Source organism: Lepeophtheirus salmonis, chromosome 3 (assembly GCF_016086655.4).
Source record: "Lepeophtheirus salmonis chromosome 3, UVic_Lsal_1.4, whole genome shotgun sequence".
Taxonomy (NCBI): Eukaryota; Metazoa; Arthropoda; class Copepoda; order Siphonostomatoida; family Caligidae; genus Lepeophtheirus; species Lepeophtheirus salmonis.
This window is the reverse complement of record NC_052133.2, coordinates 24,074,898-24,146,986: the sequence shown is the minus strand read 5'-3', so window position 1 is coordinate 24,146,986 and position 72,089 is coordinate 24,074,898. Positions and strand designations below refer to the sequence as shown.

The following is a 72,089-nucleotide window of genomic DNA, read 5'->3' as shown; positions in this document are numbered from 1 at the left end:
GTTCTAAGTCAGTCTATAATTAATCTTTTAAGACCAGAGCAAAAAAGTTCAAACGAGTTTTAACACCATTATGCAGGTTATTCTGTACACCAAAAATACTTTCTATGATGGTATCATCCATTGTATTTATTTTCAAGGGTGAATTAATTCATTCCCGAGTATTTATATATCTTTATAATTTGACGAATAATAATCATAAATGATAAGTAGAACAAAGAGAGATAGATACATAATTATAAACTAAACGACATGGTCTAATTTCCATGTAAATGTATGTATAGCTTGAAAAATATACTTTTTTTATGAATGCAGACAACAGCGAAATTGTACATTTCTTTACATACATATACATTTATATTAAGTATTTACTATGTCTTGCATGATGATGAATGCATTGAAGAGCAACAACAATCAGTGATGCACCAATGTTGTTTTTCAATCCACTTTCCAAAAAGTAACTGTGCATCTATATTTTTCTCGCCTGAATAAAAGTTCGAAGTGTTACCTTATCATTTAATATATATTTTTTCTATCTTCTAAATGTACGTATGTATATAATGAACGATTCCTTCTTTAAACTCAAAGAATGATATTTTCTTATTTGATATTAACTATAATTATATACAAACATATGTATGTATATAAATATGTCCTTGGTTGCCCTTGACATTCTTTCTTTCTTTCAAGTGTGAAACGTTTATCTTTTGTGACAAAGCCCTTGAGGGAAACAACGTTTCCTCATACTAACTAATAACATATCCTCCAATTGTCCTCCTCTTTTTGGAGTGACAAAACGGGGATGTCTTATTCATCCCCTTGAACTTATCTTCAATCATTTTCAAGATAATATGGAAATACTATTTAAAAATATTGGTTGCAGTGGGTTTTTCGTCTTTAAGTTAGAAATTGATTACAAATACATACGTTGTGTACAAGGGATATTAAATTATCCACGCAAAAAGAGAAAAAATGGAATAACGTAAACTTTCACATTTTGTCGAACGATAATTGAATATCACTGGCCCTTTCCATTTACAACTTGTTTAAGAAAACTAAAAAGTTGCAATAAAAAATGAGAGGAATCATTTTAAACGCATAATACTTGGAATAAGGATAATGGAAGTATTGAAATTTCAGCACGGCGTTATCCCGCTAACACAAATATAGCCTCTGCATTTTATATGTCATTTGATACATCATGAATATTTCACAATTTATATTTTTTGACAAATAAACGAAGTCATAAGTTATATTCAAAGAAGGGATCTGTGTAAAATAAAAAAATAACCGATTAGTAAAGGAAAAAGGCTGGAAAGTTTCCAACCTAATTTTTCTGAGTTTGTATTGTTATTTTTCAATATAGTCTCCTTCTAACTCTACGTACTTCTCCCAGGGATGCTCCCATCTCTGTAACTCGTACAAATAGAATTCGGGGTTTTTAAAGCAAAATAATTGTTCACGGGACACTTTTTGTTTCTGGGTCAATTACTCCGAGTTGGATTGACATAAACGCCTCAAACAACTGTAACAAAACAAATGTGCATCCAAAATGACGGAAACTTTAGTGAGTAAACATCAACAGATACTATATAAATGTGACTAACTTTTATTTAAGAGTCCTACCATCTTCACATTGAGGTCGGTAACTTTTCAGACCACCCTCATATACAAGGTTCGGAAGCAAAACGGGGAATGTTAATAAATTCTAATTATGTAAGCAAAACAGAGGTTTTTTGTTTTTTTCCGGCATAATCTGAATCTACTGTCCTTTCTAGATAAGTAAACAAATATAAACATTTCACAAGTCTTTCATCATGAGTGAGCAAGAAGCAAAAAGGCAGAGGATCTCAAAACTTCTGGATACCAAAATTGAGTTGGCAGAGATTATAGACATTATGAAGACCAGGAGCCTCATTTTCAAGGTGGCCAAGTTGAAAAAGGATGGAAAATACCTCTAAAGAAAAGAAGGAAGTGGAGGATACAACTTCAAAAGGGATTCTGAGTTTCTAGGGACCTGAAGGAGAAGATCAAGGAGGACCCCACAAAATCCATGAATCGCCTCTTTTACGAGTTTGACGTGGACGAGGGGACAATCAGGAAGGATGTGAAAGAGGACTTAGGATTGTCCTCTTACACAAGGAAATACCACCACCTGTTGACTGACACTCTGAAGGAAAGGAGACTGCAGAGGTGCAAGAAAGTTTGTGCTTAAATCAAGGTAAATGGATTCACAGTAAAAAATTTATCTGACGAGAATATTTTCACTGTGGAACAGGTCTACAACCATCGGAACGCTCGTTGGCTTGGAGGATCCCCAGAGGAGGTCAAGGGAGTGTTCCATACAAAACATCTCAAAGTTTTTTTTAAAAAATTTAAAATTATTTTTCAAAAAATATAATTATTGACATTTTTCCAAAATTAGTCATTCAGAAATTTGCACAGCTCCATTGATATTTAAATAGACAACAGATAAAATTTCTTGTCATTCTCATTCAGTGGTGTCAGAACCAAATGTGCTTTTTCCCTTTACGTTCGCGAAAAAATTATCGTAATCGTCATATAAATATAATTTGCTTTTATCCGTTCAAATTTAAACTCTTCCAAAAAATTTAAATCTTAAATTAAACAAAAAAAATTTGTGTCTCATTTGAAAAAAAAGTTAATGGCCTTTTATTAAAAAAATATCATTATTTTAACCAAATCCCACCCAAAAAAAAAAAAAAATAGATCATTCAGACGCACATGACGACGTCACCATTATATAATTTGACACACCACTTGCAAATACATTACACCGACGCTGATTTCAACACATAAACAAAATTTCAACATTTAGTACACGATTGACCGAAATATATATTTAAGTTGATTGAATAGAGTAAGTAGAGATTCTTCTTAAGTCGAACTATAGGAAAAAGAAGAAAAATTAAAAAGTTTACCAGCCATGCATGCCCACTACCAGTTTCAAAGTTTTGAAAACAATATAATTATTCACATTATAATTAATTATTGTCTATTTTGATTCTCCAGAGAGCTATGTTTTTATTCCATAATCTATATTTATAAAGAAAAGTTTGTATAAAGAAGACTCATTTTATCAACGAGCGTGTGTATCCATAGCTCAGTGGGTCATATTAAAAAAGAAGAGAGAAGAAAAGAGGGAGAAAATATTAAAAAAATAACAAATGTGATTTTAGACAAGCTTTATCAACAAGCTAGTGTAACTAAAGCTTAGCATGTCATATTAAAAGGGAAAAGAAAATAGGTGTAAATATATTTTATCGTAAATTCTAAAAGATATTTAACGGCCGTGTTGGGTTTTTATTGTTGGCAAACCTAAAGAATTGTTTTTATTTTATTTTTCGTAGCTTTAGATGGTATCTCCTCAAGAATGAAAGAATAATTGTAAGTGTTAAGTAATTACTTGTAAGTATGCTTAAGAAAAACAGAAGAGTAACACTGAGGATTGATTGGTTGAGGTATTATCTTCTACATTAAGAAAAAAAAGTTAGTCTGTTCGTCGACACCTACTAACTTTGGGCAGTGCTGGGTACTAACGCCAGTATAATTTTAAATTATACTAAAAATAGATCACTTGGGTATGACCCTTGAATTATTGTTAACCCATAGTTTAGAATCTATTTTCTAAAGAACAAAACATGCTTTGATATGCTTGGATTTTGAAAATTTTTACTATATTTGCAATGCATGTTATCATTCAACCCTTAATTAAAAAAGAAAATAAAAATTAATGACAAATCATCAACAATTAAGTATTCACAATTTTAACAAAAGAGATTAGGTTTAATCTTAATTAATTATAAATAATTTATAAAGGATCAAAAAAATAATACTCATGGAGATTTAAATGTTTGTAGGTGGCTTATATTTATGAACTAATAATAACAGAATCGCTCATTTTTGTTCAAAATTGTTTTTGTGCTGATACACTACAGTTTATACATAGAAATGATGACGTTAGAACTGATGGTTATTTCCTCTATCTCCTGTCTTATGCATGTCAAATACTTTTCTGACAGCCATTTTACTTTTTGATGGAATAGGAAATGAAGAAATGTAATCTCATCAAAATAAGTAAATAGGCAAATATTTAAACCGGAGGAGGGAAAATTACAACCCGGGGGTATCATGTCGCCGAAAAAAATATATTTTGTGGTCAGCCAAAAAACAAATTATGAAGCATTAGAAATGTTGTTGAGGTTGAGTTTCTACGGTTTAATAGTTTTCTAAATAAATTAATAAAACAGGTAGCAATACCCATTTGTCGTATCTTCCCCAAAAATAAAAAATATCAAAAAATCCTATATACAGTTGTTGTTAGTCCATACTCACAAATTATCATCAAATTATTATTCATTTGATAGTAACACGTCATTAACTTTATTGTATAACGTCACCTTTCTGTCAAAAGGGAGCTCAAAAAAATGTATAAAATCAGTTGGTAGTTAAATCTTTACCTCAATAACTGTTGAAAACTGTTCTGCTAATTAAAATTGAACCAATCAAATGTTCAGAATACTTATTAAGGGAAATAGAAGAAGATAATTGATAGCTTAAAATCTAATAGAGAGTAAATTTTGGTGTTAGTGAGATAACACCGTGGTAATTAGTTGTTCACAACTAAAAAAACTTTTGATTCGAGTACAACCAATCAATGTTCAGAAAACTAATCAAGGTTAAGAAAAATACTAAATAGACAGCTCACAAAAACAACTACGGAGTTGATGATTTGAAGATACCATTTTGAAAAAATGTATTTTTTTTTTTGTACAAATATTAAATTTTGGTCTTTTTTTTCATATTAAAATTTCTTAATATAAAAAATTGGCTTTTTTTGAATACGCTTGTTAAAAATAACAGTTTCCTTAATGTAGCCCTTTTAATGGGAGAGTGGCATGACAATATTTATTGAATATTGTTGTTTTTTTTGCCAAAAAATTTCGGTTATTCGTCGCTAGAAGACTGATTTTAAATGGTATATTAAGAAAAAAAAAGTAGATACATATTTATTGTTATAAAATAAGTTTCTATTCTTGATTTTCTAAAGAATTTTTAATTTTTATTTTATTTTCCGTCTTATAAAATATTTTTGGTAGTGGATCACTCCCCTACGAGTCTATATTTTGTTGTTTCACGGAAAAGTTTACCCACCTTTGGTTTTTACTATCCTTACCTTGCTTTCATTTTGTTTTACTATCACTAAGGATGTAATGTTTGTAATGAAAGAAACTAAGTTTTGAGATTAGAAAAGGAAAAACGGTTTTTGTGTGTACTCTTTTTTTTTTAATTATTCAATAAGTCGTTATCATTTAAACTTCTCCCTCTGAAGTAAGTACTCTCAGCTATCTTTGTTGTAGTTTAAAAAGCAAAAAATGTAATCGAATAAATTTATATGAATTTAAATATAATTTTAATACTATTTGCTATTTGTAATGTAGAAGGTCTCCTCTTTATAGGAGTAATTCATTTACTTGGAAATTGTTATTGAGCGGGATCCCGAAAAATATTTCTTAAATTCCGAATCCTCGAAGTTAATAACAAATAGTGTCAAATTTAAGTAGTTCTGTTTATTCTTTAACAAGAAATAATATACAATACCGATATATTATTCTCAATTCTCATTTTCTTCATTTGATCAATATCACTATTAATGATTAGTGGGTTGGGTTTTTTAGAGACCGAGGGTCCCATTTTTGGAATTCTTAAGCCAAATTCGACTTGTATAATATAGTTGTATTACTCTAAAAAAAAAGAAACTTGACGTTATATTAAAATATATGTAACTATTGTTTATATAATTACTTCCGCTAACGAGGTTAAACTGAGGTAATTTTTTACCTTTCTTTGTTTGTCTGTTAGTCAGCCTGATTACAGGTTAAATTAAACATCGATTTTGGTCAAACTTGGTACGAAGATTATATATGGTCACAGTAAAAGGCCATTAAATTTTGAGAGGTAAAGGTAATATAAAACGTAGAAAATATATAATCGACGATAACTTTGGTATAAAATTGAGATACATAACTCTATTTGACTTTGACTTTAAGCGAAGATTTTCTGCTCTACCAAGTGTCCATTCTAGTTTAATATGTATTCAACGTTTAATTTAACAAATTAAAGGCTTATAAGATAAAATAATCAAAAATTGGATTGTCCGTACACGTAAAACCCCGATAAATTCTGGAGGATAAATGCTGTAATGTACCTTGTATACCAATCTCTAAAATCAAACCTAAATTTGTATTATTGTTGTTTTATTTATTTAAGCACTTTGGGTTAAAAGGTTTCTATTCCCTCAAATGCCACAAATATTTTATTGTTAAATTTTTTTCGATACGTTCCGTTAAACTTCCGGTTCTATGTAGGTATGTTGTATATATGTGGAGGCACATACAACGTACTTACTTCAATCAGCCATTTATATACATATGTTCCAAAAAAAGACACTTGATAGGATCTTAAAAGAGCTTAAATATTGTATTAATCTTTGTGTTATTAGGGGCGTGTACAACGACCCCATTTGAAAAGGAAGGAAATTGTTGTTATTTTTGTTCTCAAGTTGGAATCGATCACAATTAGATCGTTTAAGTAAAGGAGTCCTTAGTTATGGAATCCATCATCTGTTTCAATATTCAATCTTATCAACGATTAACATCAGTTATTTGTCAATAAGTATGTCAACATATAATAAAGGAGATTCTATTGTGTTTATTTCATTCGTCAAATTTTGTAACAACACAATCACTGCCTTTTTTTTTTGCAGAAAATTGTAGGTGGGCGTGGAATATAACCCTTATTTTGCGTTATAAATTAATGTAATGATTTTGTTGAAGTATACATCATGTAACATAATACATATTATAATGAAAAATAACAAGGCTCATTTAACAATATAAAAAAAAATGCCATTTCACTATCATTATTTAATTTAATTTCTTTCTTAATTTGTACATATGTACATTTGTACATACTTGGAACAACAATGTAAAAACAATGTAAAAAGTACCCACATATTTGTTGTAAAAACTGTAAGTAATATCTCAGCGATGTGTAAAATTAGGATCTACATTTATTGACATTTACCAATTTTTACTGCAATAATTGTCAAATATTAGGGGTGTCCGCAAGATAATATATATAAAAATATATTTTTTTTACTATTTTTTTTTTTTTTGGACTTTTTTTTTTTAATTTCAAAATTAAATTTTTTGAAAAAAATTTTCAAACATTAATTTTTTTGGAAAAGAATGTAAAAAATCTATGGCTATTGAGAAAAAATAATTTTTTTTGTGCATAAAATCTCAAATATTACATTTTTTGAAAAAAATTTACAGCTATTTATAGAAAATTAAATTTATGGAAAAAAATTTCAAATATTTTTTTTTTTTTTTTTTAAATTTTAAAATCCAATGGTATTTACAAAAAATTAAATTGAAAATAATTTTAGTAAGAAGTAAAAATTATTTACTTTGGGTATGGGTTAAAGTCCCTAAGGCCCACTCCTTGCGGACGCCCCTGAATATCCCTCACTATTGAAGGGTAGTTTAAAGTATTTCCCTTTTGTATGAGTAGTGATTGTTATGTACAAGTAATGACTGATCCAACAAAGAAGTTCTGAGTTGTTGTTGTTTTGATGTCCTCATCTGTCTCGAAAATTTGGCAAGAAATGCTTAGGATATTGTCACGCATAACTATAAATGTTTGATTTCCGTGGTCTCACTCATCCCCAAGTGCACCGAAATCTATTCAAACGTGGGTTTTCATAACTTAATATATTTATGCCATCATAATCAAGCAACTTTTCATTGTTATTATCTTTGAAACATCGATTACAATGCCCCCCTGCCATACATCTATTACGGGGCCTTAGCAAATCCATCATCAATACTCAAGGGCATTAATCAGTAACATTATTTTTCTATTCTTTACTTCTGATAGTTTTTATAGTTATGACTATAAAGCTAGAAATTAATCGTAGGTTTGAAAATACTCAATTCTACCCAAGTCCAAAGTCTAGCGACTTGAGTTTACTCTGTTCGATAGAAAAATAATATAAAGTCTTCCCTAATTTGTACTCTTCCGTTCGTATCCATTAATCATTCTAAAGAGTCCTTCTAAGTGATCATTAAAATACTCATAATTGATCAGTATCCAACAGGAAACCAAATTGGAGGAATTTTTTCTCCAGTTGATGCCAAAACCACCAACATAATCACTGAGGCCGGTTGTTTGGTATTTGTGACGGGTCCCGGTGCTGTTGTTATCAGCCTTATCAAAGAATACCACCCGATCATTTTGCTTGTTGTAGTTCTAAGTGACCTTCCTCCAGCCTTTTGAATGGCCTTATCCACAATAGACCGATGCACCTTCTTCTTCTTGGCTTATACTGACTTCTTCACCTTTGGGTAAACCTTAAAGGTCTCCGTGATGTCTTCACGCTTCACTTTGGCAGGTATTCTACTCTTGGGTGTGTCCTTAAGATTGTCCCCATCAGCCAAACAATTTCTCACCCAACAGACTGTGGCCTTGCTGATGTTTATGTGGAGGGCCTCTACAATAGCTTACATTATCCTCCAAATTTGAATAATATAAGGAGGGAGGTTCCGAATAATTTTTTTTTTTTTTTTTTTGACTCTGCTAATAATATGATCGAATGACCTTTCAAAAAAATACATTCTTTTCTTATTATTTTTTTTTCTTACAGAGCGAAAAATTCCTTCATTTGGGGGTTGGGGGGATGCCCTATAAATCCTAGATAAAGCCTCAATATGTTAATGAAATATTCGACCCTAAATGGAGTACCAAAATAATTTGGAAATTTCTCGTTTTTTTAATCTTGTTTAAAATTACTTTTGTGTTGACAATGAGGCTGCGGAGTAGGTACGTATAATGTTACCGACTCCGACTCTAACTCTGACTTAAACACACAATGTTACAATAATATATTTTATAGCTTATATAATTACTTCAAGTCTTCATATTCATAATTTATAGCTACAGGTAGTGTTTACTTCTATGGAGTCAATAATTGTGCAAGGTATAAATAAAATATTTGGAATATAAAATATTTAACATGATGAACAACAAATGAAACGGATCAAAATTTATATGACTTAAATCTATTATTACTAGTTCTTTCATAAGTTTCTACGTATTATTTATGCACTTGTAACCGAGGTGCATAACTATACACAGAACCTCTCACTGTGACGTTCCACTTTTACATTGATGACATTATTCACTATTTACAAGAATAAGTAATGAAGTAGCATGGTTAGTAGCTATTCTGTACAAAGGATAATAGAGTAGATTTTCGAGATATTTGGGAATTGTGATTGTATAGACTAGAGGGCGCGCATTGTATACGTTTGCAATTTGTTAAGTATACTTACAAATAAGTATCAACTTTCAAGTATAATAAATTAATAGTACTTAATAAATAATAATATCTATGATTTATAACCATTTAGAAAAAAAACTTTGCAAACACTCAATGTAAGTCTTAGATTATAATAACTTCAACTCCACCAAAAAAACCTTTGAGTCCAACTCCACGACTCTGTTTCGACTCTGCAACCCCTGGGTGGGGGATTGCCTCCTCCTCTGCCTTTTGTACCTATGAACACACCACATATATAGCATAATCATGATAGCTTATAAAATTTCTCTTCCCACAGTCCTTTATCAAAAGAAGGCCCTTAGAAGTGCCATTATTCAAACGGCAAATGATGTTTCTTCATTTCTCACATAAAAGTAATACTTATATTTTTATCTCGTTTCTTCTCAGTAACATGTAGTAGTAACATTTGTATGTGAAAACAAGCTGGCTCTTAATGGTTTTACAATGTGTGGTGTATTTTGTGTGTTAGAGTAATTATAAATAACACTACTTAAATTATATATATATTTATTTTTCAGATGTAGGAACAATAACAACAACATATGTGCCATTACTTAAATATGTATCCAAGAGGGTACCTGAGATGACTCTGAGGTTATGTGTAATATACATCACTTAATCATTGGTTGTTTGGCAATTCTTTACGTAAAAGGAATGATTTTTGCCTCATTAAGATGAATGCTTTTAACATTTATTTTATTATTTTTGGGGTTTGGTTTTCTTCCAAAACAGGAAAAGAAAAACCTCACCATACATATGTACATATTTTCTTTCCTTCAAAACCGTTATTTAATTTACAATTTTCCCACACATTGAAATGATTTACTATGTCATTTAGATCATTCAAAAAGAATTGCGAATTAATACCTACAATACTTAACATGGCATGATATGTAATGTTCCATCGAAGCAATATATTGCGAAATTACTCTAACCGTTATCTACAATTTTTATTACTTTTTATTTATTTTAAAATTGCTTGTACATGTATCTACAATGTATGTACATGATAAACATCTAATTACTTAGTTGGTTCGAAATATTTTTTTCTTTTTCCTTTGGTGTTGCTAATTATTCATTATATAATTAATTACATTAATTACGTTCCACTTTGCTGTCTTTCATTTTTGGTCAACATAAAATACTTAATACGGTATTAAGATCCATTCATAATACTCAATACTACTATGAAACTACATGAAAGAAATTTTATAATGGGATATTTTGAATCACTAAATCAGTAACACTTGGGATATCTAATCAAAAAATTATGAAGTGGATGATTAGTTTGTGGTCGATACCAATAATTAATCAATTCGAAAAAAAACAACTAACAATTAGTGAGTTTTCCTCTTCAAATTAATCATTTATCCCTATATACCAGTGGCAATGGAAATAAAGGGGTTTCTTTCACCTTTCCAGACTAAGTTTTACATATATAATTGTAAGGTGGTGAGACTATGACGTCATCTTTATATAATTTGTACTACCATCTCATTTTCAAACACAATCCTCCGCCGCTGCAGTATGGAGTCACATTTACGACAATTATTATGTATGATTAAGACATAGATAATCCTTGAGAAGGTTTTTATCCACTTGGGTTAACCTCAGCTGTTGTTGAGGGACTTATGTTATATCTATATATACATATTTTTGTCTATATTATTTTTTTTTCTTTCTTAAATTCCAAAAAATATATATCATGATATGATAACCTAATAAAGGCCAGAGGATATATAAATATATTAATAAGAGACAAAATACATTTTTTCAATTTTAGTCTTAAATATTTTGAGAAGAGACTAAATTTGAACGAATAACCAACAATTTTTCGAAAATTATGACATTTTAAATTTTTTGGTGAAAATAAATTATATTTATTTGGATAACTATAAAAAAACTCACAAAAGTGAAGGGGCCAATGGCCTCTGGGCCCCTATAGTTTCGGCGCTACTGTCAATAAAATCAAAATTATATTTTCGTTGCGTAGCATAAGGCTTATACAAGAAAATCATGGATGTATCAATAAATATTTTAAATGTATTCAATCAATCAAATACAATAATGTCAAACTAATATCAGTAAAAATATGGCTTTTTGAAACAAAGGAAAAAAACAACAAAAAAAAAAAAACAACACGTAAAATATAAGACTATTTAAGAAAACTATGAGATTTATAAGGTATTTCAAATTCACCATAAAAGTAAGTGCAATGTTGGATCCTTTTGAATTTAAATAATTTTAAGTAAATTGGGTGTAAATTTAATAGTCAATATATAACCTGATCGTAGTGTTTTATGCGATAAATCTTATGCCTAAGGCATGAAAAGTTAAACTATCATTTTAAAAGCTTGATTACTTTGTTTTTGGTCTTATAAATTATAGAAACACTGGTTCAAAAATATTTAAATTTGTCTTAAGATTATTTGGAACTTTAAATTATAGCCATATCTTTAGATTTTGAATTTTTTTTTTTTTTTGAAATTTTGTAAAATCTATACATGATTTGATTAATTATATACTTAAAATAATATTTTACATTTTTGGAAGGTGTGTTTTGGTTCTTTTGTACAGTCGAAAGGCCTTCTTTAAGAGACATTATTTTACTTTAATATTTAGGAAAATTTTATAAAATTTCATTTGGTACCACTTCCAATGTAATAGTACTAGCCTCTGGGCATCTTCAATAAAAACAAAGAAATAATATCTCAAATTTAGCAGCACTTGAAAAAAACCTTAGCAATATAGATAAATAGCTCTTGCTGCAGGTATATCCAAAAAAGTCATATTTGAAGAGGTCTAAGGTACCTAGATACATAAATAGATGTGCCTCATCGTAATTTATAAAATTTTGATTATATATAGATATTAAAATATATTTAATAATCAACAATTGATGCCCATTAAAATTTATTTTATCTGTGTTATGAAATATCATTTTCTTGTATATTTTTTAGCCCGTTTTTATGTTGACACGTCACACATGTCGTTGATGATTTGGGAATTTTATGCAAGTTGCAATTTGAGCCTACCTCCTTATGTCTTATTTATTAATGACATAGGAATGAAACGACATGGCTCAATGGACCTATTTTTAGATGGAATTTGTTATTTTTGATATATTTTATTCATACAATTATTTAACCTCTCACAAATTACGTCCATCATGCATCATTTCTTTTTTATCTATGTAGTAACATTATTTATTATAGGTAATATTTAGTAGTATATCCTTGACTTTCCTATAATTAAAGTTATTGAATACAAAATAAAAATGGTATATTCTACATCACAAGTAACAAACTGCTGCATATGGTCCTTGGATACTTTAGTTCAACAAATTTGCAGTTTCAAATATGTCGACAAGATAAACAAGTTTTAAAAAAAATCATTATTTTCCATTAAATTAAATGCAACAGGAATGTTTCAATATTAAAAGAACTAAAGTCATTCATTTCATAGTTCAGTTCAGACACTGGTTTAATAACAATCTTCCGGGAGAATGAGCGTACATTAGCATAATTCCAAATTTATTTATGATTAAATCCAAAATCCTTGCATAGTAGTTTAAAAAACTTGGAGTTGAGGGCAATTCCTTTGATACCTGCGATAATACATTGGATAGCTCGTCAGGCAACACATTGCAAGCTACAGTAACCATAGAATATATTCTCATGGGGAGCAACTTTCAGGACACTGGGGTTGACCGATTCTGACACCGATTCCTTATTAATATTATATATAAAGGAATTATAGGAACAAACAAAAAATGATTTACTTTTTTAATATTTTTTTTAATTAGTTAGGGGTTGACAAGAAAATACATAAGTATCATAACTATTATTATAATTAGTTGTAAATAATTAGAAATTAAAATTATTTTATACAATGGTTCATCTCCGTGCTCAGGAGTCAATTAATTCCTGGTTAGTTCGTTTTATATATTGTCCGTACTAATGCATAGACTTTCATTTTCAATGGATGAACCTGAATTCTGTTCTGCAGGTTATTATCATTGCACTTATTATATGTTAAAATAAAAATTAAAGAAAAAATAATTTTATCTCCGGTCCTTATACGTAGGAATCCTAAACCTGGGTTAGTCTAGACTATGATCCTCACTTCCTTTTATTGGTTGACCATTTGAAATAATAGTATTAGATTTTTTTGCTCATAATAAAATATAGAATAAGTAAGCACAGGTGTCGGTGGAGTCGACATTATTAAGCCTATTTTGATAATCGATTCCAATACTTCAAAACAAGGCCGATTTTTGCTGATTCTAATACTAAATCCAATTCACCCTTAGTATTTACCAGTAATTTTTCCTTAATATAGCCCTTTCCAACATATCGCACAAATAAAAGTAACTTAGCATAGTTTGTTACATCAGTCGTCTCATTTAATTGAATAATAAAACTCAATTTTAGAATTTTTAAGTTAGCTAATACATTGATGTAGGATATCCTTAGATATATTAATAATATACCCTTGCACAGTATTGTTTGATGAAGATGTTCATTCAATTTCTTTGAGGCTTCGTCCCCAATAACCTATCGTACCATTTCTTATGCTGCTGGAAGGATCATATTTTTACCTATAGTTAGAGGTTTATTTCCTTCAAGCAATCCTGAGTGTAACTTCAAAAGATTACTATTCCATAAATATGTTGGAAAATACTACCACTCGGATTCAATCTTTGTTTCTTAAGTGTTTCTTTCTTTTCCTTTAAAGAAATCAATATATTTGTTTTTAAAATACTCATAATTATTTTCCAAGTGTCTGTTGAGGAAATTTGGTTTCATTGAATTCGAGAAGATTCAAAAATGTTTCTCAAGATGGATGTAAATCAAAACATCAAATAAAAGTCTTTATATTTTCATTTTTTAGTGTTTGTACATTTTTTTTCCATGAATGCTTATCTCCTTGGCAATCAAAATCGTCTTTACATAACAGTCGGACTAGACGATTTCTACTATTTTATCCACATTTTTGATAATTGTCCTTCCAAAGTGTGTGCATCTATAGCATCAAATTACCGGAACAGAATCGACGAAACCAAAATTGATCATAATTGGCTGAGTGTTACAGTATCAGAACCATAAACATTATTCACATTTTCAGTTACCTGGCTTGCGTTTTTACCTTTATCAAAGAAAAACTGTAAAATATGGCGTATTTTTTTTTTTTGTGTCCATATTTGATGTACGCTCTAACAATACTGAGTTAAACAAACACAAAACTATACAACAGTTTTTTTATTACGAAATGTTAGATGTTTCTTTGGAAAGATAAAGATTAAAACTTATTTTTGTTTTCTTTTACTGAAATCTTAAATGTACCATCTGAAATAGGCAAATGAACTTCCAGGCTTACATGTACTCAGGCTGGGAAACTATGGTTTAAATCCTCGTGAGTGTAAATCAAAAACAAAAGTATATGTTCTTGACAGAGATCACTTTAAAAACCATAGTACTCCTTGTTCGCTAATACGTTTGAATTTTCTCAATAGGAATAATTATTAATAAGAGTATTGATATATTGTTGATCCCAAACATATACTTTTTTAACCCTTGTGTGGGTTTTACTTTTCATACACACCCATTGCCTTAAGTTTGAGTATGTCTGGAAGTCTTTTAATGGCATTTTAGCCCCAAAAATGGCCCTACTACATGACGGGCCCCAAAAACTAGGACTTACCTAACCACAAGATTGACACCTGTAAATATCAAAAACCAAATTTATACTTGAAGGTAAGTCTTATCAATTGGTGCCGAATTCTCGTTCTATCTTCTAAAACATTCTAAATTAGTCATTTTCAATATGATTCGTTCAGCAATTGGAGTAATGAAAATGCATAATGTTGAAAATATGTCATTTGAATAGGATATGGCAAATATTGTGGTCACATGAGTCATTGGTATGATTTTATTAATATAATCTACCCTTGTTTCTATTTTGCCAGTCGGAGCCATTCATTCTTCCCATTTTTTGACAAGAAAATATCACATTCAGGAAAAAAAAGTATTCATCGACATCATCTTCTTTTGACATATCCTCTTCAAACTACAGATCTTTCAATTCTTCCTCATCAAAGATCTTTTGACAGGAAACTTTAGAGCTAATTTTTTTGGACGAACTAACTATAACTTTGAACTTTCTATTGAGGAAAAGTCAAGAAATTTCAAGTATGAAAAATGTCAGTAAGAAGTATTTTTTCTAGGTTAAAGTTGAAAGTCGGATCATTTTGACCCATAAAACGAAACAAGGGTTAAATGTATCGACAATTTTCACATATACGGTTGACAATCAGAAAAAAAAAATGATGACTACTACTATGATATTGATATATATAGGTTTAAAAAATTGGTATGGAGTAATTACTAGTGCATGAATGACGAAGAGTAACACTGAGGATTGTTTGTTGTGTTATATATGTAAGTCCTTGTGGAACTGGAGGGGGGAGATTTGTGCTTGTAGCTAATCTAATTAAACACCATGACAGCTAAGCTGTCCCCCCCAAAAAAAAAAAACATTATTTAAATTGTCAGGAATACTACGTTTATTTCCTCCTTCTTTTTTTTTAGCATAGCGGCATTTCATATTAATTGAAGTTATGGATATTGATATTTAATCTTTTCCCCTCTTTTCAAATAGGTTTAAAAACTTACAAATCACTAAAATCAATCTTGGTCTAGAGTTGGAAATGTTTTTAAGAAAATTGAGATTTATATATATATATATATAGCTGGAAACTATAGGGAAAAAACACAAGTTTTCCAACATACTTTTAATGAGATAAATTCAAAACAACTGATTTAAACATATTCATGATTTATGCCGGTTATCTTTAAAGTATTATTATTATTAGAGTTATAACTTAATTCCCCTCATCCATTTGTTTTATTTTTATATAATTTTTTGGTGCAAGAGCTTACGAATGGGTTCTTCTCCTAAAACGTATAAGGACTGACACGCTCTTCAATCTCAATTGTAGTGATGATAAATATTTTACTATCCAGTCTACTTTTCATTCACAAAATGATTGTTGTTAGAAAATATATTGCTTCAACATTCACAGAAACTAGAACTTTTTATGAGCGTCAGAGGCCATCAGAAATCTTGTTATAGACGGATGTATGTAATGGAGCAATATCGTCCCAAATTTTGTTCCTATGATGAACCAAAAACAAGGAATCTTATTAGAACAAAGCTTTCTTTTTTAGGTTCAAGAGATATTTAAAGATGAAAAGTATACATATATTTTGTCACCATTGCATACATCAAGATTATATTAAAATAATTTGAAAGTTTTTTTTTTTTTTTTATAAACAGGATAGTTCGTTATTACCTTATATAAATTCGCTGTATTTATCATTACGGCAAATTAAAAAAAAATATATCCCGTTGTATGAATCATCTAAATATCAACTCATTGAAAGCTGCACTCGTCAATACATTTCAATTATTCAATTGATATTGTTCATGCCTCTATAAAATATATTTCAAGGATTCTAAGATTCTAAAAGGATGACTGTTACCAAGCACTGCCAAATTAAGTAAATTTCTTCGCGATTATCTGTAATACTTTAGAGATGAGCTATAACTTCGTATATACTTATGTTGTAGACACGCCAAATCATTGTTCCTGAATGTTGGTTGGGCGAACTCAAATTCGCTCTTATTAAGCAGTGAACAATTGTCAATAGTTTTTTGAATAATTATTCATAGTTGGGAAGAATTGGATAAGTACGAACTGATTTTGGTTTTTTTTTTTTAAAGAAAAGGTTGCATGAAACAATAAAGGTAATGACGTGATGTACGTCAATTTGTCATAAAACTAGAACGCCCCCCTTCCACTTAAGAAGCGGTTTTATTTACGGTTTAAACTCATTTTCAAATTGGCAGTAAGGCTAACTCTTTGTTTACCTAGTCTAATTAATTTATATTTATATATTACTAGTACCATCAGCTGGAAAAATTTGGAACTTATACATAAATCTCTACTATTTCACAATGCATAAAGAAAGTATTGAAGTGAGACATCAGCGATTATGAACGGAAATACAGGTTTAAATATATATTCCAATATAACATAGGTAATATGTAAATTAATCTCGATAATCGAAATGGATATGTATTTGAACTTCAGTAAATACCTACTAGAAAAAAAAGTAACATTGATCTTACATAGCAATTGTATAAGTTAATACGCTTTCAACTTAATTATTTACCTTATTATAAGTATAGAATAGAATACAATACAATAGAAACTTTTTTTCCAAATATGTTTAAAGCAATGTAATGAAAATCAATCTAACTCATAAATATTTGTAAAAGTTAAAATCAAATGTATACATATATGTTGTGTACAAGTTGTGATGTCTGTAAAAGTTGCAAGTTGTATAAGCAAATTGTACCACTAACAATTTATTTGGCTTACAAGTCATTATTTAACTACATTATGAGTATTTTTTCCGAAAAATCCAAAAACTAAACATTTATACTTTCACTACATTTTGATCTATTCAAATTGCATGGTTATTATGTATTCATGAGTAATATAGCTGTGGACATTTGAACTTTAAAATGTGACATACAATACTTAGATTTTAGTAATTACCAAAAATTACACTATTAAGTTATTGATCCCCAATGGGATATTCAATAATTGCATGATCCCCATCCCAAGTTCTGTAAATCCTTTGTTAAAAATTATTTGTCTTATTTTTTGGTTCCAACTTGTACAATATGACATACAAGTTTCAATTTGTACACAACATATATATATGACTCGTCAACACTAAAGTAAACTGTTATCATTTTTCCCCTTAAAAAAAGTCTGGATTACACTTATATTCCTAAGCGAATTATTATCCTTCATTTTTACCAACAAATTATTCGGATTGATTCATTAAATATAGCAAAGAAATTTAATCATCGTTCAAGAATTGACCATAACGGGCCCAAATACAATCTAATAAATTAAATAAAGATTCTAAACAATATTTAACATTCATGGATACATTAATTTATCCCGGAAATTTAAATACAAAACACATAGATTACCGAAAATAAGTCCATGAAATTTTGAAGTATACATAAATACGGGCCAAGATAGAAAAAGGGCTATTGCCTCCCTACTGTATCAAAATTTACAATTATCATACAGAATAAACAAAATGTGTATTTTCTTAAGTACAGTTATTGTCCCTTCCACTTTCAAAAATGGCGCACGGAGCCTGATACAACAATACATATTATGTACCATTTTTTTAACTTTTTTTTAAAGATAATTTTATTTTCGCACACCATACATGCTCATTATATTTAAGCAATTAATAAAGTTATGAGTAAAAAGCAACATTAGACATTTTTTTTTTTATGATTTTAATTTGCGTTTATTTTTTATGAAAGAAGGTTGCGTGATTAAAATAGTTTGTCTTCAGAGCTATGCGTTTTAGTATCATATGCAGACTGTACACCTTTATCCTTGATAAGAAATATTGTGTTTTTATTTCAACAATGATGAAGGCAAAAGATAAACTTTTGTTATTGATGAATAGTTAGTATAGAATTTGTTAGCTAAACATTTTTTAATAGCATGTTTTTCCTGTATCAAATCAAACAAATCCATTGCTTTATTGTTATATAAATTTCTTCAATAATAAAAAAAAATCAATTACATGACCGTTTTTGCTTTTTTCTTCTTCCTTACTTCATTCTCTATAAGTAAGATACACCATTGTTGTTCGAAACAAATACAATGTTATTATTATTAATAATAATAAGAATCTATTGATATTATAATATAATATGATATGAACTTGGCTAGGTTCTAAGTGAAAAACGTTTTTCTGTATTTTTTCTATTCCTTCATTTTTAAAAGTTATATATTTTTTCTTATTACGTGTATATGTATGTACCTATACTGAGATGCCAAGAAAAAAAAAGTGAATGAAAAGAAATTAATTTAATATTTCTTTCCTTTATTTATAAATATATTATTATTATGTATGTACCTACAGATGGATACATGACTTGATGCATAGAACTCTGAAGTAAATTAGATATTCAACTTCGTGATTGAAAAGTATAACCATACATTACTTATATGTATGTATGTATAGAGGATACACCAATGTCTATTCAATTCAGTATTAGTGTTGGGTTGCACTCTGAACGCGACTAGGATTTTTTTTTTTTTTTTTTTTATGGGAAGGGAATTATTTTTCCAATATTTTGATTGACATCTCAGTTTTTTCTGTCACTTATATTATTATTTTTTTGTCAAAAAAATATTTTGCCCTTTTTATTATAAAATCTGTAGTAATAAATGAAAAAAACAGGTTCTCATTATTGTTTCATTCTTGGGGAGAGAACATTAGTGTACGACATACTTATAAGGTAAACTATAAAGTGTAACCACGAATTTGTTTACTCATGGACGACAAAGAGTAACACTGAGGAGTTATATGTTTAAGTAGTCTGTTGTCGGTCCTTATTCAGGACTGCCGCCGCGGCAGTTCAGTTGAGCATATCAGTCCTGAAACTTATAAAGTTCCACCCTTGATAGCGTCACTCCACTTTATTCCATCTTTTCAATCAGTTGTAGTACTAACACCCAACTGACCGACGGTCTCAACAACCGGTCCTAAGAATGGACTGGACCGAATAAGTAAAGACTGACACAACACTAAGAGTAAGTTGGACTTGGAATATAATGTGGGTTCTGTGTAATTCCTTCTTCTCACAATTGCTTGCAGCTAATTAATGAAACTTCATGACAACTAAGTTGTTCTCCTCCAAAACATTATTCTTCAAATCATCAGGGTGATCACGTGTTTTTTTGTTGTTATTTTTTTAACATACAGGTGGCTAGTACTATTTTCAACTATGGTCAGCAATATAGGGGTCATTTTTTCATAAAAATGCCTGCCCACTTTTCTTACTTAGAGAGGAGAGGGTTAATTATTTTTCAAAATTTTCAGACTAACATCCAACGATTTCTGACTTTAATGTTGAATTACTTTTTTTTATTAAAATGCAGGTTATTTCTTCTTCTTTTTTTTTTCAAAAAAAAATTTTAGGCTTTTTTGACAAAATTTGTAGTAAAATTTACTGTTTACCCTGGCCGAGCCGAATCAAATTGATAAATTAGCGAAGGAAAAAAATGAAATATCTCACTTCCCATATGTCATTTCCGTATTTTTATTTTATTGATTATAGTCTTTTTCCTCAAAGATTAGAAAAGTCTTATTACAAGTTGTGATGGATTAGAGAATAACTTTGAGACAAGTCAACTAAACTAAAAATATTTGATGAGATTTAGTGATAAAAAACAAATCGACTCATTATATGAGTCGAACCGAATCGATAATTGATTGAGTCGACACAACAATAAACTATATATTCAATCTCTCCCTTCAGTTACTACACCTACGTCTATGTACATCCTCTTCTATACATAACAGCTTACATAGGTATATAATAATACTCAGATTATGAAATGGCTTTTTTCCTACAAAAGCCCTTAGGGTGTCAAGGTTGGTGATTATCCATATATATATATATCTTATTGTTTCTTGAATAGTTAATATATCGATATTTGATGAATAATTATGTGGATAGGATTCGATCGTTTTTTCTATATTCACATGGCTTTATTTCATAAGCCTCTACTATGTATGTATCATTTTTTCTTCTCATAGAGTGATTTCTAAAGGATTGCACAAGGTTTTTTTCAAAGGCAAATCAATAAACTCAAGTTGAGCGGTCCAATTACATATAAATGTATTGTATATACTATTATATGTATTCGGCTAGTTACGAGCATAATTATATAAACATTTACGCATAAATAAATTTTGCTCTAAAAACAATGTTTGTATTCCTATTACGATCTACATAAGTTTAAATTGTAGAACTTTTAATAATGGGAGACAAATTTATTTGAAAATTGGCCGGATTTTTTTTAGACAGATAGTTTTCTTACCTTAGGATTTTTAATGTATATTACTAGAGAAGTGTTGCAAAATTAGTGTAATTAAAAGCAATCTGACTAATTGACTTTATTTTTCAATCAATTATCCTTTTTCAAACTTAAAATCTTACTTGCATTTATACATTACCTATAAAAAATAGTATTCTAAATGTAATTTAAAAGTGTTTTTTTTCCATTTTTTTTTTCTTCTTCTATTAGAGATAATTGCGTAACGGAAATAGTTTTAATTAAAGGCTATAGTATATTTAGCATGTGACTGAAAAACTATCTGCAAATGATCTATCTAATATTTAAAAATGCAGTGATATGAATGTGGACAAAAATATCAAAACGTAGAAATTTGCGAATTGGGATTAGCATATTTTTTAAGATGTCCTAGATGAAAAAAAGGTTTGTTCTTGTACTTTCCAATATAATGCCTTTATTAGTGACTAGTGTTAGTACCCGGCATTGAATGGAGTTTATAGGATCAACAAACAGACAAAATTTGCAATAATAATATAGATTTGATAACTCATCAACCCTCAGTATTACTCTCTGCCTTTCCATGAGTACACTCACAAGTAACTAGTTGATACTTAGAAGTTCTTCCCCCCTCTAGAATGAAAATAGCTGATAAAACTTTTTTTTTATCCAATTTCATGAACAAGGGAATATTTAAGTGTCTAAAGCACTCAGTTTGCCTACACAAGCTCGTTGCTAAACTTTATCTAAAGTAAAATAAATTATTCTAAATAAATACATCTTTTTTTAAAATAAAGAACCGTAGTTAAAATACGTTTTGATCCGACATATAAATAAACAAACAGACGGAAAAACCTTGCTTCATTAATAATAACAAGAAAATTTATAAAATACATACAAAATGTTGTTATAATTTATGTGGATATGAATATTACTAAAATGCAAATAATCTGCAGATACCAATGTGTAAATTCAATGTACCACTACTAGGTACTAGGGCTTATGTACAAAGATCTTGAAATCCCGTTTTTCCGGAAAATTTTGAGATATGACACTCTCGAAAAATTCCTGGAAGATATTGCAAAAAAATAATTTCCTTTGTGCAATTCATTCAATGAAAATTTGAATAAATATTGCGGATTAACTTGAGATAAAATTTTAAACTGTTTCTGGTACGATGTTTACAGAAAAAAAGGATAACCAACAAAAAAATATTAATACACCGTCAATTGATTATTTAATTTTAACTTTGCCTTCCAAGGGAGAAAGAATGAATTACTTTAAATCTTTCACGAATGTTATTACAAACAAATTATTTTATTATATTTTGTTCTGAATTTGTATAAGATGCTCTGAACTGTTGTGGTAATCAAATAAATTTCATTTTGATTTGGGAAATATCAAAATTTATAAAAACTTTAGTATTTATAATATTTTAAAACTCAAATATAAAACACACCTTAAGTGACTCCAGATATTTGCTGTATGCTCATCTTCAAATTAAAAATGCCTAACCGTTTCCCTTGATGCCTTAGAAAAGAAGCAGACTCGTTCCTTATACTACCCAGAGGCAAGATGTTGCTTACTATTTTATATTTTATCCAAAATTGTGAATTAAGGAGAAGAGGGTTCTACAGGGTTTTAACTTTTTTTTTTTTTAAACGAACCATTTAACCCAAGCCCAGTATTGTCTTGTTCCTATCTCAACTAGTAAATGACTAAGATTGTTATTATTAACCATGCTCAAACAAAGTATAAAACAGTCCCTGGGTCTTGTTTTTCTTTTTTATAACCTTTGTTTTCTATTTTTTTTCTTTCCAAATTTCATTTTGAGAAAAAATAATCTCCTTGATGAAGATTTTGCCTGAAAATATACATTTATTTTAGTTGATGTGTCTGATAGATATCCCAAACTTTTTTTTTCCCAATGGATTTCTGGTATTTCATTATTTCTAACATTGTAAATACTCGTACTCCATAATTTGAAAAAAGTAATTTAATGTTCATTCTTATTATAAGAATAATTATATATATCAATATTTACTAATACATATAACTTGTAATTGAAAAAATAGTATTTCTTATTCTTTTAAGTAAAACTTTGTTAGAGTAAAATACATAATAGATAAGGAAGAAATTTCAAACTGTAAGATAACTAAGTGTTTAATCATAGGAGGGTGTTCTGAAAAGTTTAACAAAGATAAAATACATTTTTTCTGATTTTTATTTTCAACATAGTATCGTCTAACTCTCCAGACTACAACAGTGCGTTCAAAATACCAAAAACTTTCGGAAGTAATCGTCAACACATGCTAGATAAATGTGACTAGCTTTTATTTATGAGTGCTGCCATGTTAACGTTGAGGTCGGAAACTTTTCAGACCACCCACGTATTACAAGAATAATATTATCAATGTGTACACTAAGAAATATTTTTTATAAAAAGTTTTATTCATCTTTACTCCAAAATTGGTAATAATAATTGAACCCGAACCTTAATATTTAATTCAATTTGACTTGGATAGAAAATTTGACAAAAATATATAATACTTAATTATTCCGTACCTTACATTGAATACCTATTAATTATATGTATTTAATTAAAATTTAGGAGTATATTTACAAAACTGGCAAGAAAATATTTCACTAATGATAAAATTACCTTATAAGTTATTTTTTTATGTAGTATGACGCTATTAAATATAACCTTATATCCCATCACAAAATTGATGTAACACCTTGTTGCATAAGTTTGATAACTTTAACCGTTTTGTTTGATGTATGTTTCCCCGCAAAAAAAGTCGTCTCATCAAACTCAAGATTATTTTTTCTATATTTGAAAAAAAATGTGTGCATAATTCAATGTGTGTTAAAGAAGCGTGTGAAAGGTTGGATCTGTTTCACTTGCTAGCCTATTTTGTGAGACTTGAGAACTCTGAAATGGGGAAGGACAATTTTGTGTAGTTAGAAATATGACATTTAAAATGTATAAATATACTTGACTACTAAAATGCTCATTTTTGTTGGAACTGGGGGTAGAAAATACATAAAATTATTATTATTGATTAATGCATTTTAGCATTAGACAATATGCAATTCTTCAATTTAGTAAATAAGGGATTCAAAATAAAGCACTTATCCATTCGTTCTATGTTTTGTTTTTTTATTTATTTTTAATTTGATCAAGTTTTAGAGCTGAATTTTTTCGTTAAATATTCTTTTTTCATATATAATAAAGAAAACAAGGGGTAAATTTATATAAAATTCATTTTATTCCATCTGAATTTTTGATAGCTTATGGTTGCTCCTTTTCTTTTTTTAAATATCAAAAAGGAAAATCAAATAATATAAAAACTATGATTAACAGTACTTAGAAATCTAGAATCTATTCGTGTAATAAAACATATGAGCAATTACTTTTTTTGCTTTACAACTGAATATAAAATTAGAAAAATTTGATTCATATATATTATTAAAAAACAAAAGTAAAATGGTATGAAAATAAAATTCATTATTATATAGAGTTCATGAAATACACAATCATCTCCTCCAGACCTACTGGAATACTAAATTCTTTTGATTCTCAGTTGTAAATTAGCTAAAAAGGGGGAAAACCCTATCTAGCATCAATTTTTTTTTTTTTTGACATCGTGTCGGACTCCAATTCTTTTAAAAAAAATGGATTCGTTGAATCATTTAAAGCCAAATTGCACTAAAGTATGCATAAAATGAGTAGTTAAAGGATTCAAAATAAAGTTTAAATACTAAAGTGTGTCTTTCAGAATCACTTTTCCGGAATTTTTCAGGATTTTACACCTACAAGAAATTTCCAAAGATTCTGCATTGAGTTTTATTTAGTTATGTATGATAATCCGGAAACGGAATTCAGAAAAGCTGGACATGTGCACTATTAGTGATGTTGATAAAAATGATGAACAACACAAGAATTTAGAACTTATATATAGGTTGGACTAGTATAAATTTTATCCTTTTTTTTTAATTATAAAAAGATTTACTCTAATTTCATAGTTCTTATTATATACCATTAAAAAACCTAATATTTGGCTCACAGAAGATTCCCCAGGAATGAGAAACCCAAATACATACTCTTATTTATTATCTACAATGAACCCTTTATTTAAATATTCGAACAATTAAAACTAAATTTTGTATTTAAATATTTCTTTTGTTTTTTATGTAGTAAAAAAAGAATGTAAATTTATCCTTTTATTGTTCCTTAAGGATACTCGTTATACGAGTATTAAGAGGCTGGTATGACTAGGTGACTGCCAAAAAAAAAAAAGATTTAATTCCAAGTTACTCTGTAAAAAAAAAAGGTAGAGTATTGTTGTCCATCATAGTGATCTCAAAAGGCGTTTGAAGTGTACTCGTACTAATACAAAGATAATAACAATAATTATTATTATACTTGAATTGTACATTTTGCTTTTTTGGAAGTCATGGGCATCAATTATACTTACAATTTCTTTTTAAAAAAAAATAATTACATAGATGGAAATTTATATTTTCATTTTGGTATTTTCGTTTTGTTTTTCTTTTTCGTTCACAAATTCATGAACATAATATCTCCAAGTTAGGCATATTATCACGATTGGCTTTTTGTTGTATCTTTCAACCTTTTTTTCTCAAAAAAGAGGGGAAAAAACCTCAAAATCAGTTAGTAGTCTGGAAATTCTTTCCAACTGTTACGTATGTTACTGGAAATCAAAATTAGATTAGAGATTAGAAATATGCACTAATTATCACAATATGTATTTACTTTGCAGTTTTCAAAATATATTACCAAAAAAAAAAAAAAAAAAAAAGATTTGTAAAATACTAACAGAGAAATCGTCACTTTTCGGTAAGCAATCATGGACTCTTTTCTCCTCTCTATTAATATTGTATGTAAATGGGGCGTTGTAGTTTTTATAAACATTTATCATTTGCAAAATTTTATTGAATATGGCTTCAATTAGCATAATAAGTGATTAATTAACCATTGAAATTTCAATAGTGAAGTAAACGACTGAAATCAAATTATATTGTAATAATACAAAAAAATAAATACAGAGTAATATTAAAGTAAAAGTATTAGAATTATAATGTTTGGCTCTAAATAACCAAAACATGATGTATTTCCTTGTTCCTATGTAAAAAAGAGAAGGTATATTGTTTAATTTAACTAAAATTTTATTTAATATCACTTTTACAATACATTTCACTTAATTGCATAAAATTTTAATTTAAAAAGTAAAAAAAAATAATAAAATACACCTTACATGAGATTTTATAAAGATTATGAACAAAATAAGGACATTAAATTGCACATTTTAATAAATTAAACAAAAAGTAGGCATTTTTAAAGAGCTGCAATCTTTTTATCTGAACATTATCTGCAAACTCAAAAAGCAAGGCATGATTTTAAAAACTTTAATCTATTATGGACTAGTTTCTGCTCCTGAAACTTGGCACCTTTTTTTTGACTGAATGAGTGTATCAAAATCCAGTGTAATGTCCTGAATGCCTATAACTTTTATAATGTCATTTAAGTGATTAATAGTTTTTTTAGAACGCAATTTTGTTTTATTGATATTCATAACTGAGAAGATTTGTTCACAGAGGTAAGTTGTTCCAAATATGCATAGAATTTTAGCCACAAGAGCTGTTAATTTAGGAGACCCTGGTATTAGATACAGATAAAATATGCCCAGACAAACGGAGTTAAATTTATCCTTCAAATCTGCATAATTTTTTCTAGCTGGATGTCGACTGGAAGAATAATGGTTTTAACTGCGAAAAGTGAGCTAAAAACTGAAAATTCTGTCTCAAGTTCAACAAATATCTGAAATCGTTTATTAAAATCTGCCAGTAATCCTGCAATCTTGTCTCTCTATCGCTTCAAGTCTGTATTAGTTCTTTCTTTGCACACATAAGAATTTAAAAATAATTTTTAAAAAATTGATTTTTTTTGGGTATATTTTATGTATTTTTTCCCTCTTTGCAATTATCCTACAGGCCTAATTTAGCCTTACTGCGGTACTGTTCCGGCCCACGGGCCGTATTTTTGACACCCCTGGCTAGACGGTTTAATAAGTAGAGCTGTAAAAAGTTTGACATTGGACAAGCACGGCACATTTTGTAGTCGCAACCCGAAGTGTTTTTTTCCAAAGCTGTTATTAGCATTATTTTATTCTTGACGAGAGAACATCAAATCATAAAATAATCACTAGTATGTGAAAGACGAAGAGTATTAATGTTGATTTTTTGGGGAGTTGGACCTATAAGTCCTTGTTGGACTCAGAATAGAATTGCATATCAATATTCCTTTGTAAGCCACCGAGTGGGATTGTGTTGATTTCCTTCATTTTCTAGCTGCTCGCTGAAAAAAAACAAAAAAACGTTGTAAATTTCTTTGCTAATATTGTAATAACAGAGTCTTAGAGTTATGTTCATTTATATATTTCCACATTATTTTTGAATATTTATTAATTTCCGTATTTTAAATAGATAGTTCTATTGTTATATGTCTACATACATATAAAATTATATCCTTTGCAATCCTGAATGATTTAGCATCTGGACCCATCCTTATTTCCCCTTACAAATATAGGTATTTTGAGAAACTTTAAAAATAGTTACTTTATTTGACTCTCACCAAAAAAACCATCTCATTACTTTTCTATTTGGTATAAATAAACCATAAATTTTTCTTTGAGGTAGGTGAGAGTTTTAACCCCCTTCTAATAGAGTTTTTTTTTTTTTTTTTTTGTATATCCACATACATACACACATAGGTACCTATAATATAAATAAAAAAAATGAAATCCCAAAGTAAATGCATTACACTTCCATTTATGGTATATTTATTCAAAAACCAAAAAAATAAATGGTATTAATTGAAAGGTGTGCTTATAATACGCATACATACATGTAAAAGTACATAGTATATGAACCATATTTAATTTTAAAACAATTCATTTCGTGATTCTTTTTATAAATAAATAAAAGGTACTTTTGTATAAACGTGGTTGTGTGAGGGGATTTTTTCTCGATTCTTTATCATCATCATAATCTTTGCCTCCTTATCATAACCTTCACCTCTAATTACGGTTTGTTGTTATTTATTACACATACTAGTCTAAATTCATTTAAACTTGATTGTTGAGGGAGAGAGAGAAAGATTTATTGTATCTTGCAATCTCTCCTGGGTAAGAGTTTGCCAATTGTTCTTGACTATAGAAAACTATTATTCAATCATTGTTGGAAATTGTTTAAAGTTTAACAATAGTCAATTCGAATTCAATCAATCAATGTTCAACAACACTGCCTAAGTGGGGGGGGGGAGGAGTGCAGAATAATTTTATTGTTTATCTTTACTTGTCAAAACTATTTGTTTTAAAATGTGGTAGAATATATTTCATGCTTTAACCCATATTTTCTTAACTCCGAATTTTTTAATGAAAATTTGTAATTTGGTGTATTTTTATGAGTAAATGGTAGATTCAGTTTTAATCAAATCCAAAAAAATATATTGAATTTCCCAGGCCCAAATTAATGAGCGTCAGTTTAAACCGACACTGGTAACAGGAGGGTATGTGTATTTATTCTTCCCTTCAATCATAAAATTAGATTATTTTATGATTGTTCATCTAATATATTTTAAAAAAAAAAGAAAAAGAAATGTTTCAGAAGCTTTTCAATATATAGAGATATTATATGTATATTCCTCCTCTGTAATTTTCTACAAATAAATATATTTAAACATTATTAACACTACTTTGTATGAAAATCCTTAAAACAATTAGGATGAAGCACTTTTCACAAAAAATATTTACTAGTTTTAGAGCATTGAACACATCGTCGTTGATTTCCGTTTGCAATCCAATGGTCTCTTCGATCGTAACGAATATCTATTACTACTTTTTATATGCTTCGTTATGTTGGAAGTATAGGAGGTATAGTTTTTTCTGATTGAAATCTTTTATAATAACCTTCGACAATTTATCTTCTAAACCCTAAAAGATCAAGTCGTTTTTGTCCTTGATTATGAGGTTGTAATCCATAAAGTTGATATGCATTGTTGATCGAAATATCGACACCAAAACGGAAAAGTGCCCACCACCATTTCTTGTCTGAAAGATTTATCATGTAATTGCTTATGTTTTGATCCAAACCGTCAACGCCAACCATGTACCTGTTATATACTGAAATGGCATTTGGTTGATCACTATAAGCTCTTCCACCCTTGTCTTTGATGTAACGAGAGGCTCTTTTCATGGGTTATTTTCCATACAGTGTTGATGCAACTGTCACCACTTTATTATCTTTCCAACGAACAAGAGTAACATTATATTTATTGTCATTGACAGCATCAAAGATTCCTCTCGAGCCTTTTTTCATTTCATCAATTGCTATCAATGGTGCATTTTCAGTTCTATTAGCTCGAAGTGTACCTGTAGCAGCAATTCCATTTTCTTTCAATAATCTCACTAGCCTTGGACTAGTAAAAAAGTTGTCCATAACTATATGATAATTTGAATCAGGGACTTTTGGTAATTTAGATACAAGATTCATAATAACTGATCCACCAAGGCCAATGTCCTTATTATAACTACTGTCCTTTCCAGGATAAGGATAAAATTGTACAGCAGAACCAAGTGTTTTAGCTGCTGCCCAGATTTTCTAACCAAATTTGACAGTTTTGTTCTGAATATATTCCTTGGAACTATGGCGCCCATAATAGGGAACCATTGATTCATTAATGCTTATATTCTTCCCTGGAATAAAAAATTTCTAACAGTTTCATTCAACATTTTGAAAAATGGCCTCACTTTATAAAATTTGTCACTTGGATCGAGATTATTGCTATTGGCCAAATGTAGATATTTCATTATATCTAGAAATCTATTTCTGGTGAATAGAGAAGTTACTATAGTATTCCGGCTATCGAGACTCAATCCCCAGTACATTGATCGCCAAGGATAGGGATTGTATCTACTTAAGAGCAAAACAGTGAGAAAAGATTTAAATTCATTTATCTCAATTCTAAATGTATGGTTTCCATTTTGAGCGGCGTAAATATTTATTTCCTTAAAATGTGTTCAATGAGTTCGTCTGTCATAAAAAGTTCAAATAAAGATGTAGGAGACTCATTTAAATTTCTAACTGGTTCAGGAAGAGACCAAGAACTGAAATTCTCTTCGTTTCGAATATCTTTATCTTACCAATTGTTCACATGGTTTTCTTTAGCTATTTTTGATTTGTCATATTGTTTCGATTTTCCATTTTTTTTATAGCTCTTCGCTTCTTTGACGATGAGCTTGAAAAATTGTACTTAGTGATATTTTTTTGATGATCTTGCTCAACATCAATGTCTCCTTTTCTTACTCATTTCACTACTAAGGATGCGGGGGCTAGGAGCTGATTTCCACTTTGGCTAACAATACTTGGATCTTCTTCATCGCCAGAATCAACGTCACTGTTCCATTCATTAACATTTATTGGAGGTTCAATATAAACTTTGGTTATGTTCTGATTTTTTACATCCAAATCTTCATCATCTGATAACTCATCCAAATATTGAAGAACCTCATCCAAATTCAATTTTTTTCTATTACCACTCATTTTACTTTTTCAACAGTCTTCTTTTTTCAAACTAAATCTAAACTTAATACGATAACACGTTACCATACTTATTATTGATAAAGTACTCTTTCATTTACGTTTCCTAGATGAAGGATGAACAAGAAATGTCGATAGTTAATAATTTGTCATTTCAATTACACAAACACCTACCCTCCTGTTCCGAGCGTTAATTTAAACGGACGTTCAAAAATTTGGATTTTTATAGAAATGAAATATGAAAACTGATATTTGTCCGTTTAATACGGATGGAATATAATAAATTATTAATTTTCAGCACTATTTATAAAATATATCAACTTACAAGGGGTATGTGGCTGTTGAAACATAGACTAATGAACAATTCAATTTCGCATTATATAATTAGTAATTTTCAGTTATTTTTTACATTATTTTTTTTTTTTTTACTAAAAACATACATTCATATATGTTAATAGACTACATCTATCAACTAAATCAATTGATTTTACAAGAAAGTTGAACATACCACTCATAAAAAGGGCTGTCAATTTAAACTTTATTATATCACGCAACCTTTCATCCGAAAAGAAAAGGGGGGAAAGCCCAAAATCAGTTGGTAGTTAGCCAATTCTTCCCAACTGTTATTCAATAATTGTTGGAGATTACTCAGAGCTTAACAGCAGCTCACTATAATTCGACAAATCAACGTTTAAAACCCTATTTAGAAGAAAGGAAGGGAGAACATAGACAATTGACAACAATACGGTTTAAATTCATATGTTTTTTGGTAATGTTGTCAGAGAAGAACAAATGAAAAAAAACTTTTGGTACTATCTACTAATCTACTTAATGTTTAAAAAACCAAAGCTATAGAAAATTTTCACTGAAGTCATAAATGAACAAATAGTTGCACCAAACTGGAATTGATATAAATACTGAATGTAATAACTAAGCTTAGTATATTTGCAAAAGCTTGTTGTACCTCTCTGTTCATTGTGGCATTACGTGAAAACGCTGTATATGGACTGTCCGACACGTTTTCTCATACGATGTGTTGTATTTTAGTGAAAAAATTATTTTTGTAGTGTTTTTAGTCTTCAAAGTGCGTTTTTTGATCTCTATAACTATGTGAAAAGGACTTTTTTTAACGATAGTCTCTATTTGTAAAGGGATTCAGAAGTTTCAATTTTAAAGTTACTTCGCTGAATTTCATAACTTTTATTAAAGTTCATTCTCTCAAGTGATATATAAAAATATAATCCTTATTTTTCATTTTGAAGAAAAATATATGGTAGCCAACAAAATAGTTCGTATACGATCAAAATCACTTTACTGACCTCCAAATCGAATCTAATAAGTATCAGAGCTCACTCCTATATTTTATTTTAAGTGGCTAAAGTAATAGTTAATAGTTAAGTGATGTGCCAAAAACAAATGTACACATAGTTGGACAATGTATAATAAGGACAACTGTTTATGAAGTAATACAAGAAATAAAATAATATCCTAGAAAAATAATTTAATATTACTGGAGGCTATCAAACTTCCATGTAAATACCATAACAAGTATTTTTAACATTCGTAATGTATATTTTGGATTGATGCAACTATATATAAATTCATTTTCTGGATTGCAAGAAGATTAACTATGAGTGAAGATGTACAATGTACATTTATATATACGGTCAGAAACCATATTTCATAGTACAATACAATGAATTCTGACTTATTTAGTCTATAATTTTCTTTTAAAAGAAGCCATATTTACCGTTGGAAATAAATAAATCAATATTATTTACTTCATAAAATCTAACACTTCGGGCATGATTCAGAATGATTGATTGGTTCCAATTGATTGTTATTCATCTTTCCATTTCTAGGAAAAAGATAATTAAAATCAAACGAAAGTTGCAATTTCATTATAGTTACAACTTGGTATGGCCATTAATATCATGGACTTTTGAAATTGTATACAATTATTGATGCCTTCACTACTTTCCCTAAGAAATTATTTAATACATTTCTGAACTTTTTTTAATTAGATAAGATCAATCTTCTGATCATATTATAATCTTCAAATCCAAAGACATATGTTCTCTGTCGATGAAACCATTCAGTTAGTTTGAAAACAGCAATTACTGCACAATTATGTTTGAATTTATTGAACGACTGGTTGGCTGGGAAATTTCTAGGATATCTCAAGGATTTATTGTTTACAGATCAAGATAAAGTTATTTCATTTTAAGTAATGGTACTAATCGTAGGAAATTACAGTGGTCCTGATCGTTTGAGTATCCGAATTATTTCGTTGGGTTACAATTATTTTTTCTTCAAAATGAAGAATAAGAATTATATTATCATATATCACTTGATAAAAGGAACTTTAATAAACCTTTTGAAATTAAACAACATAACTTTAAAATTCAAACTTCCGAAGTTCAGAAACATAACTTTAAAATTATATCAGTAACGACTTAATTAACATATTTGTATTTTTGTAAGGATTCAATGTACATGATTAGTGTTTGTTTTATAAAATAGGTTTGTTATAGCATCCTTTCTTGCCAATACATATAGTTTGTATAGTAGCATAAGTGAATCCTCAATATTCAGTTAACTTTTCATAAATGAATTAAATAAAGAAAACCTTTACATATCAAGTACCCGGCATCCCCTGGAGTTATTGTACATCGACGAACTGACGAACTTTGCTTTTTAAATATAGAAGTAACTCACCAAAAATTGTCAGTGTTACTTTCTGTTTTTCATGAGAAGTGAGTATTACACTTCAACGTAGTTACTTAATACTTTGGAATAGTAATAAAATTAATGAGGTAATTGAAGTAAAACAAATTTTAGGAATTAAAATACCTATATTTATTAATTATTGTACCAATGAAATATATTAAATAGATCAGTGGAAACATATTCTAATTTCATAGGATATGAATTCCGTAACTGTTTTAACTCAATTCTCTCTTTCATTTCAATACTATTCTACTCTAAAAAATTGCCCATATTTTGACCAACTACGGGTGAAAAATGAAAAGAAAAAAATGGTCCATGTTCCTTGAATTATGTACAAAAGAATATATTTTAAATACTTATTAGACTCTGATATACAGGGTCCGACAACATAATTTCCTTCTTCTAAAAGACAATAAAACAAGTTCTTATAAATCAAAAAAGTTATATTTTGCTTCATAATGATAGTACACATTTAATCTTTTGTTTTGAAATTCACATCAAATAGGTGACGTCCTCCATTGTTGAATAACCCGAACTTTGGTATGATAATACCAGTGGATTTTTTCATTTTTTTATTAATCCCTCAATGACTTTTCATTAAGAGGTTTTAAGGGGCTTGATTATTAAATTAAAAGATGCAACAATTCATTAAAAACCCATCTTATTTCATAGTTTATGGCTGATAAGTTGATTAAGTAATAAGTATTTGGGGATTTTACAAAATTCTTAATTTTTTTGTTTTTTCCAAAATATATCCAGTTTAAAACAAACCGCACCAGTTTAGATATGATAGCACCCATTTTAGCTCTCTAGCATAATTATTCACAGACTTATTTGCGTTCAAAAACTTTTGCAAATTTCAAATTATGAAAGTAAAATGTTTTTTTATATAATAAATTGAAGTAATTCGTTTAATTTTGTAAAAGATCCTGTGAAACCTTTTTTGGTAATATTTATCACTATTCCAACGCATGATAGCGACTACCTATATTTCAGAGAAAGGATCTTGCTTTAGCATGTCATACTGGAACTTCTACAGCCTGATCGTCACTCATTATAAAAGACAAGGGTGACTGGAAGATTATAATATATATATTTCTTTGGGGAGGGGGTCTTGGTTTAGCGAATTTTTTGGAAAATCCACAGGTTTTCAAAAATAAATACATTTTTTGAAAAAAAAAAAATAATATTAAATTTTTTTGCAAAAATTTCTTACTTTTTTGAGGGGCCGAGAGCCCCTCCAGCCCACCCCTATGAACGCCCCTGGAAAAGATAGTTATTTTTCTGGGCCTTGTATAATAAAACTAAACGTTTTAGTCATAAATTTTTGATAGGCGATAGGGCTCATGTTCATTAATTTTTTTCTGCCCGATTTTTACATCCAAATACACTGTAGTAATTGACAATTTTTCTTTATTTTTAATGAATTTTATATTTTATTTTTGTAAAATTGGATTGTTTAGGCTCCCAAGATGGCCGATATCAAAAATACTGACGTCACAAGAAAATACTATATAGATAATTTCGTACTTTTTTTATTTCTATCCTTTTGAGAGAAAGGTTGAGAGATAACATACAATAAAGATCACATGAATCGTGAGGAATAAAATATTATTATAATTATTACTTTTTAATATCCAGGAATTGAGTATTAATTTCAAAATCCAAGGTCAGTTCAAAGAATATTTTTATCTTCTTCTTCTCCTTTAATTACATTGATTGAGGCTTTTTATGATTATACGAGTACATATAATAAAACAGATATAATATGTTATTAGTTTTATAAGTACAAAAGGAATAAGAAATGTTTCATAGTTATATTATTTTACCCCTTAATTTTAAAGGGCTTCAAATTACTTGGAAGTATGGACTTCTACCCGGAACGTCAATATAAAAAAATACACGCACATTACTCGTTCAAGAGTAAAATTTGAAAAAAGTATCAGTACAGACTATTCCTTGGATCAGTTATCACTTAGACATGATTAGGGACATGATTAGAGACTTAGTAGAGCGTGAAGAGTCTTATTATACAAGTAACTTTGTTAATATGAACAGCCTTTTATATAATTTTGGAGGGAGAATAGGTAGTATAGGTATACAAAGAAATATCCTCCAAAACTTAAATTAGCATTAGTGCAGGGAAAATATTTTAAAATTGTATTATTATTGTTCTTTTTTTTAATTAAGCCAAAACTATGACGGGATTCCTCATTCAGAGTGAGATATAAACACCATGACGACCTATTAAAGAATGAAACCCCGTATTTCCTATTCCAATCTAAAAACAGTTTGTTTTCTCTACGTTTTTCCCATTCTTAGCCAAGGAATACTTTATACATGGAACGCACAATCTTTTTTTTTTTCTTCTCCACTCTCACACATCACCAGGGTCGCTGGGAAGCAATTTCAAAAGTTTGGAGCGTAAGACTGTTTTATGAAAATGCATCATATATTGATGAAAATATTATCACACAACTTTTCATTACTATGGTTCTTCAGTATTAAGATGGCCAATGGCATCTTAACCCCTGTTTTGGGGACCTATAACTCATCAGTAACTTATATGCATTAAATGCAAGTTGTTGCATTAGTATATTATTATGTGCTTCGTAACTTTTTTTTCTAATTAAGACCATAGGTGTACAGTAGACCTTTTAAAATTTGACTTTTCCCGTTCTCCAAGGTATATAGAAACTAAACATGACAGTCATTTGGATTTTGTACCACGGCTATGCCTGCTGCATGGGCCTTGAAAATAAACTGGAAATAATATAAAAAGCAAGCATTTTTTAATATCTTGGGTTAAATTTACCCACAGACACAAATAAAGAGTTAATAAAATATTTATTCAAATTGAATCACAGTTTATTAACTTTGATTTGATAACCATATCAATGCCATACGATAAGCCATTGCAAAGCTATAGTCAAAAGAATCCAAAAAATCACAGGTTTTTTTTGGTTGTTTTTTTTTTCCTTTTTTTAAATCTACCTACAATATATTTTCAAGGCCTATGTAGCAGGCATACCCGAGGTCCAAAACCCAAACGACTGGTATATTTAGTTTCTATAGACCTTGGAGAACAGGAAAAGTTAAATATTAAAATGTTTGAAAAAAGTTAACATTTGATCATGTCTAGTGTACAGGGTGTAGCAACGAAATTTGGAACTGCAGATTTCCTGATTTTTCCGGCATGTATGACGAAGAAATTGCAAAATGTTGTTTGTGGTGATATATGGAAAAATTTCACGTAGTACCCAAAACATCGCCATGGAGTCAACAACCGAAGATTTCAAGCCTATGACATTTTCAAAGAAAGAATACTTGTGTGCAGTTGTGATAATTTCGGTAAACAACGACCTACAGCGTCGGGCAGCAAAACGTGGACTCGAGAGATAGATTTAGAAATGTATCAATAATTTTATATTTTCGATAATATGCAAAAAAAATGTAATGTTAACAAAACATGTGGACAAGGTTTTTGCAAAACTTTTTTTCACTGAATCAATCAAGCCTTTACTAGTCGCCTGAGGACCATGCAGGAGTTGATGACAAACTCCTCTGACAAGTTGTTCCCGCAGCTATTATGGACTTCAGTGAGTCAACATTTGGGTGTGATGTCCTTTTAGTTTCCCTCTCCAAATCTGCATCATATTGAACAGTCCAGTAGGTTCACATCTGGTGAGGAAGGGGCCATATCTCTATGGACCAGAATCGAGCAATGTTATATCCGCAGAATTTTTGGCAATTGGCGGACGTGTGAGAGGGGGCGCCGTCCTGAGTCCACACGTACTTAACCTCCGGATAGTTAGTTTTTAGTCATGGTAAGATGGTGTACCTAAGCACCTTATAGTAGGTCTCTGGTCAATTTTTTGTCCAACCTTTAAACGGAGACATTTTCTTTCCATCAGAGGCCACAACGCTGAAGAGTATTGTTTGGACAGTATATTTGGTGACGTAAACACATTTGAGTTTTTATTTTGTTTGTGGAAGGCAGCAGTTGTTTCGGCGGTTGTGGAATTGATCAACTGCGAAAATCTTCTTTTCCAAGAAAATTTTAAGAATTAACCCGCTTGCCTTGATCCATGGGAGGATTTTGTTGCACCTCATGAGCCTCCTGGCTTTCATTCCCTCTGTCAGAAGGTGACGTGGGGTCCTTGTGAGAATCTAATCTCATGTTGAGCTTTATAGCCCTCTTGATGCTCCTATGAGCCACAGAGAGGTCGTTGGCGAGCGATTCATCGACTTATTGGATCCTCCTTTATATTCTTCTATATAACATAACCAGAACTTCGTATCCCTCTTTAAGTTATGCCCTCCACTTCCTGACATCCTGGAGAGGTCCTCTCCATTTTTATTTTATTTTCGTTTTGGTCAACTTATAAACCAGGCTCTTTAAACACTTAACAATGTCCGTAATCTTCATCACATCAACTCCAGCATCTAGGAGATCTGAGATGCTCTACCTTTTTGCTCGCTCATGATGATGAAATGACTAAATCATTAGTATAGTTTGTTTATGTAAAAAAGACGGTGGAAACAGAATATCAAAAAATAATGACTAAACCTTTTCATATTCATGATTCAATGAGGTCTCAGCAGGAGAAGGCTTGCAGAGTTGAGGAAGTCCTTAGTGGATACTAAGTACACCAGGGAAGGGATCACAAGGAAGGAGGTGCCCTAGCCAACAAGAGGATTTGAATCCAATAGATTATTTTGTCTGGAGCCACCTTGATTCAAAGGTCAACAGAGATCATCTAACCACCAAGAAGTCCCAGATCAACTCCTTCATCCTGGAATGCAAGAATTTAGATGATGTTCTTGTTTCCAGGACCTATCCACGGTTTAGGGCCTGGATTGAGCCAATATTGGGTCAACTAAAGCTAAATTGAGTGAGATATTTTCTCAATGATTGCATCTGCTCCTCATTTTATTTTTTTTAATAAATCTTAAAAAATGACCATTTTATGTTAACTTAAAGTAGATAGACCATTTATACCCTGTATAGTATATACGTAGCTACAAATTAAAATACCTGAGTATATGTACTCGGTTGAAAAAAAGAACCGAAACCCTTCTCTATGATAGGATAGTTAAATATGTATATGTTTAAATAAGAAAATAAGTATTGGGGATCCCAATAGGATCTCAGTAACTTTTCCTTTATTTAAATTTATTTTATATTTATGTATATTCATCAAATTTTCCTATATCTAATTCTAATGGTACATAATACTCCTAGGTATTATGTAAATTCAATTTCTTTTTGATCAGAATTCCATCCTTGAAATAATAATAATATGAAGAAAGAAGCAAATGGAAGTATCTATCATAGAGATATTTCGATATGCATAAGAATTATTGAGGCTTTTCATTGAATTACATTTCATTTTCATAAAAAAATGTTCCTTTGATTAAAATATTTGAGCTTTTAATATTTTTGAAGGTCATTTATTTGACTGTGTTGCTTATATTCAATTATTATACAAAATTATTTTTTTAAACTACTAATTTAAGTATATCTAAGCTAGTGTGGTTTAGATTCGAGGAATTATCACCTCCATTTGAGTCGTGAAGTTTTCGACTCCTTTTAAATTTTGAGTCAATTTTTAAATTAACACAATTCTTTTTTATTTTTTTGAGTTGGTTCAATTTTTAATCAATCATTGACAAATAATAACAGTGGTTATATTCATCACTGTACAAAGAGTGGAGTATTTCCGATGTGTAATATCTTTTGGCTGATTTGGTATAACTAAAATTATTTTTTAGCTCCACCAATGGTCCCAAAGTCTTTTGTATAGTAGAAGCTATAGGTAGCTATCTCGTCTGGCTAGCTTGCACAATTTTCGGAAGTCCATGTCCACCATTTTAGTTTAAATAAATTAACATAGTCCTGCTGTTTTGAAGAAGATCTAGCAAGCCAGTTATAGATTTTCCTACCCAGGAATTCTAGATTCCTGGGCATTGTGTCAGAACTTGTGGGCAAAACAGCCCACTTTGTTGAATTATATCAACAGCAAATATGCCCTAATGCAGGAATGTCTTCTTTTAGTTTTATGTAGACCCAAAATCAGCCAAAAATGGGCTAAACTTTTTCTAGATCAGCTAAAATTTCCAATCATCAGCGAGATGATATTTTTCCCAGATAGATAAGTCAAAAATTAGGTAGATCAGGCTGGAAATCAGCTTGCCTGGCAACACTGGGGAGATAACCGTTTAAAAAAAGAGCAATTTTAATGGAGAACAAACTTGACAATCCTTGGTAATGAATATAATTTATTTTAGATTTTTGACCTCATTTGATCAAGGGAGAAGCAAACATTATGTCGCACTCTTTATAAGAAGCACATAAGTCATAAAAGATGTGTGAGCACTCTGTGTATTAAGGATTCCCTGGTACAAAAATTGACCATCAATTTATTTTCAATTTTCTCCTTTTTTTATAAAAAATATTGGAGCAGATATTGGTATTTATAAGTATCGGCAGGGCGTCCGCAAGGGGTGGACTGAAGGGCCTGTTGTCACCTCCCAAAATGAAGGATTTTTTTTTTTTAGAAAAAAGTGTTATGAGAAAATAGGGGTAAGTTTTTTTTTTAAATTTTATTGAAAACATTCAAATAACCAAGCTCCCCCAAATATAATTATGCAGACGCCCCTGCTCCGATACGAATACGATGCAGACATTTGCCTGATATATCAGTTTTACAATTTCGATCTGATATATCAGCCCACGTCTATTCAATATCTGATTTGCAATAGCAATTAATTACCAAATTATGAATCTGCAATTATTTATATTTTAATATAGATTCATTTGGTTCATTAATTAGTGTCAATTTCAATTTGTATTTTATTTTTAAACTATCAGTTAAAGAAGATTGAGACCGATTTTAAGAATGTACTGAAAAGTACTTGCAAATAAGTAAATAAATCTCATATAAAGTTGAATGTTAAATGGTTAAATGAGTTTGTATTTCACAATATATGATCACCTAATTCTGAGAAAATGTAGTATAAGAAAATATTAATTATTTGGTGGGCGTTATTTGATGATGAGTTTTAATTCTGTTAAAGGATGGAATAAATTTGTTCAAAATATTATCAAACAAATAAAATTTTGTTGAATTGTGTAATTAAAAATATTTATGTGACTTGATTTCATACATAACTGTACTATTCAACAACTTTAATCGTTACATATATTTCACTGAGCTAATGTATATTGATAAACTATTTTGATTGATTTTTTTCTTAAATGTAGTTGTTATATTAGCAATTAATGATCTACATCTTTGCATAATTATTAAACATAAATAGCTTAGAGGTAGTACACAAATATTTAAAGACTATAATTGAATTTTACGAGGTGTATATTGCATAATTTAAATGAGAAAAAATTGCAACTATAAATAGTTTTAAGCGTTGAAATTTTACCAATAACACAAAAAATTAAGTAGTAGTTCCGTATAATTGGTTCCACTCATAGGCCTATAAGGCAACTATAAATATATAATTGGCCACAGTTTATGTTAGGGCTACAAACTATCATTGTACTTAATTTTTAATGTAAATTATGGTAATAAAATTAGAGCCGTAATACCTATTACGAACCCCAGATTGATTGACCTAGACAAATTGAATATTGCTCCAATTATAATCGTAGGTATTCTTAGACATCCTTATCCATTTCTTTCTCGTATAAAACCTTTCAAATCTAAAATATAATTTTATGTTTGTTTGTTTTTTAGGATTATATTTTGAGGGAAATTTATTCATTAGGTGTTTTTGTTTGCGGGAGTTTTGTCTTAGAAACTTTGAATACAGACTCAAAGATCCTTTTTCTAACGCAATAAGATTTTTTGTTTTTGTGAAATTAAGATATAACTATTTTGAAGTATATATTTTTGACCTTTAACAAATATAAATACTAATAAGTAAACATAATTATAATTTGATTTATTCACCTACTTTCCATTTACCATTTTTTCTGATTGAATCAAATGCAACCTTTCAAAAATTAAAAACTTTTGACTCCTAATATTTGCATATGCAGTGCATCAACATAAAAATAGTCTTGAACAAAAATCAAGAAAAGTATTTTTCATACAGTCCAATATTTTAATGAAATATTTGAGTCAATTATAGGCTTTGTATTCAAATTTGTGGGGTGAACTAAGATACTAATTTTTTCCCATACTGTTTAGAATCTTTATTTAATTTAAGAGACTTATATTTGCACAGATATGGCCTTCCAAAAAAATCTAGTAATTTCTCATTATTTTATTTTTATGATCAATTTTAGATAATTTAAGTGCATTTTCGATACAACCAGAGGGTTAATTAGAATAAATTTTTCATAGAAATTGATGGAATAATTCGTCAAAGAATGGAAATTTAATCATCACAGAAAAATTATTCCATCCCACTTTTGTGTTGACGGGCCACATATCCTGATAATTTAAAATAAATAATTTATTTGTAAAATAAAACAAACTCTTTGAAAATGGTCTTAAGAAATCTATGGTTATACTTTATGTATTAAATTTATGTCTATGTGCATGGAAAAGATTTCTCTTTACGTTTAGGCATTATTTGTTTTTAGTATTTAACATTAGTAACTTTTTTATAGCTGTTGGGCAATAAAGATAAAAAGGAAAAAATGTTTAAGGAATAGATTCATCCCCAGGGTGGGCTTGGATTTTAAATTATAAATGTATATATTATCCAATCTGCATTTACATATTACATATATTCATTTGAAACCATTCATAGTCCTAACATTCATATGCTTGTAAATGAAAGTTAAAAAGAGAAGAACAAAACGTTTAGTAAAAGTTTATCAAAGGTTGTACTTCAAGCAAAAATGTCATACTTGAGTCTTGATTTGTTTTATTCGACTTGATGTAATGAAAACTTGGACTTAGAACCATATGGACTCGGGATTGCAGTCATTTGCCCTGTGGACTCAAAATTGTTTTTCAATAGTTTTAAAACATATACACTGGCATGAAAAAGCTTGGATAAAAATAATTTTCATCATAATCTCAATCAATGTTCATGACTTATCAATATTTTTTACTTTAACCCAATGAAAATTGTTATAAAAAAATAGATCTATAAAATATTTATTAATTATTTGTCTGTAAAATCTAGCTGTTTTAGCCAGGCTTAATTTGATATGTAATGTTTCTCTCTGGCAAGTATGCGAGGTTGGTAGTTAATTCCTTCAGAATGGTTATCACTCTATCCTGAATACGCAAAACATTCCTTGGAAGGAAGTTTTTGTTTTTTCTTGCAATAGGACAACTACCCAAAACATACATCTAAGCTCTGCCAAAACTAATTAATATCAACATTTCCTCTTTCTAAAATTTTGTACTAAAACAAATACATTTGAGAAAAACCCAAATTTTTTAATCTATATACAAAACCCTTGGGATTGAATTTTAGCCATTTTGATTTTGTAATTGGATTTTTTTAAAACTTATACTTCACTTTATATGTACCAAATTTGCATGTTTTTATTTCTTTTGATTCGATGTCTGGCTTTGTCTTCTCTCATTCTTTTTTAAGGAATCATATTTATTAGTTTTGTTCTTCAAAATGTCATTTTTTATTATTAATAAGCTATTAATTATCTAATAAGTAATATTTAATTCATTAAACATGTTTTTGATTGATTGTATTTACTTATTGATCCTGTATGTCAATAAAAAAATGTCCAACTTTTATACATATGAATAAATACTTCATTTATTTCAAACAAGTAACGTTACATCATTGAAGGTTGATTTTAGTGAAAGAATCTTCAATAATCCTTTACAGTTGAACTCTAGTGTTAGACATATCTCTTAAAAAATTGATTTTGTAAGAGCCATTTACCTTTTTATTATATTTATAATAGCCTTGAAAATGCAAGTAAGTTATATGATTTCCTAGGAATTAAATGTTAAACAACACTTTTTTATGCCCTATTTTTATAGCGTATAAAATATGCCCTTTTTTGCAAGTCATTGTTGTTTTTACTTCTACATATAGCAGATTCTCACTAATGAGAGCAACATTTGTTTTGCAATTTTTTCTTCTTATTCACTCTACTATAATTTTAATCAAATAGAAAAATATTTTTAACAGTCACTGATCAAGTAAGAACTTATATAGATTAAATTTATATATGTGACCCCTTAACACAAAAGCAAGATAGAATGATTTCTCTCTAAATGGAATCTAGATTACATTTGTATTCTTGGACGAATTATTTTATCAATTTCTCTGAACAAACCTATCTTATGAATGCTTTTGAGGCACTGGATATTCAATTTAAAGTAGCCAAAATTGATTTTCACATTTAAAGAATGATAAATTTATATATGTATATCATTTGAAAGAGAATATCAGAGCAAAAATAAATTATTTTAATCGAATAAAGGTTCTAAACTTTAATTTAAATTCTTTAGTATCTTAACTCATCCCACAAATTTGAATAACAATACGATAATTGCTCCAAATATGTATATGAAATATTGGGGTGTATGTACATATGAGGTAGAAAGAACCAGGATTTTTTTTCAATTCTATTTATTTTTATTTAAGGATGCTTTTATGTTGATACACCACACAAAAAAATTAATGATCAATAATTTAATTGATTCAAAATGAGACTCTTTGATGAAACGGAAACAATCATATAAAGGTAATTCATTACATATATAAGAAGTGATATAACTTTTAAAAAATGGGCGTGTTTTATTTAAAATTCATGACTTCAATTAGTAATTAATTTTTTTTGCTCAATTATGATGAAGCAGGCAGTTGATATCCTAAATGTAAATAATATTGAAGCCAACTTGTAATTTAATGGTCCTTATAAAAAAATATGTTCCGTATATAATATGTGTATTTATTAGTGTTAGTGTTCGGTCTGAAAATCCTAGACCGGTCTGAGATCGTTATGAGTTTTAGTGTACCAAACTAATTCGGTATTTTAAAGAAGTTCTGTGTGGAATGGCCTGGAAAATATAATTCTTCATTAATCTTATACAAAATTCGGTCATGTGTTGTTTTAAATGGGGAATATGGACATACAATGATGCCATATCAAGTTAAATGTATTGCATAAGTCATATTTTACAACACATAAGTGACAAAAAAAAACAAAAAACTGGTGCATAAATTGAGCTAAAAAAATAAGGTTCTCGCTTTTAAAGCTATCAAATTTCAATCTACGGTCTGAGATCAATGTCTGTTCCGACATATTGGCCCAAACCGGTCTAGAAAAAAAATCCCTTAAGACCGAACTGGAAAAAAATCTGCCTTCGATCATGTCTCAACACTAGTATATATATTGTACATAAATATGAATTAGGGATCCTTGCAAAAAAAAAATATCAACGCTGTCTGAGCCTCAGGGCTCTTAAAATATTTTTTTTAAATCTTTTCATTCTTTCATTTTTTTTGCTTGTAGGTGTGAGCCAAATTTTCATTTTATCTTTTTTTTTTTTTTGCAATATCAATGTCTAAAAAGTTAAATAAATATCAGTGCTATTATCTGTTAGGCCAGGGAGGGGATAGAATGAAATAAGACCTTGAAACCTGTTTTGTCTTTTTTGCTTTTTTCTCTCTTTTAAATGGTGTTTTCTTTAAATATAAATAGCTATAGGATGGAAGCATTTTTTTTTTTTTTTTTTCTTTCGCTTTAGATTACGTATTACGTTAATGCATATCAAGACTCTAAAAGAAAAAAAAGAAGCTAATAATGGGTTTTTTAATATTGGAATGAATGCAAAGTGAAAAAAAAAATCTTGTTGCAAAATTATTTTTTATTTATTTCACTGAAATAAGTTTTTTAGCAAACGTTATCAAAAAAGGAAAACTAAAAATCAATATATAACATTTTTTTAAAAACATCATCATTCTGGATGCTGTCCATCTTGGAGGAGATATAAACTATAAAATTTGATTGTAATATAAATTATTGATCATATATCACCAATTTTTTTTTTCTTTTTATATATAAAGTTTCCTTACGATTTTTGGGCACATTTTTTTGTCATATATTTTTACAACATCAACAGCTATGTTTTTAACATGGCGTTACTTTTGGTTTATTAAGAAAAAGATTGATAATATATTTTGACTTTGTGACTGTAGAACAAACTTTGAGAAATTAAAAAGCCCAGAAAATGAAAAAGTTATTTTCTTTAAAAAAAAAACAATATGGTAAATGTAAAAATGATATGATAATGATATATATATAATGTCTCATTTCTTCAAAGAAAATTTCATTGTTAGAAAAAGAAATTACTTTATTCTATGAATCTTCCTGTTACTATAAGTATAAATGACATAAAATTTGCACAGCACGACAATAACTGATTTTTTTAAACTTTTACCTGTGTTACTTGGAACTTTGAAGTATGTATGAATAATTTACTTGAGAATGGGATTATCTTTCTATTGGTACAACTTTATTGACTCATGCTATAAATATCAATAAATTAGTTATTACATTTTTATAGTTTCAGAACTATCATAAATATCGTCTTTATATTTTAAATGGCTGTTATTTTGGAATTGGTAATCTGGAAAGTGAATTTACTTTTCCTTAGTCATTATTATTTAACTACTAAATTTAATAATAATCAAAACCTGATTGAACATTCGTGTTTGCTCATAAAAGACGGAGAGTAACCTCATGATTTATTGCAGTGTTATAATTGTAAGTCCTTCTTGGACTTAGGGTGGAATTGAGGATCGACATTGGAGTAATTCTTGATAATGTCCTATTTTATTTTCTTCTCCCCCTCTTCCCTTGTCACAGCTGATTGTAGCTGGTCTAATGAAACGCTACTAATTACTTTTTATTTATGTACGGGAAGGCTTTTTTTATTCGCGGTGGCTCGTGTATCTTTTGAATACTGCTGCACAACATTTTATCTAGTTTGAATATTAAGGAAAATTTGATAATAATACATTATAAATTATTTTTTGAACTATATACTTATCGAAATCATTTTATTTCAATACATTCAGTTGAAATTCTGAAGTTAATTTACAGAAATTTATGTGTTTTATGATGGAATTACTTTCTCTGTTTGAGGGAGATGCAACATTTTAAATAGAGCTTTCTATCCCCAAACAATTTATATAAAAAGAAAATGACTGAGCCTCAACCACGTATGTTCAATTTTAGTTTCTAAAAACAAGGTCTTCACATCAAACTCAAGGTTGTATTTTTGTATGTCTAGAAAAATGTGTAAAAAAATCAATATGAGGTATGGAAGCCTGAGAAAAGGTAGATTTGCTTAATTTTCTACCCTTTTGGCGAGATTTGAAAGCCCTGAAATGGGAACACGTTGTTTAATATGAAAAATGACATTATTAAAGGGAAAAAACTTAACTACGAAAAGATGAACGAGATACTCTTTGTTGGAATGGCAGTTTGAAAATACACAACCTGACCTGATCCCGTGGTAAACTGCAAGTCTTATGCACTAAACGTCAACCTGTACATTACTTATATATGAATTTTAGAGTTGGAGTAAATAAACGTATTAATGTTAAATACTTGAACAATATGTCATCTTTACCTTTCCATTTTTAAACTTCATTTCCAAAAATACAAAGATTTTTTTTTTTTTTTTACATTTACTCCGATATTAGAAAGAATTTGATTGGATTCACAAAATCTAAGTAAAAATGTAAAATGAATACATATTTTCATTGATAACCATATAAACAATAAGATACGATTACTATGTATTCAATTTGGGAGGGTTATTTACCATTATTGGATTAAAATATATGACAATGTTTCTTCTTATTTGAAATTGTATAAGTTGGTAAGTTTTTGAATGTAGACGTGTCTTATTAAAGACACGTCTAAATCCAGTAAACCTTACATAGATACATATCTTGAAAGAAATCAGTTTAATCATAAGTACAGGTCAAAACCTCACACTTTCTCGAAAGGTTCTTGACTCTATGAGCCAAAAAACATACACTTACATAGATATTTTATCTATCTATGTAATATACTTCACCAAATTTTAAATGACCAGATCTCCTAAACTAGAGTTGTAATGCATGGAAATTAAACTATAATTGGATTGATAATAACTTTAAAATGTTATAACATTAAATATACTTATGGAATAGATTTGTAGCTATGTCCATTGTATTTGACCTATAAGCAGGTCTTATGTATTATGCTGAAGTATATGATAAGCCAATATAGTGCCTCTCCTTTTCAGCCTGTGCAAATATGGAGTAAATCATGATTTTAGCATTTATAATAATAGAAAAATGATATTTATTACTAGGGGTTTGTCACAAGAAAAATTAGATATTTTTGGCATTATAAATAGCATATATCTTCGTTTAATGGCAAATCCTGTTTGCATTAAAATAATGTCAGAGCGTTAAAGTAAACTCCAAAAGGCGTGTAAATTTACATATTGTATTCTCAAAACCCAATCTATTAAAATATTATTTCCCCATTTTTTGAGGACAAACAGATGTTAGAAATGTTTTAAGGGACTTTTTTTAAATATAAAAAATATATAAATCATCCATTATCACTGTTAGGCAATTGGAGCTAAATCTTTTATTTTTCATCCCTATTACATTGATATACATTTGGTCAATTTCATTTTACGTATACAATCCAAAAAAGCAAAAATTATGTATATTCATTTAACAGTAATTTATGGTTTCCCATTATAAAACTATAGCTGTCGACTAGATTAAAAACTATTTTCTAAATATATATAAATAGTGGGCACTTTTGATTATATAAAGACTATTGAATAACTATAATTAATCCGTCGTTTATTGATGTCCGAATATATACTCGTATTCAACAATCCGGTTAGAGATAGTTTATATATATATCATCATTGATTAATTTATTGTATGAGGTATTTGTATTTTTTTTTAGCTGTTGATTTTTCCATCATTTATCCTCCTTATTAGTGTTATGAATATTAAAGGGATGAACTCACTTTAATTTTTGTTAAACTATAAACAATTCTCAATTATTAGTGTTTCATACGATTGAAAAGGCTCCCGAGAAGGAGTTAAATATATTTTTGTATACTGAAGAAATGGCGTCTTTTTTCTCCTAAGTCCAAACGAGGAGAATTGTTGGTTGCCTTAATACAAATTTAATCTACAGTTTATCAATTATTATTTAATGATATTTAATAGATCCAAAGTTGGGAAGAATGGGCCAACTTATATAAGATTATTTATGGCATTTTTTTTTTTTTTTTTTTCATATTTTGGTAGAGAAATGCAATAAAGATCACATTGAGACGTGAATCGCATAATGATTTCATTCGCAAGCAGAGTTTCTCTGATTGTAGAAGTGGAAAATAATAATATATGTAGTACATATATATGTATTTCTAAAGTGCATCGGTGTACCTTCATTATCCGAGATTGATCGTGTGTATTATTTTTCAATTTCTAACTATAATTGCTGCAATTAAAGATAAATATTACGTCATTTGAATTTTTTGCATTGTAACATGTTAAATAACCTTGTGTCTCAATGGTTTTTATTTATTTTTATCAAAAAGGATATTTATCATTTTCTTCATTAATCTTCTAAAAAAAGGAGCACTTTTCGTAAACGTTAATTCCCACATACTAATTAATTATCGACTCTCGCTCCTTAATCAACACATAACATGTACTTACATTGTATATATCCAGTACGTTTATTCATAGTGATAAGTAAAAAGACCAACGGCACTCCTCTTGATAAGCATATTCATTACGTAATGACACCTTTCTACAAATATAGGCTTGACAAATATACATTTTATTATTATTTGAGTTGTAATTACATACATATATCAACCTCCACCCCACCCTACCCCCAAAAAATGTCGAAGCTATGAAATAACTCATTTTTATTAACTTTAGCATAATTCAATCGTCAATTCATTCATTAGTATCTAAGATGTTTAATTCAGAAACTCGTTTACATGAATCCGACTTGAAACGTCATTATCTTTATGGTGTCTTGCAACTTTCCTTCCAAAAATAAATAGAAAAAGGTCCAAAATCTGTTGGTAGCTGTTAGACAATTATTACCTACTATGGAAATTTTACTTAGTAATCGTTAGAAAGAATTGTTCCCACAAAAGCTATTCCGAATTCAGCCAATCAACGTTCAGAATACTGAATAACAGCAAATAAGAAAATACAATGTACATTTCTATGTTCATTAGAATGTTACCCCGCTAACACAAAAGTATTCAGTGTGTTTTCTCCTCAGCTATCGAATTCACAAGAATTTTTGTGTAATAATTCCATAGTTGATACAAATTCGCTATGTACCACTGGTTTTGGCCCTTTTTTAGTATCTTTGTGGGGGAAGGATTGCGTGATACAATAAAGGTTACAACGTGTAGAATGAATATATAACTCTGTGGCATTAAAGATTCAGACTCCAAGTGAAAAACTTCTTATTCGACTTGGACTTGAACAAGATGAAGTTGAGGCTAGAAACACTCACAAATATTATTTATCTCAAATTATTTTTTATTATTTAAGAGCTCTTTAATTTTTTTAATACTAAAAATAGCAGAATTAGAGCTAGGAACTCGAATATGTATTATATATACTCACATTTTCAATTATAGTTACATTTAATTCTTGTATAACTAAAAAGCTCGGATTGAACCCAAAATAAAAAGAGCGCATGACTCAACTTGAATTTGAACTCAAAGAATTGAGTGTTGAGCAGCTCTGTTTGAATTACAAATGATATCCTCTATAGATTAAAACATTGAATGAATATTTTTAGGATCAAGTGAGGTGAAGAGAGTTGAGGTACAATTAATAGATCATGTACATATATATGTATTTGTATGTATGATAAGTAATGTAGTGACCTCTTAATCAAGCATCTGCACTTCTTAATTATACGAATCATATATGCAGATTTGTGTTTTACAAATTCTCTTAGAAAAACATCTTAATTTTCAGATATAAAATGAATCTATATATATTTTTTTTTTGTAAAGATCAAATGCTATTCAAATTAGGTACAAAACATGAAGGATCTATGTAAGTAATAATTAGGAATGTGATAAATGTCAAAATCCTCGTTTTTTTTTAAAATATATACAAAAGAATTTTTCATAGCTATTTCCTAAACTATTAATTTACTACGACTTAATATTAGGTTGGAGAAAAAATAAATTCGTCTTTCCCGCTCTTTTTAAAAAAACTAAGTATAGCTAGTTCATTATTGATTACATCGGATCTTACCATAAGGTGTTGTAAAGGTTGAGTCTATAATACATACTCTTTTGGACATAATTGCACTTGGCCAGTTCAGTTATGAATTATTGTGCGTCGGGTATGGAGGACTCAAAGGAAGAAACTCGACATATTTAAGATTTAACTACATGAAAGGGAAAAACGCCGAGAAGGCAACCAAGAAAAATTGCAATGTACACCGGGCCGATACGCTTTTGATTCGTGTTGTACGATTACCCCCCCCCCCCGCTAAATTATGCCCTCTATTCTACAGAAGCGGCCAGCATTTTTGAAAAGAAGACAACAAGACGACGCCAGGCCGCACACATATTTGATGACGCGACAGAACCTCTGGGAGCATGTTTTGGAAGACATTTTGCATCCAACCAACAATTCGGACCTTGTTCAAAGTGACTACTATTTTTGCCAAAAGGGTTTCTACGAAAAGTGCATTATGAAGTATCTAAATATATATATCTAAAGTCTGTACCTGCCTCCATTTTTGAAATAAATGCGATTTTATCATTCTTTTTCTGAGAGGAACGTACATCACACACACATAAATTATTTTAATCCTATGTAGCATAAATTATATTTATATTGGTATAAATACATATATAAATGATATTTTTGTGAGAGCAGCTCAAATATTCTGCCCTTTGTGAACTTCATTTTATCTCCTTTGATTATAAAATTGAATCTGAGGATACTAAAAATTTTTGTCGTTAAGACCCTAACATAGTCCAAAAATATTGAAAAAAGATGCCATTACATCCCAGTTTCCTCATTATTACTGTAAATCTTTTCCAACAATTAGTTCCAAAGCTTGTCTTTCTTCATCTCAGATCCTGAAGGAAAATTATTTTTTTTTAATGATATAAAGAACTTTGAGATGATTGACAAAATATATTCCTCAGAATAATTTTACATAAAGCTTGATCGAGTTTAACATTTAATGTTAATTTGTTTACATATGAAAGTGATGAAGAACAGGAGATTCTTATCAATCAAAATAATTGGGGTAGACTTCTCGTCCATTTGATATAATATTTTTTATTTGCACCTTTGCATTTGAAATATTCTTCGAAATTAAAAAAATAAGTCAATTTTAAAACTTCTTCAAAATATGTAAAAAAAATATTCATAAAGTAAAATTTTTAGTTGCATGGCCAAACATTTTGTTTCAGAGGATAATTATGATATAGATAAAAATAAGAAGAGATGTAACAGCAAAATTAAATCGAATTAATCAAAAAAAATTAATTAAATGGGGAATAAATAAGAAATAAACAATTTATGTTCAAAGGGCAAAATATCTTTAATGTTATAATTGTTAATTCTTTTGTCAAGAAACATTAAAACAATAATAAAATTTAAAAAAACTATTATGAGAAACATTTTTTTAAATATGTAACTATGTGGAGATTGTATTGTGTAGGTCTTGACAATAGTAACATTTCAATATAGTGATAAACAATTTAGTAATCCAGGCTCACTAAGTTTTGAAATTGCAATGGCATACATATTTCCAATGTCATACATAATTCACAAGTATTAAGGAACTTGATAGTAAGGCTTGAAGTGTCTAGGATGTATAGTACTTATTAGTTTGTACAGAGTATACTGCACGAATTCAGTCCTCATAAATGGAATTGTTATCCGATAAGTATGATAGAGATGATAAACTTATTTGCCAAGGACACTAAAGAACTTGAATCAATAAAATATTTCTTATATTAGGACACGAAGTGAAATTGACTGTAGGAGGAATCACTCTGAGTATTCATTAAAGAACTTTAGATGGAGGATGGACTTCGAATGATGTTATTGATAATTTTTATTGAGTACAAAGCGATGTTTTACGAAGTTACAAGTCATATTCCTAAACCTTGATGCTAAAAGGCATCTCTACAATGAATGTATCTTCCAATATTCGAGGTGAGATCCAGCGAGTAGCAAGTAAGGCACAATATTCCTGAACATCAAGTTCAATGCTATAGGAGTGTGCATAGGATATCCAAATGAAAATATATTAATTCAAAGGAACATTGGGTGGATGCAGGTCCATATATCAGAAGATCAATCCAATTGACCAAACCGCCAAGATATTTATTTATAATACACACACTGTCTACATACAAATACATCCTTAATTGAATTCAATCTTTTTTCATTTCTCCATTTTACTTAGATCTCTTTATGGAGTTACCCTTGCCAGCCTTCTCTTCCTTGTTATTTAAGTATTCATTGCTTGTACTATCAGACAGTGCAAGTTGCATTTTCTCAATCTCATACTATTTAACTATAATATCGACCATTTTAATTACAAATATCATTTGATTTTGATCTTTGGAAATCATTTATTTATTGTGTATTTATAACTGTGAGCATTTGAAATTTATAATGTGGCAAAGAATCATTTTCGATATTGATCATCCATTCTCATCACAAGTACCTGTAAATTAGGCATTGAAAGTACTTCATCTCATTCTTAGGTTGCAACTTGTACAAAATTTCAACTTTTACACAACATAATTGAATCATGTATCCTAAAATAACTTGACTCTAGATTTATTAGTAAAAATTATAAGTATCTGGAACAAAAGTGAGTTTTCTTTAAATTTAGGTAAACATATTTTGTTTAAAAAACAGAACAACTGAAAATACATCAATATAAATATTCCAAGTACCCTAATTGTAAATATGTAATTGAAGATACTTTGGCATTTAAAGATAATGGGGGTGGAGAAAGAGAGATAAAACATACTCACAAATTATGTAGTAAAGGGTAAATATTGAGCAAACAGAACTTATGAACACTGTTGTTGTTTACTCAATTGTACCAGAAATTGGATTAAATTGCTCGTTCGTTTATTTAAGGGAATAGGTAAGTAGGGCATAGAAATATCTGTTTGATTATTTCAACAACAAAAATTGATGTTACATATAATAACACAACACAGAACATCGTTTATTCTAAAAAGAACATAAAGATCTAAAGAGTTTAAAGTTCATACAACATAGTTTGTGTCAAAATATTTTATTTGTGCACGGAGTTAGTCAACAATGGATTCTGTAGTGTGTATGTTGTAGTGAAAATATAAAATGCAAAATTGTATTTAAATAAATTGTAACTACTCATCATGTTGACCTAAACCATATTTTATTAACTTATAATGATGTATTAGGGGTGTCCGCTGGATTATATTTGGGGTGGGGGCTTGGTTTTAGGAGTTTTCTAGAAAAAAAATCCAACAATGAAAAAAATTTATAAAACCCATAGTCATTCACAAAAAAAAAATGAAATTTGAAATAATAACTTTTTTGAAAAACAATTCCTTAATTGGAGGATGAGCTACGGCATTCATAACTATTTTCAGAAAATTATTTCTCTTTCAAAATTATTGCAAAAATTGACAGTTATTCACAAAAAATTTCAAATATTAAATTGTTGTGCAAAATAATTTCAAAAATCCATAGCTATATACAAAAAAATTTAATCTTTGGAAAAAAAATCAAAAATCAAATCTCAATTATTACATTTTTTGCAAAAAAAAAAAATCAAATTATGAATGTTTTTTGCTCTGCCGCATAATGTGACTATGTTTTTTTAGAAAATATATCCTTAAAAAAATTTTACAACTATTTTCGTGTAAATATTTTTCATACAAAAATATTATAGTAAAAAGAAAAATTCCTTAATTTTGGGAAGGGGCTACAACATTCAAAGAGAATTAAATTTTTTCGAAAAAAATTTCAAAAGTCCATAGGAATTGACACAAAAATTCAAATATTAAATTTTATGGAAAAAAATTTCAAAAATTAAATTTTTTCCAAGAAAAATTCAAATATTAAATTTTTTTTAAATAAATTTTAATTTTTGGCTCTGCTGAATAATTTCGCACAATTGACATTTTTTTTAAGGAAATAAATCTTTCAAAAAATTTTACCACTATTTTCGCGTAAAATTTTATCATCTTGACCAAAAATTTCTAGTAAAAACCAAAAAACAATCATTGGGCGAAGGGCTACAGCCCTTTGAGCCCACCCTCTACTGTCTACCTAACACAACCTCAGCTTTATTTATTTATCTGTCCCTAAAGTTGTATATATCATGCATATATTAACATAGTATCATTATTAATGATATTTATGGTAGTCTTTGGGGAAATTTAGAGTATCTAAAACTTTCCTTATTTGACTCGGATGAGTAACTTTGATAAGCGTAGTTATCAATTACTAATGATCTCACCCATAATATTTCAACATACATATTATGCCCACATATATCGCTTAGTCGTAAAAAAAACATAAATAGAGCTGATACATAATCTATAATATAGTTGTACAATCTTTAGATCCTCGTAAAAAGATTTGTCTCGTAATGGATTACTATTCGTACAAGTTAGATAGTACTTTAAGAACAGTCGTATTACATATGTCGTAAAAAACAACAACAAGACTCATCATCCAAATATACATACCCAACTCACTAACACAACACAGATTACTATGTGAATCAGGGGAGTTATGGATATACGAAATTATAGATTACGGATTGTATCATTGATTGGAATCAATTATACCTATGAATGTATGTTATATGTATATTGGCTAAAGTATCCATGTTTTGTAAAAGCTAGTTGTTGATTGGTACAATGATCTAAGAAGACTTTCTGCGAATGAATTTTCTCTGAAAAAAATACCGAAATGTAAGTAAAAAAAATAATTTGGGAAAGGGGAATAATGACTCCTACTCAAAAACATTTCGCACTGATAGGAAATCAACGCTGTAAAAAGATTATATATATTAAATGTAATTTTTAAGTTCCCATATATTGTTGTGCATATATAAGACAGACCAGTCAGTCCTTCCCATGATAATTCGTGACTATCAAAGGATATATCTCCTTTTTCAATCAAATTTTAAAAAAAGAATGAAAGAAAAGGATAAAAGTAGTCACTGCCAAATAAATGGTCATTTGTCTAAGAGAAAATATGTTACTTATCAAATTAAGTCTATTGTCATTATTAATTTTAAAACATTATATACAAAATATTTAACACTGAAGGTTTATTATACATCAAACAGCAACGTTAATACCTGCAAGAATATTTTTATAAAGAAGGCCCTAACTTTTCTTAAGAAGCCAATTTGATTGATTCATCGATATATTTTTCTTTGTTGTGCATAAAAAAACATGATGGATTACTTTAAGAGGTCGATTTTCTATAAAATTTATATATTGGAATAAAAAAAGTTACTTCTACAGGATATACAAATTTAGACTTGACTGATGAATGGGTTGGTTTCATAATTTCTGAGAGTCGTTATAAAACTTAAATTCCAGTTTCACTATGAATTTGCACATTAAACATAAATTGCACTTCTGTCTAGGTATCTCTAATCAAGATCTTGACTTCTTATATTGATATTCAAACGGGGTGGCACATATTTATTGTCGCTTTTAAAGAAAAAAATATTCGCTTATTTTTCTAAAATGTTTAAAGTATATGGTACCCCTAAATTGTCTAGGCGCTCAGCTTTCTATTGATATATCACATGTTTGAGTTGGAGTAAAGATGTCTATGCATAAACATAAAAAGCAACTGATACAGGGGCGTTCACAAGGAGGTAGGTGGAAGGGCTGGAACACCCCCCCCCCCTAAAAAAATTAAGGAGTGTTGGAAGAGTTATTGATGTGAAAGAAAAATATGACAGGAGAAAACAATTTTGAACGATTTTTTATAATAAAAAAAAAGGAAATTCGATCAAATTATGCTGTGGAGAAAAATTTAAAATTCTTGGAATTTTTTACAAAAAGTTTAAAAAAGCAACCCCCCCCAAAAAAAAAAAATATATATATATATATACATTTACTTATATGATGCTGGGGACACCCCTGTGATAGTTGATCTCATCATATTGTAATGGTCAAATTGGAAGATTGCCGACATCGTAAAAATCCATCTGATCAAAAATTTCACGATAGCTCAAAGAACTTGGTTTAAGGTTGTATGACGTGTCCACAGATACGTGTTGACAAAAACTCTTATGCAGATACAGGCCACACGATGCAAGCCAATCGTTAACTTTTTTAGACAATGTAAAGTAAAATATCCTTATGATTTACAAAGTCTATAGCAGATGTAGTGAAAGGTATCTGTGAAGTTTTGGTCTTTATTGAACAAAACATCTATCACAGGTCATAGTTTTAAGGGCTGTTTAATCAAGTAGAAAAAGTATGCTACTATACGGTGTCTTTATTGTATTTGCACCAACATCTTTACTTCAATTGAAACATGTTATAAATCATTTAAAAGCTGAAAGCCTACAAAATTCAGAGGTACCAACTAAATTTGTCCTGACCTGTAGAATTGCATATTACATAGAAACAATGCCCAAATTACAAAATAATATATATCTTTTTATTATTCAATTATAACGATCAACCGCTGTTTTTTTGTTTTTTTAAGGTATATCAATTATTTACCATAATGGACTCTTCCCAACGTTTTCTCCAATACACATAATTACATACATATGTATTAAATGGGTCGTAGATATTATTTACCTTGCATAGACATTTGCACTACTCAGACATAAGAATTAAATGCATTTTTCTTTTGAATGTGTACATAGGTACATATGTATGGTTCTTCCTTCCCTAAACAAAATAAGATGTAATTTATTATCAAGAAAGTTTCAAAAATAAATAAAAAAAACTTTTCATGTCTAACAGAAAAGGGGATTCACTTTACTTAAACGAGTATTATTTACCCATCATAGAGAATCAAAGAAATAAGTGGAATGTGTTTACATTGACTTTTCTGCATAATGGGGTGGTTTACTAGATCTAATATCTTAGGTTTGTGTCATAAATTCATCTAAGAGGGAGGGGGAGCTCTAATGGGCATCACTCTAATACTCAAAATATTCTAGTTTCGATGATTTTTTGTTTTAATCATTGATACATATTATCTATGGCTTTGATATAGTAGGCTTTTTCAATTATTAATAATAATCATTCTAATAAAAATCACCATTGATTTAATAGTTCTTAGCAATGACAAGTGTTGCCTTGGCTCAACTTTCACAGAGGGACCATGGGTAAGTTTTGCGACTTTTTTTTTTCTTATTTTTATTGTATGGGAGTGATTATAAAGCTTTGGGTTTTTAAATATATGATTTTTGGCTCGTTTTTAAATATAATAAAAACATTTTCGTCTTATTGGAATGTATCTTGAGAAATGTCCAATTTGCATCTCTTGAAATATTAATATGAGGGGTGCCAAGGGTACCCTTGCCCTCTATTAGATTGTTACTGAAAGTTTCAAACTGTTTGGTATATCCACGGAACCCATTACCCCTACTGTTAAAAGTATTGTAGTATCATAGTGAATAACTAAACAATAAATTATTATTCTAGAATAAATGTGACGTCATTTCTTGAGCAATCTTCATTGCATCTACTAGCCTTTTTCCTTGTAAAAATATATTAATAATTATTCATTATAATGTTGAGTTCAAAATTTGAGCTCGACGGATCAACCAAGCTCTGAACGTTAATAAGAAGCAAAACAAGTAAAAAAATAGACAAGTGAAAATACATACACAAAAAATTATAAGCAAAAAAGTCAAGTCTGTCCTAAATAGTTTTTGAGTGTAATTACAGGAAAACTGGAAATGGTTGTTATGGAAGTTATCCAAAACTGCAATATTAAATTTGAAAATTAAAATTGTATATCATTTGCAGTTACACATGCTCCAAGACAACATTGGAAGTTTCTGCATTTTGGCGTTCTCCCTCAGGCATTCCTAGATCAAATGACTCCAAATCAACGCTAACCAATGCATTGCTTAATTATGCATTCAATGACCTCATTTAAAATGTATATGGACCCTTACTTCAGATACAATGTTTGCGGAAGGAAACCCAACTTATTTGCTTATAAACCCTATATGTAAAAGATGTTGATGACTCGGGGTTACGATTGTGAGGCATGAACTACTTACATACATTTCAAGCCATCTTATACAATACTAATGTATGTTCGTACATTAAAACAATGAGTCGAACTTAATTCAATGAAAGGTCAAAAAGGTGATAAGGAGAGGATCCTACGTATATTACCATACATATGAACATGCCAAAAGAAACATGCATTGGCAATGAATCTTGTATCAAAAGTTCCTATGATTCATCACAATGTTTGTACATATAGACAATACATAAATATTTAAAAAGTTCGACCTTCAGTAGTAGTGTAATTTATTGCTAGGTTTATTATGATGTTGTAATCATTCCAAAGACGTTTATGTTTGTTTTTTTGCAGATTTAAGTCCAAATTACGGGGCTTAAATATGTGTACATTACATACACGTAGGAAATTAATAGAGAACTACTAGGATTTGTGTATGTGTTTGTCTATATTCCCTACTGAAGAATTATCTACTACGTCTATTATATGTTCAATATACAATTTTTCCACATTCTACGTAGAATTATATTATTCTATTCTTAACGAAGGAAGGATGATGAACATAATATATTAAGAGAGAGAGAGAGAGAGGGATAGTAAACATGATTGTAACTTTCGCCTTGGTGAAAGTGAAATGGACGTAATTATCTTCCTCATTTTAATACTGTGGTCAAAACTTGACTTTGTTAAATAGAGGTGAGTCCCCGCCCCCTCCCTCCCCCCTCACTTTTTCTTTATAATATGTTATTTGACAATTTGGCAATACTTTTTTATTTAAATAACTTTGTTTCCTTGTGGGATCGGAGTGTGAATGATACTTACGCAACCTCTATATACACTCTTGTACCTCAAGATCTTTGTCACTAGATAACTATTGAATTTCTTATGTATAGTTAGGGTTGTGCTTGCAAGTTTTTGTTGTTGTTGTCAACCTAAGCAGTGTTTATTTTTCTAAAGCTGTTATCATTATTCTTTACTTCTTTAGGAAAATGTCATCTAAATATAAAGTATATGGACTGATGAATGACGAAGAGTTACATTGAAAATTTGTATTGTAAGTCCCTATTGGACTCAGAGTATAATTAAGAATCAAAAACTGAGTCATTCCTACAATTGGCAATGGAACCGCCTAGCTCAAAGAACAACACAATCAAGAGAAATTATTCTCTTGAACTCAATGTGTGTAGGTTCACGTATTGGTCGTTCCTAGGGAAGGAAATATACATTATATATATGTACATGGACATCTCGAGCACCCGGACAACAGACTAGAAAACGCGCTCTCCAAGGGCTGGATTAGAAGAAGTTCACGAATATGTTATCCTTTCAATAAGAATATACTAATACGGGTTTTCAATAGATATTGTATGAGTTAAAATCTATAAATATTCATACATAATAGGAAAGTTAATAAGAATTCAACACTAAATTATCGGCAATATATCACCAATATAATTTACATTAATTATATCAAAAATAGATGCACGCACCAGAAAAATTAATGTTCATACCTTAAATATTATCAGATTGACGTTTGGCAGCCTTTCCCAGATTTAAGCTTGTTTTCAGATGATCTTTTTCTGCCTTCCTGTCGGATGTTGTCATTGAGTTGAGCAACTAAATTTTTGCCCATGACGTTGAAGCGAATTTGAGAGATATTGCCTAGAATGCTTGTCCATTTGTGACCTTGATCACACACAGTATCAACTATTTCTTCGATTGTAGTTTCGGAGCTCTTTCTTGACTCTTTATGATGAATATCTTTGATATGAACAAAGTCAGGGTGTAATGATGATTTAACTCCTAGACAGTACAGGTGGAAAGCTGCAGTATTACTGCCATTGGAAGCAGTCATAAATATTTTTAATATTTAGTACAGGGTTGAAAATGAGATGAACTTTTCTATTGATGTTGTGTGGGTGAGTAATTGAAGTCTGAAGGAAATGAGTGGAGCACATCATCCTGACTAGGTGGTTATCAAATAATACGGCCACAACAATAAATGCAATTTGATAGAGGTTTTTCGTAATTAGAGTATATTTCCTGTAGAGGAATTCAGAGTTTAATCTCGCAACTGGTATAAGTGCCACCATATCCATGTAGTTTCCTGAAACGGATTTGATCATAAGTGTAAGGACTCTTTTAGTTGTTTGGTTGTTGTCGCAGCCCTAGAACTTACCTCTAACAAACTCGACTCTTTCTTCGAAGTAGTCTTCATCGATTATAACATTGACAGTACACTCTCTGCTGTTAAGGCGTTTGATCCTTGTTCCAAAATATTTAACTATAGTTGACGACAGTCCAGTCTCTACGGTAACTGCAGTAGAGATAACAGTAAGATACATGGGACATGGAATTGCTATGATCAATTTCACTTAAGAATTTGATCATAGAGGGCCTTATTAACATTTTACCACAGAAGACAAATAGAGAGAAAACAAGGCGAAAATCTCCTTCTATTGGGTTTCTTAAAGAGTAATGTGATCTGCTTTATGATGAAAGACAATTTTGAAGAATGAATTGGCTCCAAGTCTGGAGATGCAAGTAGTTTGTTCAATAAGCCAATGATTATTTTATAAGTTTCTTCATTCTTCAAGAACTCTTTTGATACTAAATACGCAGGAAGGTTGATTATTTCAGTTACTGATTTGATGACGTTAGTCTTTGTGGTATCGGAGTATGATGTCCATGAAAAATTCTAAAGGTAAAGTTTTCTTAGATTTCTAGGCTAGCCTTACTATCAAGGCCTTCAGTCACTTCCAGCTTAACAGGGATAAATTCGGGGTATTTAATTAGTATAAATCCCGACGGTAATGTTTCAATTAACAACTTATCATAAAGTTCGTTAATCGTTAGCGCCTCTTTTCCCCCAAACATTTTGAGCTCCAAGGCTTCCTGACATTCATTTTAGAGATAGAGTAGTAAGTCACTAGTGGATGCTCGGGTGAGTCTAAGAAAAGACGGTGGAGAAGGAGGTAGAACATAAGCTTTGGCCACACAGAAGGGACAGTATCCTTTTTCAGTCTCCGAAAAAGTTAAGTAATTTAATTTTTTAAAAGTATATATCTCAATCCTTGAATTACTTATATATTTTCATTTTAAAGTAACTTTGCCTTTTACCCAAAGCTAGAACCTGTTTTTGAGCTTGTGCCCATGAGAGGCCTCCCTTAATTCTAGTTGACGATTAAATTGACGACCACTTTGGTCTACGGAATGGGTAATATAATCCGTTTCCTTAAATGGAGGCTGCACAGTCTTGAATTCTTAGTAATTAATAGTATTGTCTATATTTTTGAATTCACTTTGAGATCCACTTTCTCTCTTGGAACGGCCCTCTCCCATTTAGATTCAAAATCCAGATTATGAGGCACATTGAAACCAGGAAAACTATGGTAGAGGATCTTAGGATTCTTGGAGGTGCCGTCATAAACTTGACGATATCCAGGGGCACAGCACTTCCATCCCATCACCTTAAACTTAACAGTCACAATCGGAATCCTGAAGCTATAAGTATAGTATTCTTCACTAATGAATTCAATTTTAAAAACAAGCCGTATCTTGGAGTCTGCGCGCATTGTATTCATCTGCATGGAGTCTACATAGTTAGAAATGTTTATGATATGTACGTCAAAGACAATTCTTAAGTTAGATGCAGGGGCATCCGCAGGTGGTTGGCTCGATGTGCAATAACCCCTCCCCCCCCCCCAAATTAAGGATTTTTTTTCTTTTTATTCATATTTTTTTTAGTGAGAATGAACAATTTTTTGTTGAAAGATTCCTTTTCTTTAAAAAAGTAAGTAATTTGTGCAAATTATGCAGTAGAGCAAAGAATTTAATTTTTTGTCAACAATTGTAGATTTTTGATTTTTTCTTTTTTTTGAAAAAATACAGATTTTTGAATTTTTTTCGCAAAAAATTTAATATTCGAAATATAATTCTTGAAATTTTTTTGAAAAATATTTAACTTGTTATGAATAACTATGGATTTTTTAAATTTTTTTAGTAAATTTCGAGTACTCGAACTTTTGGATCAAGATCCGAAACAAAAATTAGAAAAAAATATTTATTTCAAATGTAATTTTCATTTTCTCGAAGTTAAAACCAAAATAAAATGTGATCCAGATGAAGGTTACATTTTTACTGAATATATTAATGTCCATGCAATGAATACCCCAATGTTATTATTCTTTGAAGATAATGATTATTTATTATTAAAAAATCTGTTATACTAATATTGGATGAACCACATGAATCACTAATCAAGATAAATGGAAATATTACGTTTGATATATATAATATATATTTTTTTTTTAAACTAGGATTAAGTATTAAACAATAATATAAGCTTTTTAAGATCCGTAAACAACTATGAGAACTTTTTTAGGATCCTTAAAATTGCAGAACACGAAAACTGTTTGGATACCAGATAATATAAATTTACTTATACCGTGCAAGAGTACTTTGTATCCGGATCTAATACCCAACATATATTTATTTTGTAAAAATATAAATTTCTTGATAAAAGTTTAAGTAACAGAGACGGTTTGGGTCTTGTCATAAAAAGGATAATACAATTAAACTTATACAGTACTCGGATACTTCGGATCCTGGTACAATATCTGTACTATCACTACTGATTTTTTCCCCGCTCAATTCTGCCCACTACTCTAAATAACTTGGCCATTTGAAGCGGTATTTGCGAATAGGAGACAACAAGATATCATCAAGACAACGCCAGGCCGTTCACATCTTTGATGACGCACCAGAAGCTCTAGGATCCGGGTTACGAAATTCTTATGTATCCACCCTACAGTAAGGACTTGGCACCAAGTAACTACTACCTGTTTCTGTCTATGGTCAACGCGCTTGGAGGTACAAATTTGGCCTTTAAAGGACTTTAAAATACCCACAAATTTTCATGTTAGAGAATAGTACCCTAATCAATTTTGTTCTTCTATGCTTTAAGAGGCTGAGGGACCTGAAACTCCCGTTTTTAAGTTTGCACACCCTTTTCTATTCCCCAGATAACCATAATTGTGTCACTTGCTTTTTACCTCTAGAAAATAAAAGAAACAGATTTTTTTTACTTCATCAGTCTAATATTATATTCTATTTACATACAAATACAAAAATAGCAAATAATAGCAATGTTCCAAATGGGCCTATTAAAAACTTATACACTTATTTACATCACTTAAAAGCAATAGAATAAAAAATAAAATAAAAAGACTAAGATATTTCACCATATTTGAAAAATAATAATAATAAACAATTCAAACTTTTGGTTCAAATAAGAAGTGATACTAATTTCAATGTTTTTTATCCAAATAGTAATTAGTTACTTCCAGAAAAAAAATGAATCTTCTATTGTTCCGCAATTATTTTGTTCTTTCGGATATGAATCGGTTAATTTATGGATATCAACTTTATTATGGATTATGCTTTTCTAAGGAAGACATCTCGTAATAAAACCCATATTTTGAGATTAAGACATAAAAAGATGCCTAAGAGTAAATATGGGTCCAATAAACCGTACCCATGCCGTATTATACGTCAGTTAATTTTCCAGTATTTAAGGGTTATGTTAAACCTTATACCTTATACAGTTTTCTTTTTTTTAACATGTTTACTGAAGGAAGGATTCATGAGGAAATAAATGTTTGACTTAACTTCATGAAATTTGAATTTGTATGTAAAGATTGATTAAATGTTAATAAATGTGTAGTTATACATTTATCATTGATAAAATCGAATTAATATTTTATAGTCAAATTATTTTGCTTTTGTTCTAGGGATATTAATATTAGCTAAATTGCAGTGAGATTATTTAAGTTTTAAAAAAAATGTTGGTAAGAGAAAAATATAAATGATATTTTTAATGATTCCTCCCTATTTTAAATATTCTAACTTAATAGTGAGCAAAGATAGTCAAAGGATCTCTGTCTGACGATATGTCGCCTTTCAAAGTTACCATGTTTAATAACATTCTCTCATACGTGGTTTTTCCGTTCATCGTAATTTAGTCAATATTCACATAATCTCCAAATTAAATGTTTAAAGGGAGGAAAATATATTGTATCAAAAAGCAATCCTTATCACATCTTTCCTCCAAAAAATGAAGAAAAAAAACCCTCAAATTAATTATAAACAATAATATGATAGTTACCCAATGTCCAATTTGTTGATTTTTTATTTTTTTTTAGTTATAAGTATATTCACAGCTAAACCAGTAATGATATTTAATCAGAGGTTATACTGCAATTCCAAGTCTCAATTCTTTACTCACAAGTACATGTCCTTGAATATTTCCATTAAGTCAAGTTCAAGCCCAAGAAAATATTAAATACTTTAAAGAGTAGCCATTATGAACAATGAAAATATTAAAATAACTTTCAAGTAGGTACCTACATGTCACATTGCGAGTCCAATCTTGTGTCTTTGATCGTGTGATCAAATCGAGTGCCAAATTGACTAAATAGGGACTCAAGGGCAATTTAGGTTGCAAGCCTCGAGTTCAAATCCTCACCACCTCTGCTAATAATTAAGTGATAATAGCAGACAATTATCAACTGACAGTAAAAAATACTTAGGAGTTGTAGATGCTATGAGTATTTTATTGTGTTACATCATAATATATAGTGAATGAGGATTTTCTTTTTGAAGATTCATGAAAGGTAAATCCAGTTTTTATACTTGTACCTAAAAACCATTTTAAGGATTCAAACGAAAACATAATTTTTTTAAAGTCCATAATGTTTAAATGCCTAGTTCACGTAGTAAAGGGCACTCCTTTCCACCTAAAAATATGTAATACTAGTATTTCGACCGTCCACACAAAAGCAAGCGGGAATGATTTTACTCAAAATGGAGTATTCTTTCAGGAAATATTGCCAATTTCTGTCAATAAATTATTCTTTTTAACCATTTTGAGGGGCAGCATATTGAACAAGAGGTACCCAAATTGATTGGCACTATAAAAGAATTGAAAATTGATATATTATATTTGGAAAGCCATATTGGGGACAATATAAGTATCTTAAATCAATGAAAAATTCTAAATTATAGTTAAAAATCTTAATTATCTTGACACATATAGCAAAAAAATGAATTCAAAGTAAATAATTGACTCAAATATGTCTATAAATTATTGGGCTGTATTTATATATGAAGTAAAAAAATAAATTGGTATTTCCTTGTTCTTTTGATTTGTCTAAGATTTTTTTATGTTGACACACCACATATGTATGTAAGCCCGTGAATGTAATTTTCACATAAATGAATTAATAATAATATGTAATATCTAGAGATGTATACAATATATTCTAGAAAGTGAGAGCGGCTTTTTCTAGTTGGCGATCTGAGCAGGGCTTTTTAGTTTCCAAAGTTATTATCATTGTTATTTAATTATGGCAGACAGAACATCTAAGTATAAAGTAATAACTAGTGGGTGTATTCATGAAAGACGGAGAGTAAAAATGAGGGTTTACTCGGAAGTTATAAGTGTATATAAACCTTTGTTAGACTCGGAGTAGAATTGAGGATCAACATTGGAGTAATTCCAGCTTATTTACAGAGTGGGAATTGTGTTTATTTTCATACACTTAAAGCTGCAGCTGATCTAACAAAACATCACAGCTAAGCTGCTCTCCTCCTGAACATTCTTTAAATTGTCAGGATTACCATGTGTTTTTTTTATTCTTTTATTTTTATATACTGGGAGGACGTATTTTATGCATCACTGGTCATATCATCATAATATGTAATTGATTGTGCTTGTTGAGGTGCCGCTCGTAGTAGAGCATGCTATACACTGCATAATATTATTTAGTATATAAGTATATGTATGATTATTTGAATGGAATATTTGTTTACCATACAATAAAAATAAAACAATTCTAAAATTCCTTATATATCATGAAAACGATGCATTACAAAATATGTTTCATATTTATATGCACTTGTAAGATATTATCCATTTTGAATAAGTATTAGACTATCTATATTATTAAATATACCAATATATATTAGTAGGAAGATAGAAATCAGGACATACGTACATGGTTTTTGATACATTGATGATAATATGTACATACATCTGCTTAGACAATGTAGTTTTTGAATGATTTTCTTGCAAATTATGAAATTCATGCATGTTTCTACGATTTTATATCGCAAGCTTTAATTGTTTTTCTTGTTCATTGCATGTTCTTATCAATATGTAATTATAAAAATAAGTACAGTGGGATGAGATGGAATTCGTGATTGAAATAGATGTATTTTATACATAAATTCCTGTAATTATAGGGTAGTAATATGAACATTGTACATGTACACATTATTAGTAGATATTAGAGAGTCTAACGTTTTATTTAGGTTAATAATTAATACAAACCCATAATGAGATTTTGTTATATTTTATTTGTTAAGTATCACTTTTGTGTTGTTTTCTTTTCTTTTATTAAATGACGTAGGGAATAGTTTTAATCAATAAAGCGACACTTATATTTTACTCTCATTCATAAGGGTCATAATCATAATATTGTTTCAGTACACATTACAAATTTTAATCCCTTATTTATGTATTTTATCAGTGTGTGATTGTTATAGATAGGGATGGGATTTTTGAAGGGTGCAATGAAAAAGCGGAATGTAGTTTGCTGATTCAGCTAAAAGGACGGAGGAAATTTAGTTAATTACAGAGTAATTTTCAACTTTCCTAGCGCACAAAAATAAGTGTCGCTACCAGCACTACTTTATACAAATATTGATTGCATGGTCTGCGCTTTACCTTTTTGGTTTAAATGGTTGTTCGGGGAAACTTTATGATGTGCATATACATTTTAAACATATATAAACTTGAAAATAAATAAAAACGAAGAAAAAAAATATGAATATAATAAAAATCACCAAATAACAGCTAAGGTGAATTTATACAATAATAATCCTCTCTTTATCAGTTGTTGGGCAACTAGTTCGTGAGATATAGCATAGCTAGTTAAGTAACTATTGTTATTGTTAAAAATGAATAAAAAATAATTTCGTCTGTTAATGAACCAATGATTTTTGGTTTAAAAAAATACTAATAAACTATAAAGCATGCTTTGGCTTGATAAACATTATTCGGATTCTCCACCACCTAAATCAACCATTAAAATATGAATTGCTGAATTTAAATAACGCAAAATGAGCATCGAAGACGATGAACGTAGTGGACGCAGTAGTTACAAACGAATACATCAAAAAGTCCACAAAATAATTTTGTATGACCGTAAAGTGAAATAGAACGGCATAAATAAAACTCTACCGGTATCATTATGCCAAACCATGACTGATAACAAATTTCCGTTCGAGAAAATTAAGTCGAACCCCCTAAATAGTAACTCTCTCCCCCCCCCCTAAATTAAGACAATATTAATAATGTTTTATCAGGTTATTATAACAATCCCACAATCCCAATCTCGCCATATTTTCAGTTACACATTGTATTATAAATTTTATAGATACATATTAGAATGAAAATTTCAAAGACATTTGCTATGGATAGTGTGGATTTAAAATCTCCTTATCACTGTCTTCACTTTCATCACTACTATTGTCATCTTCATCAACATGCACTTAAAAAAACACAAAATCATTTTCTAAGCTATGTTATCTATTTACCAGTTTTAAAATTGAGATTAAATATAATTTTGATGTATGTATGTGGCATTAATAGGTAATTTGGTTGGACAAAATTCAGGCATGATAGTTGTAATTTTTTAAACTGAATTTAGCCTCTTTATCAAGAATAGTTTTGTTTATTTTAGCCATTTATTGGGTGGAACTTTGTAAACTTTTTCCGTTTCGTAGACTTTCTGTTTTTTTTTGAAAATGTTTGTACTCACAAAATGTTGTTAGACAAACATGCAATTCGTAACTTACCTTCTGCACTATCTTCCGGGAAGAGATCTGCTACTATACGAACAACATCTAATGATTTTGAGGAAGAATCGCCCTCAAACCACACCAAGTGGTAGCAACCCTTTACATCCTTCCATCGATACTCCTGGCGAGGTAATTCTGCATGGGTCGATCTAGTTGCAATAAGGCACCGTCTTGCAACTAAATGAGTGCGACGTATCTTTTGGAGTATTGATCTTGAATATGGTGGTAAAAAACTACCAGCCAACTTTTGCAAACATATGATTTGTTCCTTAGCTTTATTTGGTCTTGTACTTGTCGAAAAACAACTGGAACCTTACTTCATTTATGGATGCCATTTTCTTCTTAGTCTACATCTCACACACAAAACTTTTTAACTGCGGTAATAGGGGATTCTGACTCCAGTTGACACAAGCTGACTATGCTTCTTTGTTTTCTGGAAGAGTTGTTGTGGTTTATTTTTCCCTTTCCATTGAATGACGATGTATATAGTCGCAACCCACAGAATGTATCACCAAGTGCTGCATGTATCTGAGTTATGCTTATATATCGCTGAGATTAGGATTGTTATAATGTCTTGATAAAGTATTAAAAGCATATTGTTTAAATTTAGGGGGGGGGGAGTGGTACTTCTGGAGGCCAAACCCAGCAGAGGGGGGGGACTGACAAAAAAATCTATGTTCTAGTTGACAAAAGTAATTTAAGGAATTTCATTTTTTTAATGTTCCTGCACTTAGAAAATAATTGTTAAAATTATTTGGCTAGCAGATCAAAAGAAGTCAGTATTCCAGAGGACTGGAGGAGATGATTGTTCGTTTCATGAACTCTATAATTAAATTTTATGTTCATAATATTTTACTTTCAAAATGTATCTAATTTTATGTTCAAAAATGTTATCCTTTTATAGTAGTTTTTTCTATACTTCATTAAATGGATAGCTTCTTGTTTTTTTACCTAAGTCTAAATACTGTTCATAATTCTAAAATATTTTATAAACTTTAATTTACCGTTGTGATATTTATTAATATATTTATATTGATATAATTTGCGTCACTTTATCTAGTTAAAATAAGGGATATTTGAAGAAAAAATAAAATAAAAGAACCTCGTAAGTCCGGTTTAGAATTATGTGAAAAAAGAAGCACTTACTGACTTTATAAAATGAATTTTAAAAAGATCCATTTTTAAATAACAAAACACTTCATAAAATATGTATATTCTGATTGTTTTTGTGAAAAAAATTTTTAGGTAATAAGAACATAAGGGTTTTTATCGCAAAAAAAAAAAGTCAATAATGTTTTGACCTCCATTAAATCATTTATCTAGTAAATTGATACATTGTATATTCTTGCACTAATGTTTTTATAATATATTATTTGTAACGACTTGCATAATATATAACATTCACTAAAATTGCAGTTAAGCACTTCATTACATATGTGTATAACCAGAGTCAGAGTATATATATATGTATACTCTGACCCATAATAATACAGTATTAATATTTGTTTGATTTGAAGTGTGAGTCACAACTGTAAGTGCACTTGTCCAAGAAATATGGATTTTGTTTATTTTGCACAAATTTCAAAAATCATGGGCAGTAAAATATATACATATTTTCTACATATGTTTGTTAATTTGTAATGATACAAAATGCAGCAATGATACAAATAATAAAAATTACCTCAAGTCATAATTATTATCCTTGAAATGCAATTTGCAAATAAGTACCTACGTATTTAGGTGTTGTAAAAGTATCCTTATTCAAATATAAATAATGACCTTAAATTACATATTCCTGCATTTTACTTAATGCATTCATTTATTAATTCTTTTAAGTAAATTTCATTATTTTATGAAATATATAAAATATCGTAATTAATTAGTTATTATTGAAGGAAGTTAATAATAATATGGAATCTAGTAGATCCATGAGAAAAAAGTTTACGCAACCTATTAAAAAGCTACTATCAACACAACCTCAATCCTTATTCTTCACAAACATTTATGATTTCTTAATTTTGGAGTCTTTTATATAAAATAGTCAACAACCACTTATTTATTTTCAATCCTTGAAAGGAGGAAATAGGTGCTATAATTAATCTTATGAACAATATCGTTAATTACTATCTCAAAATCTCTCTTGAGTAAGTTTTAAAATTAGAATAACTATTATTGTAATTTTTTTAATAGTATTATGAATAATATGTATCTGATTTTATTCTACGCTCCTTGAATGATATCCTCTATATCTCTCGTAAAGCCATCCTTATATATACTTTTACAAATATATACAAAAAATTAAATTACTCTGTCACGAATTAATGTGTGCAAGAACAATTAATTTCAAAAGATTTCACTTTAATGGCTTGGGTTAGTGGGGTTAAAGAGTAGATCTGTGTGGGCCATATGGGTTATTCAATTAGATTATTTTAAGTGCAAGATTGCAAAAGAAAAGTATGTAATAAAATTATAAAAGAAATATGATTATGTACGAATCATCATTAGACATGTAATCCAGTAGCATTTTTTATCAAATGAAAATATACTGAGGTGTATATGTATACCTACATCAGGAGATCCTCGTGGATAGATGGATTGTAGCCCACCTCTTTATGGACCTAGGGATATAAAACAACAACATAATATGGTAAATAATTGAATTCCAAATAGTATTTTATTTCCAAATTTACCCAGTCAATCAAAAGGTCCACAACAAGGCGCCGATTTTACTTTTTTTCATTTTTTAAAATTAAAATTTAATCTCGTATTTTCTAAGAAAAATAATATCGAATCCTTGTTTTTTTATTCTACGAACAGACCAATTTTCCTATATTGATATAGAAGACAACTCCACATAATAATTAATGAAAACACACTTTTGTAATTGCTCAATACTTTTGTCATGTATTTTATTTGTTAACCTGATTAGATGAGTGGGATGGTTATCCCGGGTTTAGATTTTTCCTATTTTATAAATGTACTTAGTTTTATTCTTTTTTATATGTATGTAATCTTTTTATCTTTTAGTACTGAATTGCTCTTATCTCAAGAATATACCTTATTTTCACATACTCATTCACAACTCCCTATTTATTCATAAATCGGCTACGAGCTATATTACGTTTCCGCTTAATACATAAAAAATTTGATATTTTC

The 72,089-nt window shown here is 29.4% G+C and overlaps 1 long non-coding RNA gene across 1 annotated transcript; it reads right to left on the bottom strand.

The window, feature by feature from the left end:
• Window positions 1-26,567: 26,567 nt before the first annotated feature.
• On the bottom strand, window positions 26,568-71,794 carry LOC139904960 (uncharacterized). Its single transcript, XR_011779323.1, has 2 exons — window positions 71,502-71,794; window positions 26,568-27,774 (listed from the first exon to the last, which is right to left on the bottom strand). It is a non-coding gene; the product is annotated as an uncharacterized lncRNA (long non-coding RNA).
• Between the last annotated feature and the right edge of the window lie 295 nt (window positions 71,795-72,089).